The 60,948-nt window shown below is 39.9% G+C and overlaps 3 protein-coding genes across 3 annotated transcripts in view; 2 read left to right on the forward strand and 1 right to left on the reverse strand.

Moving 5' to 3' along the window:
• Positions 1-10,506, forward strand: part of LOC311047745 (interleukin-7 receptor subunit alpha-like) — a 22,065-nt gene extending 11,559 nt beyond the window's left edge. Inside the window, exon 10 of the mRNA XM_084060578.1 lies at positions 10,260-10,506. Within this exon, the coding sequence (XP_083916704.1) occupies positions 10,260-10,431 (172 nt within the window). The 3' untranslated portion in view covers positions 10,432-10,506. The remainder of the gene's footprint in view (positions 1-10,259) is intronic.
• Positions 10,507-12,728: 2,222 nt separating this feature from the next.
• Positions 12,729-14,174, reverse strand: LOC311044327 (cullin-2-like; the record flags this gene model as incomplete). Its single annotated transcript, XM_084055820.1, has 1 exon — positions 12,729-14,174. One exon carries the CDS (start codon positions 14,172-14,174, stop codon positions 12,729-12,731), a length of 1,446 nt encoding a protein of 481 aa, XP_083911946.1.
• A 21,717-nt stretch (positions 14,175-35,891) lies between these two features.
• On the forward strand, positions 35,892-57,225 carry cUnh16orf87 (chromosome Un C16orf87 homolog). The gene is made up of 4 exons (XM_084062272.1): positions 35,892-36,098; positions 36,960-37,059; positions 47,058-47,237; positions 52,911-57,225. Exons 1-4 carry the CDS (start codon positions 36,033-36,035, stop codon positions 53,027-53,029), a joined length of 465 nt encoding a protein of 154 aa, XP_083918398.1. The 5' UTR covers positions 35,892-36,032; the 3' UTR covers positions 53,030-57,225.
• Positions 57,226-60,948: the final 3,723 nt, after the last annotated feature.

The raw sequence follows: 60,948 nt of genomic DNA on the forward strand, positions 1-60,948 counted from the left end.
CATATATGGGCATGCCCATGTATGGGCATGCCCATACATAGAGGCCTGTCACTATGAATCAGACGTATATGACATATGACATATACAGCATGGGCATGTACTGATGACATCAAGGATCTCCATATATGGGAATAAAAGGGACACAGGTAAATAGACAGATACAGAGATCTCCATATATGGGCACAAAGGGAGGCATGCCCATATATGGGCATATACAGATGACATCAGGGATCTCCATATATGGGCATTAAAGGGACAAGGAGTGACAGATACAGAGATAGCCATATATGGGCATAAAAGGGACATGTTAAAGGACGACTTCACCCATTTTCAACCTATCTTCATATAATAGGTCCTCACTAATGCTCATGATAAAATTATATTTTTTTCTACTTGGTCTGTGTCTCATAGGAGGGCTGTGGACAGTCCAGAAACCCGTCTACCAGTGACATCATCGCTAGGCAGGATTTTTTTTCTCCAAAAAGATTACATTTTTTTCATTCAGATTTTTATTAAGGCGAGAACAATGGGATCTATTATTGCATTGCAACTTTCCAGGAATACAAAGCCTGCAGTTTCTATTAGCTTGGATTCCCCATCGATGATGTCACTGGTAGACGGGTTTCTGAACTGTCTACAGCCCTCCTCTGAGACACAGACTGATTAGAAAGAAATTGTACCATTATATCATGAGCATTAATGAGGACCTATTATATGAAGACAGGTTGAAAATGGGTGAAGTCGTCCTTTAACAGACAGATACAGATATCTCCATATATGGGCACAAAAGGAGGCACGCCCATATACTGATGACATCAGGGATCTCCATATATGGGCATTAAAGGGACAAGGAGTGACAGATACAGAGATCTCCATATATGGGCATATGGGTCGGATCGACATAGGTGTGTGACGGGGCATTAGAAGGACAAGTCACCAGAAGCGTTGTGTTTTCAATCTTATGAAATCTTATGAGTCTGACAGTACGCTTTAACAGCGGGCGACTCTCGGGCGATGCCGGGCGACATCGTCCAAAAGATAAAGAAAATCCATCTTTCATCGCCCCCCCCCCCCCGCCCACTTCGCCCGATCGCCGGCTCTCATAGACTTTCTTTATCTTTTGGACGATGTCGCCCGCGATCGCCCGAGAGTCGCCCGCTGTTAAAACGCACCGTTAGAGTCTTGTTAGAGTCTGCCGCATCCAGTGTTGATTTTGTCGACGTAAACTATGACGAGAAAAGTTTATTGACTACTTTTTTCCACTGACAAAAACGAAATAAAAACGAAATAAAAAACTAAGCTATGATGACTAAAACTAAGACTAAATATATTGACAATTTCGTCAACAAATAAAAACTAGACAAAAAAAATAGAAATGTTGGGGAGAGACTAGTGGAAAAGAGATCCAGTAGAACTAAGACAAGTCATTTTATGTTTGGTTGCGCTAGGGTGTTGCACTCTGAATATAGCAGATCTACAACGCATCGTAGATTGACTATTTTCAGCCTGCAACCAAGTGTTAAATCAGCCATTACGACGCCATCAAGGCCTGCCAAAATACATTTTAGTCGACTAAATCAACTGTATATTTAGTCGACTAAATTCTTATGGTATTTAGTTGACTAAAACTAAAACATTTCAGATGACTAAAATATGACTAAAACTAAATGGAATTTTATTCAAAAGACTATGACTAAAACTAAATCAAAATCTACACTGGCTGCATCAACAGCTTGACCAGCATTGCCGGTTATTGCGCTGAAAACGCAACACAAGATCACATCATATGGGCTCTCTACCTCATTAGGGTCAATTTGGTTCCATTTGTACACTTTCAGGAGTTTCAGAGTTACAGACCGGACCGTTAAGGGTCCATTTGGAAACCCTGGTGGTCCCTGGACCCGACGTTGAGAGACAGCGACTTAAGACACAGATGAACTTTTAAAGATATATCCCACACTGGTTCAGCAGGAGGTCCTGTGGTGCAGTAGTGGTTCTCAAACCTTTTCATGTCAATTGTATGTAAATGCATTTGGCTGCGGACCCCCCACCTCAAAAATATGTTGCGCCAGGGACCTCCAGAAAAGATTGTTAAAGATTTCCCAATTCTTTCCAGATTTTACTTTTTTTCCCCCATAAATAGCAGATGCACAAGTCCATGGGGGATTTGTGTAAGGAAAAAAAAGGAAATTCAGCAGAATGCATGATAGATATCGCTGCTCTTTGACTCACTGCCATTATAACAAATTCCTTTACATGTACTTGTACTGTACTTATTATACCAACACACGTCACTTACTGTATTTATGACGGACAAGGAGTGACAGATACAGAGATCTCCATATATGGGCATAAAAGGGACACTGGCAGATCTCATATATCCATGTAAATATCTATAAATTATGTAAATATCCATTAATACAATAAAATTAGTAGTTTGAACCATGGCAATTGTTGGTCTGACTCTTGAATTGGAGGTCTAATCTCATCTCAGTGGGATGGTAATGTTTATAATAAACATTGGAAACGGAAATGAAAAGAAAGATGTGGCATTAGGTGTAATTCACACACCCATGAAACCTTCCCGTGGTTTACTGATGTACTTTTTCTGTTAGTCTGACCCACCGGCACCAGGGGTCTAATAATTGAACCCTTACTTACATGGAAAGTGTAGATTGGGCTCCCAGAGATACACAAGACCAGGAGACCTGGTTCTGCTAGACCCAGAAGGCACAAATTCCTAGTAGGCAACACACCTACAAACCACTTTATAAGTTAAAAGTATAAATCATTTTAGGCATTTTGTGTGTGTGTGTAGTATTTTGTGTATAGGAGTATTTGGTTGTAGATTTGTGTATGGCTAGACCAGCAAACCTTCCAGTCTGATTACATTCACCTGTCCCTTGTCAGTCAGTGTACAGAATATGGGCAGAAGGGCTTTGAATCCAGCATTTTCAAGTTTAGGTAATTGACAATGCCGCTTGTGTAGTAATAAACCTCTGAAATAAGTTATGTAGAACAACAAAATTGCCTAAAGTTACACGCCACATGAAACCAGTTGAATTATAGGTAATTCAGTGTTTGTTAGTGTCCCCATTCACTGCTGCTTCAAATGGTAGCAAGTCCAGACCTGCTCTGTTGCCCCTGGTGGTTGAAATCTGAAACGTTCCTGAATGGCTGGGGAGGAAAAGAGGGACAGACCGACCGAGACCGACAGACAAAGCCTCCTGTAGTAGGCCGAACCCCTGGGTCTGGCAAACATTGTATGAAATGGGGGCTGTGTTAGAGAGTAACTAAGTACATTTACTCAAGTACTGTACTTAAGTACAGTTATGAGGTATTTGATTCATTGCATTTAGCCTGTAATAATTGAATGTTATTGTGTTTGTGTACAGGAGCTGGAGTATTGTACCCATGTTGCCATGTCTGACATGAACATGTTGTCTGTCCCCACTTTTACTTAACTGGAGTATTTCCATTTTTCAATACTTTTACTTCTACTCCACTACATGTCAGAGGCAAATATTATACTTTTACTCCACTGCATTTATTTGAAAAGTTTAGTTACTAGTTAGAAGTTTGTAGATTTGGATTATTATTACAAAACATACATTAACCACTTCAGACCTATACTTTGTCTATTTGAAAACAGCCGATCTACAAGCTCTCAACGTGGCACGTTGAGATGCGTTGAGAGCTTGTAGATCGGCTATTTTCAAAGTATTTTATACATTTTGAAAACTGCCTTTTCTGCGTAATGAGTAAATATTTTTACTTGTGGTATCTCCCTAAAAAACAATATACATTTAGTGTAGTACGGTGTTTGGCCACCAAGAGCCACCAGAACAGCTTCAGTTCACTTTGGCATAGATAGACTGTACAAGTCTCTACCATGGTGGAAAATACATTTACTCAAGTACTGTACTTAAGTACCATTTTGATGTATTTTGACTTTACCGTAGTATTTTCAATACTGTAACTTTTACTTCACTACATCTCAGAGGCTACACGTGCACACACACACGCACGCACACACACACACACACACACACACACACACACACACACACACACACACACACACACACACACACACACACACACACACACACACACACACACACACACACACTCACTCACACACCTTGCACATTTAACTTCAACAGATCCAGATTCAAGTACAAGTAATTGCAGATCATGTTCCATAGATTAAAATTGTATTAAAATACAATCTAATTATGGCGTGCCGTGTATCATTACAAAAATGACATGAAGGAGTTAATACAGTTGAAGTTGCTGGAAGTGTATATTTTTATTAACCTTTAGTTTACTTTATCATTACCATCACCCTTTATTTGAACCTCAACTGCATTGAGGGAAATCTCATCCTTTTCATTGGAGAGGAGTCACTTGTCTTTGATGATGTGTGGTTGGAAGTTGGACAGCATGCTAAGCTATAACCACAAAATACCATATCTGATTTATGTTTCCAAGACGGGTAGCACTTTACAATAATGACCCGTTATAAAGCATTTATAAATGTTTATAAGCAGTTTGTAGACTATTAACAAATCATTAACAACCTGTTTGTTGACATTCGTAAATGATTATTAAAACCTTTATAACTACAGTTACAAATCATTTATAAAGTATTAGTAAGTAGTGAACTATTCATGAATAAGCCATTTATATACATCTGTAAATGATTATTAAACAATTTGTAATGACCCATTCTAAAGCATTTATAAACGTTTATAAGCAGTTTTATAGACTATTAACAAATCATTAACTACCTGTTTATTGACATTCGTAAATTATTACTCAAACCTTTATAACTATGGTTACAAATCATCTATAAAGGTATTAGTAAGTAGTAAAACTATTCATGAATAAGCCATGTATAATACATCTGTAAATGATTATTAAATCATTTGTAACTGATGTTACATAATATATACAAGCTATTGGTAGCTTGTTCATGTTTAACATATGCTTTGTAAAACATTCCTAAAGTATCTATAAATCCTTAGTACATGTTATTATGTGCCCTACAGTAAAGTGAAGACAGTTCATCATTTATGACTGTCTGTTAATGTGTTTGTTCATGTTTAACATATGCTTTGTTAAACATTCCTAAACTATCTATAAATCCTTTGTACATGTTATTATGTGCCCTACAGTAAAGTGAAGACAGTTCATCATTTATGACTGTCTGTTAATGTTTGTTCATGTTTAACATATGCTTTGTTAAACTTTCCTAAACTATCTATAAATCCTTTGTACATGTTATTATGTGCCCTACAGTAAAGTGAAGACAGTTCATCATTTATGACTGTCTGTTAATGTTTGTTCATGTTTAACATATGCTTTGTTAAACTTTCCTAAACTATCTATAAATCCTTTGTACATGTTATTATGTGCCCTACAGTAAAGTGAAGACAGTTCATCATTTATGACTGTCTGTTAATCTGGACTTTCTCCTTACCTGTTGCAAACTACCTGGCTTTCATGAATGCAGACACCAAACAATTACTAGAATTATCTTTCACTAGACCATACCCGGTGAAGGGCGCAGGCGAAAGTAGTTGCAAAGTTGGGGTTAATGCACGTCCTGTCGCGCGGTTTCTCCCCCGCGCGCGCCCCGTCGTGGCGCCCCCCTATTTTGGGGTACCAAAAGCGTGGGACAAAAAATTCCAAAAGTGAAAAAGAAAAAAGAAAAAGATTCAACATTTCATTTTTATTTTCCTGGGTGTCCCCGGACCCCCTGGGGGCCCGCGCACCCCTGTGGAACATGGCGGACCCCTTCGGCTGTTTGTTTTAATATTATAGGAGGGTGTTGTGATGTATTTCATATAAATGTAATTTCAGTAATGCATTGAAGCTGGTATTGAGGCGGTACTAAAAGAGGCGGTACTAAAAGAGTATTTGTAGTAGTAGTTAAGTAAGTATTGTTACTCAATGTATTTACTTGAAAGTGTTTTTAATGACTTTATTAGCTTTAAAGTTTTTTTTACAGATTTTTAAGTATTTTTACTGTTTTTATCAACTTTAAGGTATTTGTAGTGTTTTTATCAACTTTTAGGTATTTGTAGTGTTTTCATCAATCTTTAAGTATTTTTACTCTTTTTTTTCAACTTTTCAGTACTTTTAAGTATTTTTACTCATGTTGAGTACTCTGAAGTATTTTTGCTCAAGGTATTTGAGTATTCTCTCCGTCCCTCTCTCTCTCTTTTCACAACGCATCGCGACGCATTGAGAGCTTGTAGATGGGCTATTTTCAATTGATTGCAACCTTTATTGTGAAGGAACGACCGGAAGTGCTAAGCTATTCAATTGCGTGTGACATAACACTGTGAGTTGCTACATGACATTTAAACGTGTGTATCGTGTGTAAAACAATTTATTTAAACAGAGTAACAATAGTTACATTTAATGATTGTTAACAATGACATGGCTTGTCATTGTTTTCATTTCTTGAACCTCCGCATGTCGTGTAATAATCGACCTAAGGGACCATGACGGTGTTTCCTGGCAAGCCACTCCTCCCACTCAATTATTGTCAGGTGGTCTTTCAGTAGCTCCTCTGTGCGGTTCCCTCTCAGTCTCCACACCTTCTCTTTATAACTTCTCCAGGCCCTCTCTATGTGTTGGGTGTGGGCCCCTGTCTCTGCATCCACATATGGCTACACTGTGGTTCACGGTGTAGTGCTGGTAGCCAAGCTGAGGCAGAGCATTTCTGTATGCTCGCCACTCATCACTTATGATGGCCGACCCTCTTCTCACATGGCGACCAATTAGTGGCACTAGTGTCGCCCTGGTACGCCGGTCCACCAAACGGAGCACAGGTTTCCCTTTCCCGCTGCGCCGCAGCCCCAGCATTCCAAACACCCACTTCTTCCTCTTCCAGCCCCCAGCCATTCTGCCCCTTCCATACGGAAAATTTGAAAGCAACAACAACAACAAAAGACATTGATAATGAGTCAGATAAATACATGATATGAGCAAAAGACAGGAGGCAATTCATTTTCATTAATCATAATTGAATATAGTACAGCTATATATTTTCCACAGTGGTGACATAATTATGATAACCAACTTAATTTGCAATGGTTAATACTCAAGTTATTACCTTTCTTTTATGTCTGAAGTGACTCTCATCTATCACAACAAAGTGGCTCCTCCCCCCTATGCGCTGTCCTTTCCTTCTCCGCAACTTTTCCATTGCTGTTGTGCAGACCTCTCTGAGGATGCTGGACCAACGTGTCAGGGTTCTTGAGGATCCAGCAATGTCGTCCATGATGAGGTCAATCTGCCGTATAGCCTCAGTCCTTGGGAGAATCTTGATATTCAAAATGACCAGAGAAAAACATGCTAAGAAACAAGGTTAATGGCATGCTGTTGTTAGCAGAAAAAAGCTACCTCGATGGCAAAATTGAGGAAAATCAAAACAAACCACGTGAGCTCTGGAAGCTATTCAACAACCTACTAGGCTGCAGCAAGAAATTGAAAACCAGGTTTACAAACATAAACCTCAAGGTGAATGACACTCTCATTTCATCCAAACGGGAAGTGAGTAAAATCCTCAACATATTCTTCACGACCGTGGCCTCAGAGTTAGTTGAAAAACTACCCCCTCACTCTGGGAGTCATGGTGGAGAGTATGTTGATTCATTTTACGATAAACAGGGTGTACGCAAAGATGATTTTAAACTCTCCCCTGTGTCAACAGATGAGGTGTTTAAAAAATTGAGTGCACTCCAACAACACAGAGCCACAGGTCCCGACAACATCCCCGCTAAATTTCTAAAAGACTCAGCCGCCTCCATTGCCCCAATCATTACCCACATAATAAACCTCTCCATCATACAGGGACGGGTCCCTAACGACTTCAAAAAAGCAAGAGTGACCCCTCTGTACAAAAAAGGAAACCAATTAGACCCTGGCAACTACCGCCCTATTTCTATTCTTAGCTCCATCTCGAAAGTCATGGAAAAAATAGTCTATGAACAGGTTGATAAGTACCTTGCCGAAAAAAATCTAATTTACGAATTCCAATCTGGTTTCAGAACAAACCACTCCACTGACACATGCCTTCTCTATTTGAACGACTCTATCAAACAAGATGTCGACAAGGGCAAATATTGCGGCATGGTCATGCTGGACCTCCAGAAGGCTTTTGACACCGTTAATCACCCAATTATGATCAATAAGCTCAAAGCAATAGGCTTTGATGACACGTCGGTGAACTGGATGAGATCCTACCTGGAAGGGAGGGAGCAAGTGGTGGAAGTAAACGGCACCCAGTCCCCTCCCCTCCCAGTGACTTGTGGTGTTCCTCAAGGAAGCATACTAGGACCACTACTGTTCCTGATATATGTGAATGATATGTCTTCAGCTTGCGACTGCAAACTGTTCCTGTTCGCAGATGACTCGGCTCTGCTGGTCTCGGACAGGGACAGGCTGCAGGTTGAGAAAACTCTCAGCACTGAACTCAACAAGATCTGCTTCTGGCTCTCCGACAACAAACTCTCATTACACCTGGGTAAAACTGAATCCATCCTCTTTGGGTCCAACCCTAACCTTAGAAAGGCTGAGAGTTTCACGATCAAAGTGGGTGAAAATGTTATCACAAGAAAGGAGGAAATTACCTACCTGGGTTCCATCTTGGAGGCAAACCTCTCAGGTGACAAAAACGCTGAAAAGACGATCAAAAAGGTCCACAAAATAACACGGAGGATGTGGAGACTTGTTCGTAAAGTCAGTAAGAATACTCTGAAGATTCTTGTAGGGGCCCTCATACAAGGTCATTATGATTATGCATGTACTTCATGGTATCACAACACCTCCAAGGCCCTAAAAACAAGGCTCCAAACATCCCAAAACAAACTTGTAAGGCTACTTCTTGGCCTCAATTACAAAACCCATCTAACCCCTGATCATTTTACTAGGCTTGGATGGCTTAGGGTTGAGGACAGAGTACAGCAACTTGCTATGGGCCTGGTCTTCAAGATACACCACAACATTGGGATCCCCCTGTATTTGTCAAAATACTTCCAAAATGTTAATCAAGTCCATGATCATAACACCAGAGGCAGCTCCACAAACCATGTTCAACCCAGATTTGGCACAACAAAGGGAATGAACTCTTTCTCATGCTATTCATCTAAAATGTGGAATGCCCTACCAAAAAGAGTAAAGGAGTGTAAAACCCTACTCACTTTCAAAAATGCCCTAAAGATACACCTTCAGGAGGCTGCAATTCAAAAATGGCCCCTGTCCAAGTCCTAACCTACCCCATGTCCTAACCTAACCTACCCCCCCCCCTCTCTTTCTTTTTTGTACATATTTTTCACCCTTCATACCAGTAACCTGTAAACTGATTGTATGACATTCTGTATAGTAATGTGTATATCTGTCTGTCTCTTATATGTCAACATGATTTGTGTGCATGGGGATCTCATCTTAAACAAGCTAAGTGCTTAATGAGCTATCCAGTTTAGTAGACCTTGTATTGCGAATTTGTACTTCCATGTACTGTTATGTACTGTCATGTACTGTTCTCATGTCTTACTAAATAAAGTACATCAATCAATCAATCAATCAATCAACCATAATAACAATGATTTCAGTTAGAGTAGACCTACAACACTTGTCACAAACAATATAGCCTACATGTAAGGATAATTTGCATTGAGGTTCTCAATACCTGGCTACACAGATATAAACATCAATACACAACAAGGTGTGTTTTGTCTAACCTGTACACAAATCTCATCCAGTGAAACAGGGACAATCTGCTTCTTGTGAAGAGACTCTTGTGACGAATGGACTTCCTCACTACTTTATTGTTGTGCCTACGACATCTCCTAGAAGAACAACAACAAAAAAAAAACTAACATGCTGTTAACCATAAAAGAGCACCCGTCACTGAATAAGTCTTGCTCACACACACACACACACACACACACACACACACACACACACACACACACACACACACACACACACACACACACACACACACACACACACACACACACACACACACACACACACACACACACATCTTCATTTTATGTCCACATGAACTGCATTTCACCTTTCTTTTTTTCCCCGCAATATGATTACCCTTTGGCCCTTATCATAGAGTGTAATGTAAAAGAAAGGACAGTGAACATTAAGAACTCAGGATTGTTAATTGTATGATTACGGGTAATACTTTATGAGCCGTGATTAACTTTTCATTTCACATCATTCAGGTCTGAGGTGTTCACCAATGATGGGAACCACCAGGAGAGCTATGGAAGCACCACTGAGCCATCCTTGGGTTATCATGGCAAAATCGTCCCTCATCATTGCCAATGTTCACGCAGCGCTGCGCCACGCCCTCCCCCACCTCACCATGACATCATCAGAGACAGACAGCGCTGAGACATCGCCAAACAGCGACTACGGAGGTAATGACTTGAGCCTGATGTCTGGGGCATTGAGTTTCGACAACGGAAGCTACAACAGCTGTCAAAAAGACATGATCTCCGGCAGCTGCGACCCAGATGCGACCGGAATTTGTCGGGTGGTCCTGGCTGCCATCGTAGGGAAGGGGACATTTCAATCCACGGCTGTCCTGACCCAAAGACGCTAGTCGGTCTGGTTACCAGTCAACAGGGCCTCAATATACAGCTGGGTCCATCTTCTCCCATACAAACAGATATTTCGTATCAGCCATGCCATGCAGATTCTGGGAGTTTTTCACCACAAGAAAATGTCAGTTTGGCCTTGATCTCAAATGGCACCGATGTGTTTGTGCCTTGCAGTGATGTCTCTCCGAGAGCGGAGGCTGGCTATGAGAGCTTCAATGAGGCAGTCAGCGGTGGTCGCAACATCCCACCTGAGAACACCTCTCTCATGAACCGTGAAGAGGCTCTGGTGTGTGATGATGGCCGTCTACTGAGCCTCTCACCTGTTGACATGGACTATCAGGCTTTTCCAAACCAGCTGACACAAGTAGGGCCGTCACGATCATGACCGTTTTAGTTGACGATTAATTGTCTTACTTACGATTGTTGGTTGATTGTTGTTTTTTTGGCATTGAACAATGGAACATACTGTATAAATAAAAAATGCTTTTATGTTTGCCTTTTAGGCTTTTTAAACAGAAAATGCACTGGGCATGTATGACAAATAACTTAATATAATATGATAATATTACAATATAATGTAATGTAATATACAAAGCATGAGAAATACAAATAAATGAATAATGTAAACATGTTGCTCTAAATGCCCTACACAGGGATGCCAGATTGAAAGTGATTCAGAGAGACAACATGGAAATGGACATTTCTGTTACTTTCATGCAAGCTGTTTTTTAATACAGATTTATGGAAACAATTCTAACGATTATGCAAAGGTAATTACGATGAGGCGATTATGTATTAATTGTTACAGGCCTATAGACACAACCTGATGAGTTGTTTGAAGGGCAAAATAGTGCTGGTGACCCACATGACGAAGGAATTCCACAGTAGGGGTGTGACATTTAAAGCTAGGGTAAGTGATATTTTTGGGTTAAAACAAAAAGTATTTTGTTAAAAGGTTAAAGCACTATATTCTGATAGTAATCATTGCTATAGAGTGTTTTTTCACCGACAGCGCAGCGCTCCGACGTTTCAATACTAAACCCGAACCAAACCCGCACCCTAACCCTAACCGCACGCGGATGCCACATAGTCGGAGAAAAGGTCTGTCGGATTATCGCATGCCTCCCCAAAATCTCTGCCAATCAGGAGAAAGTTTAAGCTTCATTTTTATAGTGTTCCAGTTCCAGTTTTGCCTGCTCATTTCTTAGTGTCATTACTTCCAATTTCACTTGTTTAATCTATATCCTGATTGAGTTCTCTATCCTGATTGGATAAAATTGGAAATGAAACTGAAACGAAAATGCATTTTCTGTTTTATAAAGAGCTGGAGAGACAAGGAGACTCCTTTTACTGAACAAACACTCTATAGCAATTAGTACTATCAGAATATAGAGCTATTTAACACTTATTTTAACCAAAGAAAATCACTTACCCTACCTTTAATCAAACTAATCAATCTAACTGATTTAACCATTGCTGTTAATTTGACAAACATTCTCTATTGAAACAAATGTTTTCAGTTTAATTGCCCTTTACAAGACACTTTCATTCTTGTAATCGTATTCAGGTCTGAGTCACACATTAGGTTTTAACTAAGACACAAGTTCCAATGGGATGTTGCATAATAGTGTTAAGTGACAGATTGCGGTGTTCATATCTTGTGCAAGGTGGGTGGACAGATGTTTTTTCTACCAGTCCACTCATTTATTTCCACATTACATTTTATATCTAACTTTAATTTGAAGTCAGTTGAGTAGTTATGTTGAGGTTGTGTATTTGTGTTGACCAGACAGCCTTTCATCTTTTTTTGTTGTTGTTCAAGGTTTCTTTATTTTATACTTTCACATACAGGAGGTCAATAACATAAAGCATACAAAAACAGTGTATGTTACCCCTCCCAACCACCCCCACCAACCCCCCCCCCCCCCCAAAGTTCCCGCTCCGAAAGCACCACACCCCTGATGTCTTATTGTACCATTAACACAATGAAAATGAAAACAAGTCAAAGAATTTAAGTTAATTTTTTCTTCTTTTTTTTTGCCAGTCATCTTTTAATGACATCAAGGATGCTTCTGGCCCTTCTTGTTTTCAAGCCACGTAGATGTACTCGTCTTTCAAGCTCTGGCTGCGCTCGATGTACTCCTTATCGATGAGGTGCTCCAGGCACTTCTTGATCATGCTGATGCTGGGGTTAAACCTGGCTTTGGACTGGCTGATGAGCTCTTGGATGAGGTTGTTGAATCGCAGCACCTTGCGGGCCTTCATGATTCTCACTATAGCAGCTTGTAAATAATGTTTTCGGTCCTCATCTACAGTGCTCCTAACCTGCACTCCCTCCTGTGCCGTGTTTTTCTGCACTGACGCGATCTTGAACTTCATCTTTTTACTGGTAAAGTCCATATTTAACGAAAACGTGGACTCTGCCTCTATTTCCTCTTTTTCTGAGTTGTGTTTGAGTATCTTGGCGTCCAACAGAGACTTGATGGTGCTCTGTAGCTTCTCCTCGTTCATCTGGGTGCTGTCCAGCAGCTCCTTGTACTCCACCGTTTGGCTGTTGTTGAAGGCCAGCAGTATGCCCATTTGATATGTGGTCACTATGGCCACATAGGGCTTGGACAAGTAGTTCATCTTGACCTCACCTGTGCAGAGATGGGCCAGCCAGGTCAACTTTCTACCGCTGAACTTCTCATTGTAGAACAACTCAAACATCTCTACACTCTTCTCTAGCTCTTGAGGGAAGGTGAACAGGGAGGCGATGTGTGTATGGGGCCAGACTCCTGCCTGTAGAACGTAGATGTGGAATCTGATGCCAAGATCTACCACAGTCTCCTGGGTCTTGATGTAGTCGTTGAAGTTAACGTTGAGGGTTCCGCTCACTTCGATGTCCGTGTGCATTCTGTGGAGTTTGCTTGTGAACTCGTAGCCACAAGTTTGCTTTAGCTTGTTGATCATGGCTTCTTCTGACTCCATTGACCATGACAGGCCATCTACTAAACGCCTCAATAGCATTCTGTTGTAGAACGTCAGAAAGACATCCTTGTCATCGATGTATTTGAACACAGTGATTAGGCTGTTCAGCTTGTCAGGAAGTTCATCCTCCGTCTTTCCCTTTGCAGACTTCAGCACTTTGTCACAGAGCCTGGCCAGTAGTTCAGGGACTATGCAGTAGGACTTGGGTTCCCTGTGGTTTACCACAGACGTCAAACCCTTATCAAGTGCGCTCAGGAACCGCGTTCCCCCATTCAGAACTGTGTTAATGAGCTGAACAAATGTACCGCGTACCTCCAGCAAAGACTCGACAAACTGGGTTGACATATTCAACTGAGTGAGGTTGCTGGTGGCTCGGAGCCCCTCATTATAGATATGGGCCTCCAGCTTCTGGGCCATGAGATTTAAAGCATGGTTCACACCCACCCATAGGTGTATCTTGGCTATGTCGTCTGGCTTGTCTTGCAGAAAAGTTGCTTGGATAGCTGGGAATAATTCTGAAAATCGCACCTCCTCATCTTTCAACCGCGCTAGAACCTTTTCCATATACTGTGAACAGTTCAACTCTTGCAGTAGACCGGAGGCTTTTCGTTCGTAATATTGTCCTATATTATATGAATATATAATATAGTAATATTTTGTAATTTGTAGAATCACCTTGTCGATGAGATGAGGGATCATCCCTTCCAGCCATATGTTCTTATCTCTTAACTTATCTCCTCGCTTATCATCTCCTCACACAACTGCTGGACATGTGTTTCCAGAAGCTCCTTGGTTGCTGTGTATAGGTTTATAGCCAGGCTTTGGGGTTTTGGTTCTGCAATACACAAGAAATAAATGTCATCAATGCATTGACACCATGTAGCACTGTCCACAGAACGGTGAAGTCTCAGAACTGCCTCGTTTGTCTGCCTGATCTTTTTCCATGTCTCGGCGAAATCCATGTCCCGGGGCTTCAAGGATCGATCCATCGTATGGCTTCTTTCGTTTCAGAGACTGAAACGCCTTTCAGAGACTGAAACGCCTTTCAGAGACTCTGGGTGTTAAAAAGAATACTGTTGGGGAAATTTATTGATTATAGATTGGCCACTTGGCAGTATGGTGTCCGATCAGAACTTAACCAGCTGCCCGTGTGATCCAGAGATGGCTTCGTTTGGCGGTGACTACAGCAATCGTACTGTACCAAGTGTCGCTCCAGAAGAAAGCGTTTGGAGAGTCTTCAAGGTCAGGCAACTGCGTTGTCCTTAACAGGAATGTGCAGCTTTTATACCGTTTGGCTGCTTACTCCTGTCGTCGTGATGTCATGATGAGTCACCCGTGCCCAGATTTGGAACTCCATATTTGGGCACGGGTGACTCATTGTGACATCACGACGACATGTCACTATGAATCAGACGTATATGACATATACAGTATGGGCATGTACTGATGACATCAAGGATCTCCATATATGGGAATAAAAGGGACACAGGTAAATAGACAGATACAGAGATCTCCATATATGGGCACAAAAGGAGGCATGCCCATATATGGGTATATACAGATGACATCAGGGATCTCCATATATGGGCATTAAAGGGACAAGGAGTGACAGATACAGAGATCGCCATGGGCATAAAAGGGACATGTTAACAGACAGATACAGATATCTCCATATATGGGCACAAAAGGAGGCACGCCCATATACTGATGACATCAGGGATCTCCATATATGTGCATTAAAGGGACAAGGAGTGACAGATACAGAGATCTCCATATATGGGCATATGGGTCGGATCGGCATTGCGACATAGTGGCGGGGCATTAGAAGGACAAGTCACCAGAAGCAGGGACGTGTGTTTTCTATCATACATTCTGCTGAATTTCCTTTCTGGAACCCTTACACAAATCCCCATGGACTTGTGCATCTGCTATTTTTGGGGAAGAAAGTCAAATCTGTAAAGCATTGGGAAATCTTTAACATTAATCTTTTCTGGAGGTCCCTGGCGCAACATATGTTTGAGGTGGGGGGTCCGCAGCCAAATACATTTACATACAATTGACATGAAAAGGTTTGAGAACTAGGCTACTGCCTACAGGATATTTCTCAACATCTGGTCCGGGTCCCACAGTGGTATAATTGGACCCTTCCTGAGAGTTACAGACCCCTAAGGGTCCATTTGGACTTCCTGCTGAACCAGTGTGGGATATATCTAGTTCATCTGTGTCTTAAATCGCCGTCTCTCATCGTCGGGTCCAGGGACCACCAGGGTTTCCAAATGTACCCTTACCGGTCCGGTCTGTAACTCTGAAAGTGTATACAAATGGAACCAGCGCGCGTGCATGTGCGCGACCCATGCGCCCGCGAAATTTTGCGGTTATTTCGCGGATTGTGGCCGTTTTTGGGCGTTTCTTTGTTACTTTATTTTGGTTTTAGGGTTAGGGTTAGGTTAGGCTTATGTTATTTAATAAAAAAAATTTTTTTTTATGGGTGCATTTTTCGCCCCCCCCCCCAGACAAGACATAGGCGCCTGTGCATAAACACGGCCCTGGGGTTCACACAACATACAAGTAGACATTAAAATGACCCCAGATTAGTTTTAATGTGAAATACCCCATTAATGCCCATATATGGAGAATTGGAGGTCTCTGTATATGTTTGTCTGGGGGAATACAAAAATGGAAAATTAAGTTCTCTACATATTTAGGCCTACAGAGCATATCCATCCGGTACAGTGCATGAGGTTAGACATAAGTAGGCCCTTTCGGGACCCTGTTTACCTTTTTTGTATTTGGGAAGGCGGTATCCAGGGTCCCTTGACAGTCAATGCACTATCCCATGTACCACTGTCTGGTCTTGGACAAATATAACGTCGCTTAAGTGTTGCAGGGATTTTTCAAAGATACCCCCAAATGCAGTAGGCTCTCGCGGAAACGTGCGTTGATCGGCGCTAATCGGCGTTGCCATTAAACATGTTTAATCCATATTTTACAATGTAGTTTTGATATCTTTGGAGCACCATGTCCCGCCTCCCCCGTTTTGTGATTGGCTGGAAAAGCGCATCTAGCCAATCACAAGACGGGGGAGGCGGGGCATGTAGCGCGGAAGAGAAGAAAACTTAATTTTAAAATATGGATTAAACATGTTAAATGAATTCCGGACTTTTAATTGTAACAGAGTATTTATGCATTGCAGTATTGATACTTTGGTACTCCATTATTTTACTTAAGTAAAAGAATGTACTTTTTCCACCACTGAGGTTCTGTCACTCAAAGCCTGTTCAGGGAGCCAAGTGTGATGGTTGTGATTGAAGGGACTAGGATAAGCCAGCAGAGGTTGTTTGTGCAACCAGGGCCCCAGGCTGATTTTAAGCAGAAAAGGGGTCACATTGTGCCTCATCAACAGCTTGACCAGCATTGCCGGGGGTTATTGCTCTGAAAACGCAACGCAAGATCACATCATATAGGCTCTCTTCCTCATTAGGGTCAATTTGGTTCCATTTGTATACACTTTCAGAGTTACAGACCGGACCGGTAAGGGTCCATTTGGAAACCCTGGTGGTCCCTGGACCCGACGTTGAGAGACGGCGACTTAAGACACAGATGAACTTTTAAAGATTATACCGCTGTGGGCCCCGGACCAGATGTTGAGAAATATCCTGTAGGCAGTAGCCTAGTTCTCAAACCTTTTCATGTCAATTGTATGTAAATGTATTTGGCTGCGGACCCCCCACCTCAAACATATGTTGCGCCAGGGACCTCCAGAAAAGATTAATGTTAAAGATTTCCCAATGCTTTACAGATTTGGCTTTCTTCCCCAAAAATAGCAGATGCACAAGTCCATGGGGATTTGTGTAAGGGTTCCAGAAAGGAAATTCAGCAGAATGTATGATAGATATTGCTGCTCTTTGACTCACTGCCATTATAACAAATTCCTTTACATGTACTGTACTTATTATACCACACATCACTTACTGTATTTATGATGGACAAGGAGTGACAGATACAGAGATCTCCATTATGGGCATAAAAGGGACACTGGCATATCTCATATATCCATGTAAATATCTATAAATGATGTAAATATCCATTAATGTAATACAATTAAGAGTTTGAACCATGGCACTCGTTGGTCTGACTCTTGAATTGGAGGTCTAATCTCATCTCAGTGGGATGGTAATGTTTATAATAAACATTGGAAACATTGGAAATGAAAAGAAAGATGTGGCATTAGGTGTAATTCACACACCCATGAAACCTTCCCCTGGTTTACTGATGTACTTTTTCTGTTAGTCTGACCCACCGGCACCAGGGGTCTAATAATTGAACCCTTACATGGAAAGTGTAGATTGGGCTCCCAGAGATAAACAAGACCAGGAGACCTGGTTCTGCCAGACCCAGAAGGAACACATTCCTAGTAGGCAACACACCTACAAACCACTTTATAAGTTAAAAGTATAAATCATGTTAGGCAATTTGTGTGTGTGTAGCATTTTGTGTATAGGGGCATTTGGTTGTAGATTTGTGTATCCACCTGTTTCCTAGGCTTTTCACTGTGTTCCACTTCCTGTCTTTCGATCCAATGAAATCCAATGAAACCGGTCAGATGACTAATGATATCCAATGAAATCCGACAGGAAGTGGAAAACACAAGCCTAGGAAACAGGTGTATAGAGCGTCGCAGTTCCCGCCCACTTCCTGGTGCAGGAAGTAAACACTCAATGCATTTTTCCCATTGACCTTTACAAAAATATTTATATAAATTAATTTAAGCCTAGAATCAAGCTATCCAGGATCCTGGTGAATCATGACCATAGAACGTTTGATTCTGTGAAAAAACTTTTTTGAAAACGGCAAAACAAAGGGTATTTATTAAATATAGTATATCATATCATTAAATATAAAATAAAACAAAATCACAGAAAAAAAGGTTTTATGGTCATGATTCACCAGGATCCTGGATGGCTTGATTCTAGGCTTAAATTGATTGATATAAATATTTTTGGAAAAGTCAATGGGAAAAATGCATCGAGTATTTACTTCCGGCACCAGGAAGTGGCGGAACTGCGATGCTCTAGGCTAGACCATAGACATATAAAGGTAGACGCCTCCTCTGGCTCTGAAGCGTGTGTATCTCGGACGCACTTCCGCTTCCTCTATGCTTGTGGGGGCCAGCTGGAAACTTCCGTGTGCGTCACAGAAGGGGGCGTTCGGTAGGCCAATCAGAGGAAGGTGGGGGCGGGACAACTAGATTCTGACAAGTCCTGGAAAAGACGCGCTGTGATTGGCCAGTAGTCAACTCGCTGTGATTGGCCAGTGCCCGTCCCCCCCGGAAATATGGTGGCCACGTCGCTCCAATGAACTGTAGAGGCCAATGAGGTATCTAGGTTTCTATATCTATGGGCTAGACCAGCAAACCTTCCAGTCTGATTACATTCACCTGTCCCTTGTCAGTCAGTGCACAGAATATGGGCAGAAGGGCTTTGAATCCAGCATTTTCAAGTTTAGGCAATTTACAATGCTGCTTGTGTAGTAATAATCCTCTGAAATAAGTTATGTAGAACAACAAAATTGCCTAAAGCTACACGGCACATGAAACCAGTTGAATTAAAGGTAATTCAGTGTTTGTTAGTGTCTATGGAAGTCCATAGGTCCAAAAATTAAATAATAAATATCACAATGAAATAAATAATACACACAATGATATAAATACAAAATACAATTAAATAAATAAAAAATACAATGAAATAAATACATTTATTTATTTATTGTGTTTTTTTTTTTATATCATTGTGTTTTCTATTTATTTCTTTGTGGTTCTTATTTATTTCATTGTAACTTTTAATGTCAACCTATATATATTGCATGATGCCACTTTTAGCTATTTAATCAAGTCCAAAGGTCCAAAAATTAAGAAATAAATATCGCAATGAAATTAATAAAATCCACAATGAATTAGATAAAAAACACAATTATATAAATAAAAATACAATTAAATAAATAAAAATACAATTAAATAAATAAAAAATACAATTAAATACATAAATGTATTTATTTATTGTGTAATGTTTTCTATTTTATTGCGTTTTATATTTATTTCATTGTAACTTTTAATGTCAACCTATATATATTACATGTTGCCACTTTTAGCTATTTCATAAGGTACATTGGTCCAAAAATGTTATAACAAATACCACAATGAAATATATAAAAAACATAATGATATAAATAAAAAATGCAAATAAATAAATAAATACATGTATTTATTTTTTAGTGTTTTTCATTTAATTGTGCTTTTTATTTATTTATTTTGTTATTTATTTAATGGTTCTTTTATTTCATGCTGTCTTTTCAAAAGAATGGCTTCCATTTACAGGATAATGGTTTGACATCGCCGTCTGTCAATCAACAGGAACGGGGCGGGACCATGGGGCGGGACCTATTTGCTGATTGGGTAATCCCTGGCTCTGGATTACTTTGGTCTGTCTGTAAACATAGGAGACTGAAGCCAGCTCCGCCATTTTTAAATCCCACTCAATATCACTAGTGTTTTTATCTGTAGGTAAAGTAGGCCTATTATAATCGATTTTGAAGTAAAAGTTATGGCATATTTGAATGAGAATGACTTGAGGGATGTGATGTTTACTTTAGATTAGATAGTTGTTGTTTTTTTCGCGGACCCCCCGCGGACCCCCCGCGATTTCTTCCCTCACAAAAATGATAGCCTACTTACTTGTTAATGTTTTGTTTTCTTCACACATTTGGTAAATAGATAATAGATAGAGAGAGAGAGAGAGAGAGAGAGAGAGAGAGAGAGAGAGAGAGAGAGAGAGAGAGAGAGAGAGAGAGGAGTCAGCTACCCATACTTGACAATAAGGTGTCAACGAGGTGGTCAGCAGTGTAAATGGCTCTTACAATAAGGCTACAATGACCAGTTACAGATACACTTCATCCACCTGAAAGGTGCGAATAGTTGCTACTATACTTTTTGGGAGGGATGTTCAGCAATAAAAATGACCAAAAAAATGACAGTATCAGTATGCTCAGGTTTAAAAACGTGACAGTGCTTACAGACAAATTATATGCTTGGCTTGATTAATAAGCTAAATTTAAAAAAGAAAGAAAAAAACAGATTACAGGACAACAATATCAGATAACCCATCATGCAAGAATAAAGACAGTAAACTCAAATAGCATTCAATGTGGGTTAATAATGAAAACATATGTAATCATCAGTTACTTCAACTTGATTATATGCAAGTATAAAGACCGTAAAACTATATATACATTGGGAGTGGTTAATAATGAATAATACAAATGAATATTTGGTGGGGCGCTGGGTCCGCGGAAGTTTACAAAATTGTGGAGGGGGGTCCTTTGGTCCTAAAAGGATGGGGACCCCTGAGATAGAGAATGCCAGTGTTAAACATTACTTACAGCGGCCCTGAAGGTTAAATCTGTACTCCAGGTTGAACACCTGTATATCGGTATCAGAGAATGAACATTTTAAATTGAATGTTCAATAAGGAGGTTCAAGCATGTTTGTTTTTACTTTCTTTTCTTTTTTCCCCAGTTTTTTTTCCATAAGCAGAATTAGAGGGTATCCAACAACATAATTATGATTTGCTTTGGTTTTCATTTCATTTAATTGTATTATTTAAATATTGTGTTATATATACATCGTGGGTTTTCCTTTCCTTTAATGCCTATGCGAACCCGGGGTCTGGAGAAGGGGGTAAGAAGCGGCCTGGGATGTTTTACAATCACGTGACCACCAGATCAGACGATGAGAATGTCCCTATTTCTAGCAGGCAAACTATATAGAGTACATTAATGATCACTGACTGATCTATGTACTGAAAAGATATGCTTTTTTATGCTAGTGTGTGATGTTGTGTGAACTGTTTGTCCATACATAGTGATGTGATGTAATGTCTCTCCCCTCTGAAAAGCTTAAAAAATATATATACAAAGTTGGTAACCAAAAAAAATAAGCAGGTTCAGAGGGTATCCAGATATATGTTTTTTTTGTCTTTTTTTTATGTTTTAAAATGTTTTGTTATACATAATTGTTTTCTTTTCTGAGGGTAAATTAGTAATGTCTGTGAGAACCCTGGGGTCTAGTGTGGTTTGTTTTGCAACCACAGGACAGCTATGTCGAAGAGATATTTATTATTGTTGTAAGCAAGCAAACAGCCGAATACATTAATATATATCACTGATAGACAATCTGTACACTGGAAAAAGAGGCACCTCTTTCATTTGCAGTGGGAATTTGTGTGAACTGCTTGTCTCTGCTTACATGACATTATATCTTATCTCAGGTACGTGATATACTGTAGGTATGTGTAAATATGTAGATAATTTGTTTACTTGATTGATCTCCTTTCCCCCTTGCACCCCCACACCCTTCTTTTTCTTCCCTTTCTTTTTTTCTATGGAAATAATATGATGGGAACTATGCAAAAAAACTAATTTCACCCACTTTTTTACTTCTGTAAACCTGTGATGTGACAATAAAGCTGATTTTGAAGGGACCGGGCCGAGTTCGTAGTCAAAGAGGGCAGAGAGCTCCATTCTTTTCTTGCTCCCCTGATGAGGCAATCCACCCTAGGTATAGCCTGTGGGGTGCTCTCTCGCTTTCTCCAGGAATACCATTATCTACTCATGAGTCTTTTCTCCCTCCTCTAAGAAGTCTTGAAGAAGAACAGACACTACCATGCAGAAGGCACATCCTTGGGCCAGGCCTTTCCATTAAAGATGGACTCCAAATGACACACCTACTAGCTCCTCCACCTCCACAGCTGTTGAATCAATCTGTTATCGGGTTGAGCCGACAAAAGACATTAGAGTGTGCATCATCCCAGGTCTGAGCACCACTGATGACCATCGCTGTGGATCACTCCACTAGATCAGGCAAGCGACCATACAGCTGCATGTCAAACGTTATATGACTGTAGCTCATGCTGAGTGATGTATCTTAAGTAGGCAGTGGTACTGAGCACTGTATCAGGATGGGCAGGGGGCAAGTCAAGCAGCGGACAAAGACACTTATTGTTTTCAGCTTCATCACCATTGTGTTCTTGCACAACATTATAGGCCAACCAGCCCAGGGGAAGAGTGGAGCTGACAGAGCCAAGCAGTGTCCTCCTTCTGTGCTCTTGAAACATGGCATCTTGGATAGCATCAGTTCTTGGTACTTGTTTTAGAGCTGGTATATAGAGACATCTTATTGGGGCCTGTATAACGCTCAATCTCTCTTATCAGCTAGACAAAGTTTCCCCGCTTCGAGGTACGAGGACGGGGGTAGTTTTAGTGATATGACCCCAGTACCAGGAGTGGCTCCTCCAGTGAAGAGGATATCTGCTAGATTCTGCACAAACTGACTGGCTATGGCATGATTCGTGTGGTGACCATTGGCTGTGAAGACCACAAGATCAGCATTATTCAACTGTGTATAGTCCCAAATTGTAAGATTTCAGAGACAGTTCCATACAGGTTCTGAACCAGATCTGAGATACCATGCTTATAAGCAAGCCTTGCCGAGCCCTGAGGCCCATAGGGCAGGAGCCTGTTTCCTTAGCGTAAGGCAGCTTGATGTACAAGCACATCCCCTGGACATGACGCTAGTATGTCGCAGGGACTTACCCCAATCCAACTATCGATGCTGTGCCAATCAGGGAGGCACTTTGCCTGCTAGAAATAGGGACATTCTCTTCCTCTGATCTGGTGGTCATGTGATTGTAAAACAACCCAAGCCGCTTCTTACCCCCTTCACCAGACCCCCGGGTTCGCATAGGCATTAAAGGAAAGGAAAACCCACGATGTATATATAACACAATATTTAAATAATACAACTGAATGAAATGAAAACCAAAACAAATCATAATCATGTTGTTGGATACCCTCTAATTCTGCTTATGGAAAAAAAAACTTGGGAAAAAAGAAAAGAAAGTAAAAACAAACATGCTTGAACCTCCTTATTGAACATTCAATTTAAAATGTTCATTCTCTGATACCGATATACAGGTGTTCAACCTGGAGTACAGATTTAAGCTTCAGGGCAGCTGTAAGTAATGTTTAACACTGGCATTCTCTATCTCAGGGGTCCCCATCCTTTTAGGACCAAAGGACCCCCTCCACAATTTTGTAAACTTCCGCGGCCCATCAAATATTCATTTGTATTATTCATTATTAACCACCTCCAATGTATATATAGTTTTACGGTCTTTATACTTAAGCAATATTACACGAGAGGGTGTGCTTTACCGTCATTATTGGCACGACAGTGATGCGGTCAGGAACGAGGCGCCAGCCGAGTTCCGCCAGCATCACTGAAGTGCCAATAATGTAAGGTAAAGCACACCCTCGAGTGTAATATTGCGATTATACAACAGTTACCAACAAAACACATCCAAATGTATTCATATTGTGGGGCAATTAATAATAAAAATGTTTCGCTATTGTCCGTTTCCCTGTAAAGAGAAGAGTTTTTGACTGAGAGACATTAAATAGTCCCTGTAGCAGTGCTTTGAGTTTGAGGCACCGTCTCATCAACACAGCTGAGCTATCAATGCTTGCGCAGTGGAATGAATTCCAGTAGGCTATATGCCCAAAATAACTGATCTACAAGCTGACAACCGTTGTGAACTTGTAGATCGGCTATTTTGGCCGCGTGACACGGTCGTACGACGGAGCATATAGCCTACTGGACTGTTAACGAAATGGGAGTCATTTTACTTTACACAGGAGGATATTTATAACCTTCTAACCATTGATCAACCGTAAATCCACCAAATTAACAACATAGTCCATTTTGCATAGCTGTTTGTTCTCCGGTGGCGGCGGTGGGTCAGGCTACTGTCTGTTTGTTTTCCTACCGTGGGACAGAGTGACTTCACAGCACAGTGCCATATAATGGTCTAATCAGGTGCGGACTGGACTGCACTGCGGAGTGATTTATTAATGTGATTAGGCCCGTGCTATGATGCTGGTTTGAAGCACGGCTAGAAAGCTATTTCAACCAATCAGATTGCTTGGTCGGAACTACCTGTTGTATAATTGCATATAATCAAGTTGAAGTAACTGATTACATATATGTTTTCATTATTAACCCACATTGAATGCTATTTGAGTTTACTGTCTTTATTCTTGCATGATGGGTTATCTGATATTGTTGTCCTGTAATCTGTTTTTTTCTTTCTTTTTTAAATTTAGCTTATTAATCAAGCCAAGCATATAATTTGTCTGTAAGCACTGTCACGTTTTTAAACCTGAGCATACTGATACTGTCATTTTTTTGGTCATTTTTATTGCTGAACATCCCTCCCAAAAAGTATAGTAGCAACTATTCGCACCTTTCAGGTGGATGAAGTGTATCTGTAACTGGTCATTGTAGCCTTATTGTAAGAGCCATTTACACTGCTGACCACCTCGTTGACACCTTATTGTGGCAACTTCTCTCTCTCTCTCTCTCTCTCTCTATCTATTATCTATTTACCAAATGTGTGAAGAAAAAAAAACATTAACAAGTAAGTAGGCTATCATTTTTGTGAGGGAAGAAATCGCGGGGGGGTCCGCGGGGGGTCCGCGAAAAAAACAACAACTATCTAATCTAAAGTAAACATCACATCCCTCAAGTCATTCTCATTCAAATATGCCATAACTTTTACTTCAAAATCGATTATAATAGGCCTACTTTACCTACAGATAAAAACACTAGTGATATTGAGTGGGATTTAAAAATGGCGGAGCTGGCTTCAGTCTCCTATGTTTACAGACAGACCAAAGTAATCCAGAGCCAGGGATTACCCAATCAGCAAATAGGTCCCGCCCCATGGTCCCGCCCCATTATCCTGTAAATGGAAGCCATTCTTTTGAAAAGACAGCATGAAATAAAAGAACCATTAAATAAATAACAAAATAAATAAATAAAAAGCACAATTAAATGAAAAACACTAAAAAATAAATACATGTATTTATTTATTTATTTGCATTTTTTATTTATATCATTATGTTTTTTATATATTTCATTGTGGTATTTGTTATAACATTTTTGGACCAATGTACCTTATGAAATAGCTAAAAGTGGCAACATGTAATATATATAGGTTGACATTAAAAGTTACAATGAAATAAATATAAAACACAATAAAATAGAAAACATTACACAATAAATAAATACATTTATGTATTTAATTGTATTTTTTATTTATTTAATTGTATTTTTATTTATTTAATTGTATTTTTATTTATATCATTGTGTTTTTTATCTAATTCATTGTGGATTTTATTAATTTCATTGCGATATTTATTTTTTAATTTTTGGACCTTTGGACTTGATTAAATAGCTAAAAGTGGCATCATGCAATATATATAGGTTGACATTAAAAGTTACAATGAAATAAATAAGAACCACAAAGAAATAAATAGAAAACCCAATGATATAAAAAAAAAACACACAATAAATAAATAAATGTATTTATTTCATTGTATTTTTTATTTATTTAATTGTATTTTGTATTTATATCATTGTGTGTATTATTTATTTCATTGTGATATTTATTATTTAATTTTTGGACCTATGGACTTCCATAAGTGTCCCCATTCACTGCTGCTTCAAATGGCAGCAAGTCCAGACCTGCTCTGTTGCCCCTGGTGGTTGAAATCTGAACGTTCCTGAATGGCTGGGGAGGAAAAGAGGGACAGACCGACCGACAGACCGACAGGCAAAGGCTCCTGTAGACTAGCCTCGGAAACCCAGCCATTTTTTTTGTTAAAACATTGCATGAAATGGGGCCAGTGTTAGAGAGTAACTAAGTACATTTACTGTACTGTACTTAAGTACAGTTATGAGGTATTTTTGAGTGGTGCCAACCACTCCTATATCTGGCTTTGTCTGTGTGTCCGTATGTCCGTATGTCCAAAGGACAAACATTGATGACAACATCAATACGGGGCTCATCAAAGGCACCACTCTCTTCACACGGGGTGTGATTTTTTACTTAACTGGAGTATTTCCAATTTTCAATACTTTTACTTTTACTCCACTACATGTCAGAGGCAAATATTATACTTTTACTCCACTGCATTTATTTGAAAAGTTTAGTAACTAGTTAGAAGTTTGTAGATTTGGATTATTATTACAAAACATACATGAACCACTTCAGACCTATACTTTGTCTATTTGAAAATAGCCGATCTACAAGCTCTCAACGCAGCACGTTGAGATGCGTTGAGAGTTTGTAGATCGGCTATTTTCAAAGTATTTCATACATTTTGAAAACTGCCTTTTCTGCGTAATGAATAAATAAATATTTTTACTTGTGGTATCTCCCTAAAAACCAATATACATTTAGTGTAGTACGGTGTTTGGCCACCAAGTGCCACCAGAACAGCTTCAGTTCACTTTGGCATAGATAGACTGTACAAGTCTCTACCATGGTGGAAAATACATTTACTCAAGTACTGTACTTAAGTACCATTTTGATGTATTTTGACTTTGACTTCTGTAGTATTTTTAATACTGTAAATTTTACTTCACTACATCTCAAAGGCTACACACACACGCACGCACACACACACACACACACACACACACACACACACACACACACACACACACACACACACACACACACACACACACACACACTGCACATTTAACTTCAACAGATCTAGATTCAAGTACAAGTAATTGCAGATCATGTTCCATAGATTAAAATTGTATTAAAATACAATCTAATTATGGCGTGCCGTGTATCATTACAAAAGTAACATGAAGGAGTTAATACAGTTTGAAGTTGCTGGAAGTGTATATTTTGATTAACCTTTAGTTTACTTTATCATTACCATCACCCTTTATTTGAACCTCAACTGCATTGAGGGAAATCTCATTCTTTTCATTGGAGAGGAGTCACTTGTCTTTGATGATGTGTGGTTAGAAGTTGGACAGCATGCTAAGCTATAACCACAAAATACCATATCTGATTTATGTTTCCAAGACGAGACTTGGGTTTCTACCAGAAACAATATTAAACTTTTTTCTTCTTTCCACATGAACTATGCTTGTGTTTGGCAATTTCTTTAAGGTCAACTCAACCTCTGCATGTGGCATCTGGCGGTTGGATCTGGCAAAAGGTGGAATGTTCAGTTTGAGACCAATCTCCTCCACTTGTTTCATAGAGATCTGATGTTCCGATACCAGTGTTGATTTCGTCGACTAAAACTATGACGAAAAATGTTTGTCGACTACCTTTTTTCACTGACGAAAACAAAATAAAAACTAAGCTATGATGACTAAAACTATGACTAAATGTACTGACAATTTCGTCAACAAATAAAAACTAGACTAAAATGTCAGAGAGGGACGAGTGGAGAAGAGATCCAGTATAGACAGGAGGGATTTCAGAAAAAAGGCCTTCTATAAGGAGGTTTGAGGCATTTGGGGGTAAAAGTTGGGAACCAGGCCATTTTACATAATTCAAGGGTGCTGAATCAGAAAAACACGGTTCCCAAGCAAAATTCTTAGTGCTTAACCTCCTAATTTGCATATCAAAATGGCTGCCGATTTTGAAGTATTTCTTAAACAACTCTATAACAAAGCAAGCAAATCTGACAAATAAAGTGTATATATTTATGTTCTGAGGGTCATACAATGTGTGGAAGATATTTGTAATGTAATATATGTAAATAAATGTAAATAATGTAAATAAATATGCAAATTAGAGGCCACTATTACAGAAAACGGTTTCGTACTTAAAGTGATTCATCCGCATCCCCCTTATTTTATTTTATTTCTACTTATCTGTATTTTTACCATCCTTAAGACATCTAAAATACATATTTAGATCATGGAAAAATCCTGATACATTTGGCCCCTGATGACCAAAAAATAAATTGCCCCCATGTATAACTCACCCCCAGAATGAGTTAGAGCCACAGAACTGGTACTGATAACTGAACACAAACTACTTTCAACACAACTATATAGAGTGGGATGGGGATGGCTATAGTTACACTTAGACGGCCAACAGGGACTAGCTGAAATGTATTAAGCCCCGCCCCTCTGTGTTCCTATTGGCTGGGCTTTAAACAGCCATAACTCCAATTCCCAGCATCGAAAACCTATGAAACTTCCTAGATGCGCTTAGACGGCCAACAGGGAAAGGCTGAAATTGTTTAAGCTATGTAGCCTAACTTTTCAGTTGATTGCCATACAGGCTTGTGTCCCCCCCCCACCCCCGATGGGCCCTGCCTAGTACAGCCTAGTCCAGCCTATTACTGCCTAGTCCTAGGACTAGGCGAGACCTGGGTGTACTAGGCTTTACTGTACTAGACTCTGCTGGGCTCTAATAGTCTGTTTTCAGCTCTAGCAGGCTTTGCTAGGCTGTACTTGGCTTTATTAGGCTATAGAAGGCAGTACTTTACTTTGGCCTACAAATGTTCATGCAAAACTATTGGTGGTGCACACACAAACTATTGCCCGTGTACACAGTGGTTAATCCCAATGGTCTGAGTATCTACAGGGCTGACAAGGGACTAGCACAGCCTAGTTCAACCTAATAGAGCCTAGTACAACCTAGTCTTAACTAGTCCAGTCTGTTCCATGCTAGTATAGCCTATATCGCCGTCCCCTAGTCTGTTCCATCAAAAGGCTGGACTAGGCTAGACCTGGGTGTACTAGGCTTTGATGTTGTAGTCTCTACTGGTCTCTAATAGACTGTTTTAAATTCCAGTAGGCTGTGCTGGTCTGTACAATGCTATATTAGGCTGTACAAGGCAGATCTGTACTATGGTCTACAAAGGTTCATGCAAAACTATTGATCGTGCAATTGATCGTGCACACACAAGCTATTGCCCGTGTTCACAGTGGTTAGTCCCAATGGTCTGAGGATCTACAGGGCTGACAAGAGCATAGTACAGCCTAATATAGCCTATTAGAGTCTAGTACAGCCTAGTACAGCCTCATCTATCCTAGTCCAGCCTTATCAGTCCTAGCATAGCCTGGTACCCCCTCCCCTATTATGTTCTCCCACCAGGCTGGACTAGGCTAGACCTGGGTGTACTAGGTTTTACTGTACTAGTCTCTGCTGGGCTCTAATGGTCTGCTTTCAGCTCTAGCACCCGTTGCTAGGCTTTACTGGGCTCTATTAGGCTATAGAAGGCAGTACTTTACTTTGGCCTACAAATGTTCATGCAAAACTATTTCTTGTGCACACACAAGCTATTGCCCGTGTACACAGTGGTTAGTCCCTATGGGTTGAGGATCTACAGGGCGGACAAGAGCCTAGTACAGCCTAATAGAGCCTATTAGAGTCTAGTACAGCCTATTACAACCTAGTCTAGCCTAGTCCGGCCTGTTCCATGCTAGTATAGCCTATACCACCCTCCCCTAGTCTGTTCTCCCAAAAGGCTGGACTAGTCTTGGATGTACTAGGCTGTACAGTACTAGACTCTACTGGTCTCTAATACGCTTTTTAGCGGCTCTAGCCGCTCTATACCTGACTTTGTCCGTGTGCGTCAACGTTCTGATTGGTCAGGTGCGTCAACAAAGTGATTGGTCAAGCTTCACGCGACACATGGCTATAAACACATTATAAACACATATCAATGACAAAATGTATCAAAGGCGCCGCTACCTTCACACAGGGTGTGATTTTTTAATCTCTAGTAGGCTTTGCTAGGCTGCACTAGGCTATATTAGGCTGTACAAGGCAGATCTGTACTATGGTCTACAAAGGTTCATGCAAAACTATTGCTCGTGCACACACAAGCTATGGCCTTGTACACAGTGGTTAGTCCCTATGGTCTGAGTATCTACAGGGCTGACAAGGGACTAGTAAAGCCTAATAGAGAGTATTAGAGTCTAGTACAACCTAGTACAACCTACTCTAGCCTAGTCCAACCTGTTCCATGCTAGTATAGCCTATAGAAATGATTTCATGTGCATGCCATAAGCAATGCACAACACGTCGTTGCAAATGCCGGAAATCTGGGTTACGATGCACAGCCATGTGTGCATGTCAGCAACGGAGTGATGATCAACCTCCTTGTATGAATGTGGTCTAGTGTCTAGACTTTCGTTCAACAATGGCCAATACAGTATCTTTAGAGTACTAAACCGTTATCCGTTATGGGGGCCGCTATTTTGCATATTTCGGAGTGGGCTGATTATTATATTATATTATATTATCATATTATATTACTTACAAATTCTTTACTCACATTGTAGAAAATGTATATAGACACTTCATTTGTCAATTTTGCTTGCCTGGCCACAGAGTTATTGAAGATAAAGGTGCGAATTTGCCAATTTGGCAGCCATTCAGATATGCAGATTAGAAGGTCAAAAACTAAACATTTAGCATGGGGAAAAAGTATGTATTTTAGATGTCCTAAGGATGGCAAAAATACAGATAATTAGGAACAAAATAAGGGGGATGCACCTTTTGCACCGTTTGAGTACTACGGTACATCATTTTATGTAATGGTGGCCTCTAATTTGCATACTTATTTACAATTTATTACATTACAAATATCTTCCACACATTGTATGACCCTCAGAACATAAATATATACACTTTATTTGTCAGATTTGCTTGCTTTGTTATAGAGTTGTTTAAGAAATACTTCAAAATCGGCAGCCATTTTGATATGCAAATTAGGAGGTTAAGCACTAAGAATTTTGCTTGGGAACCGTGTTTTTCTGATTCAGCACCCTTGAATTATGTAATATGGCCTAGTTCCCGACTTTTACCCCCAAATGCCTCTAATAATCACATATTTCAGAAATCCCACCGGTCTAGTAGAACTAAAAGACATTTTATGTTTGGTTGCGTTCAGGTGTTGCACATTGAAAATGTGCTGCGACGCGTTGTGAGCTATTTTCAGAGCCAAGTGTAAAATAAGCCATTACAACGGCATCAAGGCACCGCCAAAAGCATTTTTAGTCAACCAAATGAACTGTAGATTTAGTCGACTATAATCTTATGATATTTAGTCGACTAAAACCAGACTAACAGTAAAACATCACAGATGACCAAAATATGACTAAAACTAAACCGAATTTGATTCAAGAGACTATGACTAAAACTAAATCAAAATGTGCTGTCAAAATCAACACTGTCCGATACTATTTTATTCTTCCTGATCCGATTCCGATGCCCACAACGTGCATATTGGTCGTTACTGAGTACCGATCCGATACCAATGCATGCCAAAACAAATCTAGGAATAAAATAACAATTCCATTAATAATAGTTAAAGTGCAGCCACAAGTTAGTTACATAATAATGTACAGTGAGAGTATAAAACAGTAGTCCAACACCAACTGAAGCATTCAAAATATTACTGTAAATAAAATATCATCATGTGATACATTACGTGGTATCGCCGTATCGGAATGGCATAGACTGGCATTTAAGGCCGTATCAGCAGGTTTTCAGACACCGGTATCGGAGCAGCTCCTAGAGTGTCCGTCCTGAGATTGGGAGTATAGTGCGTGCCAACGACTCGTCACCACGGGGGGCGTGGCATAGTAGCTGCTGACATACTTGAGGGGGGCAATGTTAAGTCAACCTGTTTTATACCCCTCAAAGATGTCCGCCGCTACCAAATGACACTTGTTGACGCCCCCTTCAGGATTTTTGGCACGCTCTATAGGGTTTGATCCCCCGGCCGGGTCATACCAAAGACTCTAAAAATGTGGCCCAATGGCTCCCAGCTTGGCACTCAGTGTCAAGGGTTGGATCGGGTGTAAGTCCCTGTGACATACTAGTGTCATGTCCAGGTTTGGGTACCTGTACATCATGGTTGGGGATGTACTTGTACAATGTACATCAAGCTGCTTCACGCTGCAGAAATAGGAGATAGGCTCCTCCTGCCCTATGGGCAGTGTTGCCAGATTCTGTGGGAGAAACAAGCAACCAGGTCTAGGAAAACCAGTCCAAAAGAAGCGACTATGGGCCACATAGTCGCGATGCGACGCGTTGTGAGCTTGTAGAAAAATTATAGTAAGCAGATATGGCAACCCTGCCTATGGGCCTCATGGCTCTGCAAGGCTTACATCAATCCATCTCCAACTTTAATGTAACCATACTGGCCCTGCAGTACCCGTATGACTGTGGTTCTCAAAGTGGGGTGCAGGGACCCTCAGGGTTCCCTGAGGATCCATTTGAAACCCCCCTTAATAAACCCCCTCAGGTCTGTAACTCTTGAGAGTGTAAAAAATGACTCAGTTATGGGGTTATGTCCTTGAAATGTTGAGAACCACTGCTTTATGATATTACACTGATTAAATTATAAATATCTCTTTGTCTGAGACGAGGGCAGTCAAATAACTGCACCGTGTGGGATACAGGCAGCTATCAGACCCGAGTGTGTTGGTACCAGTCTTGTCAGTAGAATAGGCCTGTCTCTGTAGCAGTAGCCCAATGCTCTTCGGTTGTTCTGTTCTGTTCTGTTCAGTCCAGTAGTGCAGATGTATTTGGGATGTTTAAAGTTTGTAGGCATGTTCTGTGAAATCACGTCTATGTGTTGCAAAATGGAGACTCTATCATACACCACATTTTAACTGTCACACCACCTCCTTAAATCTAATGGAAGCAATAGTCTCCGACTCTCATGCACCTCATTTTAAGGGGGAAGCACATCACATTACTATGTAACTCATATTCTTCAAAGGCCTTTGTTCAGCCTGCTGTTCAACAGCTTCATCATTATTCATACAATAATAATATATAATAATGATAATAATAATCCTACAATAATAATACATGATCAATACATGATATGTGTTGTAGCCTTACTGTAAGTATATGTTGATGCCAACATTTTTGTGCTTTTACTTTTACTTGCAATAGAATATTTCTACCTTGTAGTAGGCTACTTTTAAAATATCTAAGTACTTCTTCCATCACTGTCATGCAGTGGTGGTAGTTAAGTACAAATTCAATGCTTTATATTTCTAATCTACAGTCTACTCCATTACATTTCAGAGGCAAATATTGTACTTTTTGCTAATCTTTTATTTAAATGTGTTTTTTATTTTATTTTATTGTTAGAGTACTTTTACTTTGATACTTGAAGTAGATTTTGATGCCTATACTTTTGTATTTCTACTGAAGTCATATTTTGAACACAGGACTTTTACTTGTAAAACATATTTCTACACAGTGTTATTGCTACTTTTACTCAAGAACAACATCAGAATACTTCTGTTCACCACCACGGTTAACTTATTATTATGTCAGGGCGTGCACTTAGCCTGGTAAACCCTCCCTCAAGGAGGGTTTACCAGGCTAGCGTGCACTAGCTCGGACGGAACCTCTCCCTCCACTGTATAGCTCCGATATGAGGTTCCTCGTGTCCCTCTCCCGTTTGAGCAGGACATTGTCGCACATTATCCACTTTACATGTTTCTTACCCCTTTCTGCACATCGTATCCAAAAAGTAAAGCTTTATCGCCATTCTCTCAGATGTTTTAAGTTATAGCGCACCATAAAAGCTATCCAACAAGTTGAAGAAAGTATTTAATTTGCCTCGGTCCTCATCCGGTTACATGTTTTTAAGACATTGCGCAAGAGTTGCGCCCGTAGAGATAACATTACTGATTCCCCTACTGGTCAAATGTTGAATTGCATCTTCTAACGCAACATATTATGGAACCGGCTGAGGACCGAGGCAAATTAAATACTTTCTTCAACTCGTTGGATAGCTTTTATGGTGCGCTAGAACTTAAAACATCTGAGAGAATGGCGGGAAAGCTTTACTTTTTGGATACGATGTGCAGAAAGTGGTAAGAAACATGTAAAGTGGAAAATGTGCGACAATGTCCTGCTCAAACGGCAGACGGAAACGACGAACCTCATCTCGGAGCCATACAGCGGAGGGAGCTATACCTCTATGGGAGGGAGAGGTTCCGTAGGGGCTAGGCGTGCACGTGGTGTGTGCATGCATTCACTGAGCGCACGCGTAGCAGTAAGTGACGCTTAACGTCCTAACTGACGTATAGGCTCCAGCGCATGCTCAGTCAGTAGCTTATAACAATATGCTGGAAACGCTGCTTGCTAGCATCATAGAGGTAACGGCTAGCATCAGAGCCTGGCTAGCATCAAGGCAGTGTTGCCATGTCCGCTTGTTATAAGCAACTTTGGGCTTCCTTTTATGTCAAGTTGCTTGTATATTGGTAGGCCGGTTTGCGTTTTTTTGGGGGGCTTGTTTCTAAAGTGTAGTTGCTTATTTGGGCTTGTTTCACAATTTTTAAAATGATTTTAACAAGTGGCTCTCAAATATTGTCATGTTATTGACCCTCAAATTACCAGTGAGCACCCCACTACCAGGTTTGTGTTGTTATAATGTTTCGTCTAAATATTCTACATTTTATTTCAAGATTATATTTATATTATATTTAAAATAGCAGATCTACAAGCTCTCGATGCGTTGTGAGCTTGTAGATCGGCTATTTTCAATGTATACAGTATATAGGTTTAGTTGCTTCTTTTGGGCATGTTTTCCTAGACCTGCTTGCTTATTTCTCTCACAAAGTCTGGCAACACTGCATCAATGAATTCATGAGCAGCAGTAGCACAACTCACAAGAAGAGAACACTCAGTGTTGCCATGTCCGCTTAGTACAAGCGATTTTGGTCTTGTTTTTCTGTAAAAGTTGCTTGTAAATATTGGTAGTTGCGGCTTGCGTTCTTTGGGCTTGTTTCTACAGTGTAGTTGCTTATTTGGGCTCGTTTCCTAATGTTTAAACCAGTGGTTCTCAAACATTTGCATGTCAAGGACCCCCAAATTAATATGCATGTATTGTTGTGCCACTTGCCAGGGACCCCCATACAAGATTTGTGTTGTTCAAATGTTTAAAAATAATATTAAAAAAAAATCTTCAAGATTGTTTTGAAAACGGTAGATCTACAAGCTTGTAGATCTGCTATTTTCAATTAGCCTAGTTGCTTCATTTTGGGCTTGTTTTCATAGACCTGGTTGCTTGTTTCTCTCGCAAAAATAATCTGGCAACGCTGAGAACACTCAGTGCGCATGTTCCGTGTCCCGATCCCAGCGTGTGTGTGTGTGTGTGTGTGTGTGTGTGTGTGTGTGTGTGTGTGTGTGTGTGTGTGTGTGTGTGTGTGTGTGTGTGTGTGTGTGTGTGTGTGTGTGTGTGTGTGTGTGTGTGTGTGTGTCTGTGTACGTGTGCGTGTGCGTTCCAACTGAACTCACACTCACAGCACACACACATTCACACGCGCGCTCGCGCGTGCGATTGTGTGTGTGTGCTGCTGTGAGTGTGAGTTCAGTTGGAACTTGAGCTCCATGTCTTGCAGACTCAGACTCAGAGCAGAAGTTGGACCTCTCAGATCAGATGAGTTTTTTTAGCAGCACTAAAGCCACATGATCATTGGAAGCAGATCAAGGACTAATAATGTCGGTCAATAAAACAAAGAAAGTGAAGATGGCCACGAAATCCTGTCCGGAGTGCGACCAACAGGTGAGGAATTAATAATACACACATTTTGTTCTTGGTTGGATTCACCTATTTTTTAGTTGTTATTATTATTATTTTTTAATCGATCAGCTTGGTTGGGGGATTTGTTTTATCTTTAGGACACACACACACACACACACACACACACACACACACACACACACACACACACACACACACACACACACATTTTTTTTAAATTCACGTATTTAGTTATTATTATCTTTTTAATCGATCAGCTTGGTTGGGGAATTTGTTTTATCGTGAGGACACACACACACACACACACACACACACACACACAATGAGGAAATGGCATCTCTCCATATCGCCTAGTATAATATATGGAGGCGATCATCATAATGATAATTCATAGATAATCTCCCTATAACACTGGGCCAGTGCGGGAGGATGATGGTGTGTATCGATCACATAGATCTGTGTCAATATGTATTTGGGATCAATAAACGCAGCCATACCGCGTGACGTCTCCTTCACAGGCTAACAGTGTTAACAGCGTTTCCACTGATATAGATACATTGTAGCGATCACATCATATGGCTGCAATATAATGTGTACATAACACACACAATGGAACAACGCATTGCCTTATGTTCATTTAACTCATGTATATAGCCTTGGATCAAGACTATCATGGATGTATTTAATCGAGTCTGACTTTTACTTTCGTAGCTACGATATAAAAATGTCAAAATCGATCAAAAATACATCTGTGATAGTCTTGATCCAAGGCTTACTTAACTCTTGAGAGTCACACATGTATGAATGTAACACTGAGGATGTGTGTACTAGTGTAGGAATGATGTGGTCTAACTATATTTACCCATCTGTTTCTGTCTCTAGATTCCAGTTGCTTGCAAGTCTTGTCCTTGTGGCTTTGTATTTATTAGCAGAAAGCTGCTCAATGCCAAACTTAACGACAGAGGCTCTCCAGCAATAGCAGGTAAAAAGAAAAACAGACAGACACACACACACACACACACACACACACACACACACACACACACACACACACACACACACACACACACACACACACACACACACACACACACAAAAGCCATATTACATTTCATGTGATGTCAGCCAAATGTTCCAAGAAGACAATGGCACATTGTCAGTTATGAAAATGTGTATGATCATAATATAGGCCCTATATCATGATCATACACACACATTGGTAACCTTATATTATAGGGTTACCATTGTGGAGTACTCAACGGTTGGACTGTGTTGTTTTTAAATCATAGTTAAAGAAGTATGCATACAGTTTATTCAAAGACAATTTTTTAAATAGTATTCCTTTTTTTGTCTCTGAAGCTGGACTGTCCTTGTCCCTGAAAACAAACACATCCACACGTAACCGTCACGTTTTTATGAATAATAAGAGTGGAGTTGTTTGAATAGAAAGGAGTTTTGACTAGAGCAGAGAGCTGCAGTGTTGCCAGAGTGTGTGAGAGAAATAAGCAACCAGGTCTAGAAAACAAGCCCAAAAGAAGCAACTATAGGCCACATGAGCACTTTAAACCTACATTGTATATACATTGGCCGTTTGAAAATAGCCGATCTACAAGCTCACAGCGTGCGTTGTGGGCTTGTGGATCTGCTATTTAAAAATGTATAAAAGAATAAAATGTGGAATATTTGGGAAGATTTTTGAAACATTTTAACAACACAAATCTGGTACGGGGCTCCCCTGGCACAAAACGTTTTCAGATGGGGGTTATTAGGGACAAATACGTACTAATTTGGGGGTCCATGACATGAAAACATTTGAGAACCACTGGTTTAAATAATAATTAAAAAAAAAAGAAACAAGTCCAAGCAACTACTCTTTAGAAACAAGCCCCCCCAAAAAACGCAACTCGCATACTACCAAGATTTACAAGCAACTTTACAGAAAAATAAGCCCAAAGTCGCTTATAATAAGTGGACATGGCAACACTGGAGAGCTGGCTGGTTTAAATAGCTGTTTGCTCTGTGTGGGGGAGGGGATTCTCTCTCACTCTCTCAGCACTGTTGAAATTAGGCTACAGTACAAGGCCTACTTGTCAATGTGAAAGGCAGTTTCACCCACATTATTTGCCTGTTCATTTTTGGCTTCCTAAATGTTGTTTAAAACAGTGGTTCTCAAAAATGTATTGTATTTGTCCACGGACCCCCCCCCCCCCCCCCCATTATTTTGAGAATTGCAGATCTACAAGCTCACAACGCGTAGGCTATTTTCAAATATCCGATGCTCATGTGGCCTAGCTTCTTTTGGGCTTGTTTTCATAGACCTAGTTGCTTATTTCTCGCGCAAAATCTAGACGCACATATTTTGTACCCCGTGGTTTTTTTAAACGCCCTCGAACAACTTTTCACCCATTCTCCCCAGTATTTCACAGATGCTCACTGTTGCCAAGGAAAGAAACTAAGCAAATATTGGTTGAGGACCTGTCCTGGTTTAATTCTCCTTTTTAGTTGGGCTGGGCAATTAATTAACCCAAAAAATGATCAAAACCAATATTTAGAACCAATAACTGACTGACCGAAAAATCAAGAAGTATGTTTTCTTTCATTTTTATTTATTATTATATATAATGTTTTTTTCTCCTTTTTATTTATTATTATATATGAACAAATGGATACAAACTAATTATTCTAGATTGTCTTTAGTCGTATTAACCACTTAACCTTATTATACTTTGTTGTACAATAGTGCCGTACAGAAAATGGTGAAAATGACCGATCGACAAGCTCACAACGCGCTTGTAGATCTGCTATTTTCACTATTTAAAAAAAAAAGCTTTCATTAACCGTAATCGAGGCCAAAGCTTGAAATCATCGTGATATTGATTTGAAGTCATATTGCCGAGCCCTCTCTGGACTCTAAATTGAATGTATATGTATATATTGCGTTCTGGTTTGCATAAGTCATGTGAAATAAACGTGCACCTAGTTTCTGTTTGCTCTAGTCTACATTGTTAAAGGTAGATTAAGTACGAGTAATATTATAGCGGTGTTAATTACACGGGTATTATGCGTGTTGTAATGTAGGCTTACATGTTACAACACATAACTTTGATTTGAGAAGTGATTATCTTGATTCTTGAATAAAGAATAGGTATCATTTAATAGATTACATTGTAAATTAATTGTGGAGGGAACCAATGACCATATTTTAATTATTGCTCAAAGTGTTTTATACTTTGTTGCACACCGAAAAATTGCAGATCTACAAGTTGTGGCCTTGTAGATCGGCCATATACAAATAAGTATATAGGATAGTGGTAAAAAATGCCCCCTCCCCTCTCTGTTTTAATTTTACAAATTGAACCATATCTCTGTCCATATCGTGGAGTTTAAAGTTCAGAGCAGTGAAACTCCTGATGAATAATGAGTCTGATATCGTTGCGTTTTGGCTGTTTTTGGGGCACGGCACGCAACTTAGGTTTAAATCAGACACCTCACACCAGTGTTTATTTTGGCAGCAAATTTTGACTTAGTTTGAGTCATACTCTTTTGAATAAAATTCCAGTTTTATTTTAGTCATATTTTAGTCATCTGAATTGTTATAGTTTTAGTCTAGTTTTAGTCGCCTAAATATCATAAGATTATAGTCGACTAAATCTACAGTTGATTTAGTCGACTAAAATGTATTTTCGCGAGCCATGATGGCATCGCAATGGATGATTTTACACTTGGTTGCATGCTGAAAATAGCAGATCTACAAGCTCACAACGCGTCGCGCTGCGACGCGTTGTGAGCTTGTAGATCTGCTATTTTCAGAGCGCAACACCCGAGCGCAACCAAACATAAAATGACTTGTCTTTTAGTTCTACTGGATCTCTTCTCCACGAGTCCCTCCATAAGATTTTAGTGTAGTTTTTTATTTGTTGACGAAATTGTCAATATAGTTAGTCTTAGTTTTAGTCCTCATAGCTTAGTTTTTAGTTAGTTTTTATTTAGTTTTCGTCAGTGATAAAAGGTAGTCGACGAACACTTTCCATCATAGTTTTAGTCGACAAAATCAACACTGTCAGGCACTAATCTTCACTTGAGTAATAATAATCCACACCTTGATTGATCATCAGTGCTTGAGCAAGGTGTGGATGGGGACATCCTGAGTGGAGGCTGGAATGTGTTCCACAGGGAAACACTGCAGGGGGTTGTTGTGGCTGTGATGTGATGTGTGTCGTATGGGAGTGGGACTGTAAATGTTTATGTTAAGACAGAGAGCATTTTCAGGAATGCTGAATAGACACAAGCTTACTGAGCAGAGTGTTTTTCAGCCCCAGGCCCCAGTTATTAAAAGCTTCTTTTGGGCCTGTTTTCATAGACCTAGTTGCTTATTTCTCTGGCAAAATCTGGCAACACTGGCCCAGACCCAAAAGATAAATTTTCTCCGGAACCCAAACTTAAACTAAAATAAGTCATGAATTTAAACACTTATAAGCCCCATTTCAGAAATAGTGAAAATAACAGATCTACAATCTCGCTATGCGATGCATGGTGAGCTTGTAGATCTACTATTTTCTCACATCTGAAACTCAAACTGTGTGGATGTTCTTTTTTATGTCTGAAATTCTTTTGAAATCATTATATGGTTATATTTACTTGCGAAAGTTGCGAGTTGCGACCCATAAGAATTGTTGCGTGACACAAAAATGGATCCTGACCCATTGTTTGAGAAACACTGGTCTACAGGGACAAACAAAAAAAACATGTTTTGAAGAGCTTTTACACAGCTGGGTGACACTAGCTTTTTATTTTGGGTGGGTGGAGGGGGGATTGCCCTGGAGGGGGCATTCCCCTCTCTACCAGTAAAGATGTCTTCCATTTCCCTTCACTGCCAGTGTGGAAGACTGTAAAACCCTGAGTGTTCATTTGATAGTTTAAGTCTGAGAGTGTGCCAGGGTCATTTCGGGACATTAAGTACAATGTAGGCACTGGGCAGATGTATGTATGCTTGTACACAGAGCGACTCTCAAGTGAGAGATCAGAGTCAAAAGAACCCCAGGCAACAAAGGACAGGGTAAATGGTTACTTATAACTAGAGTGCAAAGAAAACAATTATCCACCATAACCCTATGGTTAGTTGACTGGAATCCCCCAGGGCTCTGCACTATAGTAGCCGATCAATGAGCTCAAAATGTGCCACTGTGTGTGTGCTTGTAGATCTGCTGTTTTAGCTGAATGTTCGCCCCCAGAATAGGGAGGGGTGGTTTAACAGCTGAGCTACAAAGTCAAAGTAGGATACTTTGATGACTTCCTTTTTGATGTTTGTTGAAAGAAAAGAAAAGAAAAGAAAGAAAAAATAACATAAATGGAAGCATTTCTTTTAATTTATGATTCTATGCAGCACTTCAATACAAATATTTAAAACAAGGTAACTAGGGTACCAGGTAAACGTCAAACCTAGCCTCTGTCTAAACATGCTATCTAACAGTGGTGGTAAAAGTATCGATACTGCAATGTTGTAGCAATGTAGTAGTGCAACTCTGTAAGCAAGTAAAAGTCCGGAAGTAAAAAGTAAAACAAGTAAAACATTTACTTGAGTAAAAGTACATAAGTATTATTGGTATCAAAATGTACTTAAAGTACCAAAAGTACAAACTCAAAGTACTCAGTCTGCAGAATGTCCCATTTCACAAGTTTTCAAATGTATGAAAATCTTTTGAAAATAGCAGATCTACAAGCTCACAATGCGCATTGTGAGCTTGTAGATCTGCTATTTTCAAATGGCTGAAACGTATATAGGGCGGAGGTGGAATGTTTTGTGATGATAATCAAAATTTACAAAGTAACTAGTAAAAGTAAAAGTGTAATATTTGCCTCTGAGATGTAGTGGAGTAGAAGTAAAAGTATTGAAAACTGTAAAAGTACTTAGTTACTTTACACCACTGCTATCTAAACATATGATTTATCTAAACAACACAACACATGAGAACAAGTAACCAACATACATGTGTATGCTATGATAGTGTAACTACTAGAGTTCAAATAACACTCAGGACTTTATAACGTGGAAACGGGATGGGGAAACCATGCTATGTCTCATTGTTTCAGCTCGAGGGGGAAATGAACAATAGCCCCCTGTGACACACGCACACACACACACACACACACACACACACACACACACACACACACACACACACACACACACACACACACACACACACACACCAGTGGAGTAAAGTAACTAAGTACATAAGTATTTTTACTTAAGTACAATTTTGAGGTATTTTTACTTTACTTTTTCAGTGCTTTTACTACACCCCACTACATCTCAGAGGCAAATATTGTACTTGCGATGCGACTCATTGTGAGCTTGTAGATCGGCTATTTTCAAAGGATTTGTATACATTTTGAACTTGTGAGATAGGACATTCTGCATAACGAGTACTTTTACTTTTGTACTTTAAGTATATTTTGGTACTGTACTTTTACTCAAGTAAATGTTGAATTCTGGACTTTTACTTGTTTCTACATTGCAGTATTGATACTTTTACTTAAGTAAGAAAAGTGAGTACTTTATCACCGCTGACACACACTGTAGGTCTTTTTGTTAGAATGAACGTCCTCTAGTTTAGACTTAATATCGACGTCTGGCACGATGTAACTTGGTTAAACGAGAATCCATCTGTATAGGCGACACACTGTGTGTGTGTGTGTGTGTGTGTGTGTGTGTGTGTGTGTGTGTGTGTGTGTGTGTGTGTGTGTGTGTGTGTGTGTGTGTGTGTGTGTGTGTGTGTGTGTGTGTGTGTGTGTGTGTGTGTGTGTCTGCTGTTTTTCAAGGATGTTTAACTTTAAACATCCCTTTGTTGTATTGTGCAGGGCAGCAAAGTGATGGCATTCCACACAATGGGGAGTGGTTACAGGCTATTGATTACTGTCAGAGTGCTTGCTCAGAAACAGTCCAGTATTTGTCAGTGAGTGTTATGGAGCGTGGTGGAAAGTAACTAAGTAGGCTACATTTACTTAAGTACTGTACTTAAGTACAATTATGAGGTATGTGTACTTTATTTGAGTATTTCCAATACATGTACTTGAAAACTTTAGTTACTAGTTACTTTTCAGATATAAATTATGATATAATGAAACGTACATTAACCACTTTAGCCCTATTTTATACATATAGGCTATTTGCAAATAGCCGATCTACAAGCTCAGAACGCGTCGCATCGCGACGCGTTGTGAGCTTGTAGATCTGCTATTTTCAAATATTTAGTACTTTTACTCTTGGTACTTTAAGTACATTTTGATGCCAATACGTTTGTACTTTTACTCAAGTACATTTTTAATTCCGGACTTTTACTTGTAACAGAGTATTTTCATATTGCAGTATTGGTACTTTTACTTAAGTAAAGAATTTGAGTACTTTTTCCACCACTGGTTATGGAGCGTACGGGAGACGGGCTGGATGTATGCCGGAACTGACACAATTATTACATAATAATCTCCTGTGAGCCTGTACGTAGAATGGAAAATCTGCTATTTCTGAAACGTCTTGAAAGTATAAAATGACTTAATATCTCTGCTGTCGCCCACTCCCGGAAATGACCAAAACAAGACAAAAAGTGGAGTTAGGAGGTTTTGTTCATCATTGATGAGAACAGCTGAATGGACCTCCAAGCTCACAATGAGGTTGGAGGTCAAAACAAAAGGGGTGGAGCCTGGAGTCAGAAAAAAACAAGCTAACTCCGACCACCCCCTTTTGGTGGATTTAACTGGTTTAGCAGAAGGTTTGAGGATCCAATGGAGCTAGCTGGTTTTCTCTGAAACACCTTTTAACCCATTAAAGGAGAATTTTGGACTAAAGTTGTCTTACCTTTTCTATGACGTTATGATATCTTAGGATGAATGGTACTGGTTGGTAAGAATGGTAAGAAAACTTTAGTCCAAAATTCTCCTTTAAGACCTGAGGCGATTCTTACAAAAAAAATCTAAATCCTAACAGTTTTTGGAAAAAAACAAAAAATAAATGTTTTGAAGATTTTTCAAAAACAGCAGATCTACAAGCTCATAGCGCGGCACTCGGTGCCGCGCTATGAGCTTGTATATCTGCTATTTTTGAATAGCCAAAGAACTCTAAAGTGACACGGATGCGTTCCAGGTCTCAATGGGTTAATCACACAGATGTAAAGGGTGTTCAATAGCACTGATTTATGGGAAAAAAAATGCAAAAGTGGAAAAATAGAGTTGGCTGGTTTCTGCCCGACAGCAACGAATACTATTGGCTATAGTACATTATTTATTTAGATTATTTATTGTGTTATTGTCAGTCATGTCTGGGTATATTTAAGTAGTCGTTTGTCATATCTGCCCTGTGCAACTTGTGTTTACAAAGCCTAAAAGGCAAACAGAAACGTACGCCTTGTGCATATGTTCCCATTGTCGATGCCAAATATACACAGTTACGTTTTTAATTGCAGTTATTTGTATGACACGTCAACTAGGACGCAGGACAAGTTTTTTTTTATTATCATGAGGTACATTATTATGGTAGAATTATGCACCTGTGAATCTGTGTATGCTCCTACAAAATATGATTGTGTTGCATAAATATGACCGCTACCGTCATCCATCCACTCATTCATTAATTCATTCATTCATTCATTCATTCATTCATTCATTCATGCTCGGATGAGACAGAAATTAAAGGACAACTTTGTTTTTTTACAACCAAGGTTTATGTTTTAGATTGTAATTAAAGTAAATAAAAAAGGAGTTTTTTTTAATGTACTGCTTTCTATAGTTTTAGCAATTTTCGCCATCTTTTTTTACAGTGGGCGGGGGCATTCTGTCCGGTGGCTAAATATGTCTTTTTTTTACACAATAACCAGTCGTTTTCTTTTTTATTATTTACAGTAGCTCTTCTAGCCCCCAATAACTCACATCTGGCCATCAAAGACCACAGGACCTTTTTTATTGTGTAAAAAAGGCATATTTAGCCACCGGACAGAATGCCCCCGCCCACTGTAAAAAATATCGCGAAAATTACTAAAACTTTAGAAAGCAGTAAATGAAAAACAAAGAACACTCATCTTTTATTTACTTTAATTACAAGCTAAAACATAAACCTTGGTTGTAAAAAAACAAAGTTGTCCTTTAAGACCAACCACAGTTCTGTTGTTGTAGAGACCCTCAGACTGCTGTGTGATCATAATTGTTATTATTCTGACGTTTCCTACTGTATAAACCACATGAACCCTAGCGTCGCTATTATTCTGGGTCAAACATTTGGTAAGTAAAAATAATAGCAGATCTACACACACACGTTGAGAGCTTGTAGATTCTGCTGTTTTTAGCAAAGAGATTTGATGTAGAGAGACAAAGGGGGTGGGGGGGGCTAGTATAGTGGGGGACCCCGGTCAGTGATGTCTATATAGGGTTTAAAGTGGTTAGCATGCCAAAAGCAGACATGGACGTCATGAATTAAAACATCCCTCGGATGTTTTAACCCATTAAGACCGGGAACACATCTGTGTCTTTTTTAGATTTGTTTGGGCTAATAAAAAATAGCAGATATACAAGCTCATAGCGCGGCACTCGCGCTATGAGCTTGTAGATCTGCTATTTTTGAAAAATCGTGAACATTTGTGCAAATCTTTACAAATGTCTTCTAAATCCTAACAGTTTTCTGAAAACAATTATGTTGCTACTATCAGTGGTTCTCAGAGTTTTTCATGTCAAGGACCACCCAAAATGATAAGCATTTGGCCACCGACCCCCATCAAAATATGTTGTTCCAGGGACCCCCCCGAAGCAAAGATTTGAGTAAAACAATATGTATTCAAAGATTTGCACAAAATGTTCATGATTTTTCAAAAATAGTGCCGCACTACGAGCTTGTAGATCTGCAGCTAAAGTATAAAATAATCGCTATAGCTCAAGTCTAAAATGACAGGCATGCGTTCCCGGTCTAAACGGGTTAATTTAAAACTTAAGTTCTATCTGTGTTTCCCTGTGCCTCCATGTCCACCCTGTTTACAGTTCAACAGTTCAACCCTGCAGCACTCTGCTCTATTATGACAACATTAAGCAATCTCTCTCTCAGTTTAAATTCATTTCATTCAAAGGGGCTTTATTACTGGAAGGGGAAACATACGTTTACATTAACAAAGCAGAGCTGTGTCGCACTCACATTGCAACATGGCATTCAAATAAACGATGTAGAAAACTTAAAAAAGAAGGAAAGAATTTAGCTTTCGCTGTTAAAAATACTACATACATACATACATACATACATACATACATACATACATACATACATACACATTTTTAGATTTGAGCAAAAAAAGCATTCTTTTACACTTTGGCTATTCAAAAATAGCAGATATACAAGTTCATAGCGCGGCACCGAGTGCCGCACTATGAACTTGTAGATCTGCTATTTCTGAAAAATCGTGAAAATGTGTGCAAATCTTTGAATATATATATATATATATTTAAAGCGAATACTTTTAACTCAAATCTTTGCTTCTGGTGGGTCGCCTGGAACAACATATTTTGAGATGGGGGTCCGCGGCCAAATACATATCATTTTGGGGGTCCTTGACATGAAAAAGTTTGAGCACCACTGATATAGAAACATATGTTTTTCAGGATACTGTTGGGATTTAGAAGGCATTTGTAGAATCGGCTTCAGGTCTTAATGGGTTAAATGTATTTCTCTCTCTCTCTTGTACTCTCTCTCTGTCTCACTTTGTCTCTCTATCTCTATCTCTAAAATGTGACTTGGTTTGTTGTCATTTGACCTTTATGGCATTGATTCACTGTTCATTGTTCAGTTTTTTTTACACATTAGTTATAGTTCAATATGATGATGTAAATTGTTATTTAAACCCAAAAGGCCACACAGTAAATCATAACACCATTACCATGCCATGGTATGTATTTATACACTTTATACAGTATGTGGGCAGTAAATGCATTTGTGTTCTGTTCTTCCAGACAAGTTGGACATAAAACGTAGGAGAACGGAGCGCATCCGCAAAGACAGGATTGACTCCCCTTCGACCAATGACATGGAGAATAGGAGAAGATCCCGGTCCAATAGCCAATCGGATCCCATCCGGCGAGGGCGTGGCAGACCTAAGACAGTGGGTCTGAAGAAGCAGGAAGAAGAGAAAGGTAAACAGTGCCTTACACATTGTTATTCACATGTTTGGCATTGCAGGCCTATTGGCATGTTATCTCCAAAATGTACGCCTATGTTACGTCTTGTTGTAGACAGTATCACACAAAAGTAGTTTTTTTCCTGTTTTCTGAAAAAAACTATGTTTCTATGTTAGTGGTGCTCAAACTTTTCAATGTCAAGGAAAAAAAATTATATGTATTTGGCCGCCGACCCCCATCTCAAAATATTTTGTTCCAGGGACCCCCAGAAGCAAAGATTTTGGGTTAAAAATGTTCGCTTTAAAACAATATTATATTGCAAATCTTGGAATATAATATTGTTTTAAAGCGAACATTTTTTTACACTCACGAGCTATGGCTCGGCACTCGGTGCCGCGCTATGAGCTTGTAGATCTGCTATTTTTGAATAGCCAAAGTGTAAAATAATGCTTTTTAGCTGAAATTGAAATATGACACAGATGCGCCCCAGGTCTTAAAAGGTTAAGTGTGTTTGTTTTTTATAAATATTCAACTAAGGAAAAGTATGAACAAGAGCTTGTAATTAAATAATAACTATGTTGGATCCATTTGAACATAAAAGGTTCTTTTTTCCATTTACTGAAAAGTAACGGTTTTGGACATAAAAGCTTTCCACGGAAAGCGACAGTAATGGTAGTATGAGACTTTGTTTGAAGGTTTTGTTTATTCATGAAAACATCAACTTAAGATTATAATGAATCTATTTTTATGACATACAAGCTGTATGTTTCCTAAAATCCTAACCAGATGAAACGCCATGCATTAAATAATGCATTACATCACTTGTCTAAATAAACTCTGAATCCACAATTCCACTGGGATCAAGATTATCCTAAGTTTAAGAATAAGGTGGGGATCGGATCACTAAATCCAACTCCCAGGATGAAAGATCAGAATGTAATCCGCCTGCCTCAGTCAGTCAGTTTGTCTGTCTCTCTGTCTGTCGTGCAAAGAAACAAACTTAAAAACCATTGAGGCCTGAGGTGCCGATTCTGCAAAATGTCTTCTAAATCCTAAACGGTTTTCTGAAAAACGTATGTTTCTATATCAGTGGTTTTCAAACGTTTTCATGTCAAGGACCCCCAACACGATATGAATTTGGTCACACGGACCCCCATCTCAAAATATTTTGTTCCAGGGACCCCCCAGAAGCAAAGATTTGAGTTAATGTTGACTTTAAAAGAATATATATATTCAAAGATTTGCACACGTGTTCACGATTTTTCAAAAATAGCAGATATACTAAGCTCATAGTGCGGCACTCAGTGCCGCGCTATGAGCTTGTATATCTGCTATTTTTGAATAGCTTAAGTGTAAAATAATGCTTTTTAGCTCAAATGAAAAAGTGACACAGGTCTTAATGGGTTAAAACATTATCATTTATCAAGGGAACAGCCGTGTTGACTTGTATACTAGGTCACTTGCGCTGAAATGGGGGGGGATGGTCGCCCTTTTTGTCCGCCCACCTTTCAGTCTGTTCACCCCCATTGTGTAGAGATGGTGTTTGTGTATTGGCCGTTCTCTCACCGACCTGAGAGCTGTCTCTGCTCTGTCCCGTCCCTGACACTCGTTATGTGTTAACGGTTAACCGCTGTGCAGGTCCGCCACCAGCAGCAGATTGGTGTGTACATAACAACAGCTGACAAACACCCTGCTTTGCATGGAGACCACTCCCCTGAACTCTGTCATCACACAAACACAGGGCTACAGTGGTTCTCGACCTGTGGGTCAGGATCCCCAGGGGGTCCCCAAATGATTTGGGGGGGGGGGGGGGGGATATGATTTTCTTAATGTGCGACATTGTTTTCTCACTCAACAGTAAACAAACCATCATACAGTATAAGTGTATACAGGGTATCTGCACATTTCACAAGTGACAATTTAAGGACTTTTAAGACCTTTTTAATGCTGCAAAAAAATCAGACAATTACTGTGTCAAAAGTAATAAACAAACTATGCTATTAAAAAAATGTCAAACATTGGCCAAATTATGAAATATTACTTGAGAAAGAGGCATAAACAACGCTCACAACCACGCCTCACAAGCTCACAACCCCTCGTGAGCTTGTAGTTCAGCTATTTTCACAATATGTATCTGTGGAACCAAGTCAAACAATATAATGCCACAACTCCTAGTGCTTGTGATTTCATTCTTTGTGGGGGGTCCCCAGTTCAAAATATGTTTTTTTTTGGCCTGAAAAGGTTGAGAACCACTGCAGTAGCCTACTAATAAAAAAAAGAGTTATGTGTTTTGACAACCTATCTATTACACAAGTAGGCGTTCACATCTCTGACTGTCATATCTAATGATAGAGCGTTATTACAATATTTTTGATAGTTTGATGTTGAGGCTTAAGATTATTGAAACAGGTTTGTTTCAGTGTGGTGGACATTTCACCCACAGGGCAATTAGCAGGACAATTAACAAGTTAACCAGTGATCTTGCCCATGTTGACATAGTTTCTGCGACAACAGGAGTTGTAGTTTTAATAACAAAAGGAGTGCTTCCTATCTCTTCCAGACGCAAATAAATCTTTTTAACTCTGCACTCCAGAGTAGCCCCTGTCTCTCTCTAGACATAGCCAGCCGTTTTGTAGACAAGAAACTGATAACCATATAAACACAATTATGCACATTTATTGTTGTCCTCATCTTTTATTTTATTTTTTGAATATCTTTTTATTAGTTCCGTGGGGGAAATTCAGTGTTCAGCTTCACCCAGCTGATGGCTGCTTAGATCATTGGTTCTCAAAGTGGGGTCCGGGGACCCCCAGGGGTCCTTGTGTGGGTACCAGGGGGTCCCCAGCTTAATTGGTTAATTTAGTGTCACAATCATTTGAACCACTTTAACCATGTTTTAGACTTTGGCTATTCAAACATAGCAGATATACAAGCTCATAGTGTGACACAAATCTCAAAAGTGTTTGGAAAATGTTGAATCATTTTTAATACAAATCTTCTATTCTGGGGGTCCCTGGCACAAATTATTTTCAGCTGGGGGCCAAAAGCATATGATTTTTTGGGGGGACCTTGACTTGAGAATGTTTGAGAACCACTGGCTTAGATGTTTGTTGAGCCCTCGAGGGTGGGGGGGGGGGGGGGGGGGGGAGAAGCCGTTAGGGGTTATGTGTCTTGATCAGAGGGTCACTTCGACTCATACACCCAAGCCGGAAGGCCAACTGGTGACCTTCTGATTGCAGACGGCCTCTCTACCTACTGTGGTAGCATGTGTTTTAGTCTTCAAAGCAGAAGCAGTGGAGCGCACGTTTGTGTATTTAATCCTAATAAGACATAGTCATAGACATGGATACAATTATAATTAAGAATACTTAATGAAACAATTACGCTGCTCCACATAGGGGCCCGGTTCTCTTAATGTCCCCTCACTTCCTGGTCCTATCTGGCGCCCCCTAATGTAGGTTATCCCAACAGCATGGCGTCGCTGCTATGTGAGTGACGTCTGTCGTGTGTGTCTACCCACTAAGACAAGAAAGGACTATACCAATACTTTGGGCATAAAGTCCAATAAGACAGGGAAGCAATTTGTTCAAGAGGCCATTAACACGTTAGACTTGGAGAAACCTCTAACAGACAGACATCCTTAGCTCTTCAGATACAGTTCAAAGGCCAATAGTTGTGATAGTTGACAATATAAACCCCGTCAAGAATGTATGTATCCACGAGTACGAGCATGAACACGTTAAGGAGGGAGAGCTCACACACTCACACAGGGAGGTTGAAGGAGACTATGCAGGTAAAAAGTACTCAAATGTTTTACTTAAGTAAAAGTATCGATACTGCAATGTAGAAGTACTCTGTTACAAGTAAAAGTCCGGTGTTCAAAATGCACACAGTAAAAGTACAAAAGTATTGGTAACAAAATGTACTTAAGTAACAAAAGTAAACGTACTAAAATGTTTGGAAATTGCAGATCTACAAGCTCACAACGCGTCGCATCGTGACGCGTTGTGAGCTTGTAGATCGGCTATTTTCAAATAGCCTAGGTATAGAATAGGACTAAAGTGGTTAATGTATGTTTGTTTTATAATGCAATAATTTATGTCTGCAAAGTATCTAGTAACTAAAGTTTTCAAATAATTGTAGTGGAGTAAAAGTACAATATTTGCCTCTGAGATGTAGTGGAGAAGAAGTAAAAGTACTGAAAATTGGAAATACTCCAGTAAAGTACATATACCTCAAGAAAAGTGTTCTTAAGTACAGTACTTGAGTACATGTACTTAGTTACATGTACACCACTGGCATTTAGCAGACGCTCTTATCCAGGGTCACTTACAGTGTGAAATCACAGTCAGCTGAACTCTAGTCTAGTCAACAAACAACCTGGTAAATAGTCTAATAAGTAGAGTTCAAAGAGAACAATGTAGTGTTTCAAAGAAACTAGGATACCAGGTAAACATCAAACCTAGCATATGCCTAAACAGCATGATATCTAAATAACATTCTTAACATTTGTGGTCAAGCAAAAACAAATCAAAATAGCAAAGAATAATCAGAATAGCAAAAAAACAAATAACCAACATACTTGCATAGTATATTATCTAGCATCCAATACACAATGGGACAGACAGTGTCATTTCACATTGATGTCACATAGTAAAATAATTTAACTGTGAGAGTGTACTAAAGAAACCAAACGGACTGGTACATGTTGCACTCTGTCACACTTACAAATGGATAAATGAACAGTGCAGTCATGTTAACGTGTAAACCTCATGAACCAGTTTGACTGTGCCAACTTGTCTAACTCACATGTGACCTACTTCACCTCTTCTTCACACCCAAGTGACAGTTGATCTGCCTGTGACCTCTCTTTGAACAGTGGAGAATAAAGACACTATTTACCGTTTTAATTCAATTCTGGCTGTGGACTGGGCTCTCCTTTTCTTCTGGTCGGTAGAATGGCTAGATCGATTGATTGATTGATCGACTGTCTCTCTCTCTCTCTCTCTCTCTCTCCTATGTTTTTGTTGCCATTGGGACTCTAATGTCTCCTTTTCTGTTTCTATTTGTCCTCTAAAGGATCATGCTCCCTATCACCAGCTTTATGAAGAATATAATGTATTCTTTGATAATATGTAGGACTTTAACAGAGGCTTGTTAGTGTTACATAATTGTTGAATGAAGTTGTTTTCAACTGATCTGGAATATACACCTTATTGATTCATTATTGTACATTATAACTTGATTCCAGTTAGGAAATGCTGCTTTTAGTATCAAATCAGGAGACGTTAATTACAAATGATGGCATGTTCTGAATATTATCATCATATAGGTCATTATATTACACTAAACTGTTTCAAGCCATATTCCAACTGACTCGCAAAATAAATGTTCAGTTCCTGGCCTGGCTTGGCCTGGCTCTGCAATAAGCAGGACAACCAGCGCATGTTATGCCTGATTTACACTTGGTTGCACATGTGTTGCAAACTGAAAACAGCAGATCTAAAAGCTGTGAGCTTGTAGATCTGCTATTTTCGGTATGTGGCTCTGGCATGCAATTAAGTATAAATCAGGTTTGATGACCCTTTGCAAAGTTCCAAATTGCACCCACGGATACAGCCTCCCCCCCCAAAAAAAAAGAGCCAAACTTAAGCTAATGAATCATTCCATTTTCTATTCCGTCCACAGAGAAACAAGAAAAGGAAGTGGACATATATGCTAATCTGTCTGACGAGAAGGCCTTCGTGTTCTCTGTGGCCCTGGCTGAGATCAACCGAAAGATCCTGGGACAAAGACTCATCCTATAAACACGCCCTCACCCCGCCCCCCCCCCCCCCCCCCCGGGACACCCTGTACCCTGAGGATGGGCCAAAGAGAACCTGTAAAGACTCTACGTGAGGAGACACGTGACCAACCCAACATGATACTGGCGGAGCCAGAGACTAAAGACTAAAGGGAGTGGTCACTCAGATGGACCGACTAGCGCCCTGTTTTAAAGTGTCCACACACCCACCCACAGAGCGTTGTAGCTTTGTTATGAACTGAATGCTCGAGAGACGTTTCGTTAGCTCATATGTTAGCGTACAGGCCAGGGAAAAGGAAAAAGGGTAATTCCTTGTGCTGCCAGTCCAATAGATATGAATATGTAGATTAACCACTTAAACCCTATACTTAGTTGACAGGAGCAGGGGCGGATCCCCCATCGCGTAAGATCTGTGAAAAATAGATTCCACTGGACGCCGTGGCGTTGCCTTCCAGCTGCGACGCGGCGGTAGCCGCACCTGATCGCGGCCACTCCACCCACAATGCTTGTGATTCCACCAGAAGCTCTTTTTGTGAGAAGAATTGTCATATTGACATCATCCACCAGTCATAGCATCTAAGCTTAAGGCCCACCAAACCTTTTTCCAGTCATTAGATAATGTTCTGTGTCCGCCAGGGGCCCCCCTCCTGTTTTTGCCTTATACACTAAATATCTTCGAAAATAGCCGATCTACGAGCTCACAATGTTTGCACATCAGCTATTTTTGCCGAATGTTCACCCCAGAATAGGGGACGCTAGGGTTCATGTGGTTAACAACCTCTTTGACTCTCATGGTAATGTTATTACCAACGTTTCATCCATATGACCTCTGTCAAGGTCCACAGACGTTGGTGTGACACCGAGTCCGCTTTGCTTGGCTGTGTTGGAGCGCAGTGTTGTTCTCTTTTCAATTGGACGTTGCCACCACCAGCACCGCGCAAGCAAAGCTGCTGTGCATTTAAATGATTAATTATTAGCCGATCCCCATCAAAAATGTGTTATCCAGCCAGGGACCCGAAAAGATTGGAGTTAAAAATGTTGTTTAAAAAAATATGTACCGTATTCAAAGATTCGCACAAATGTTCAAGATTTAAAAAAAAAAGACGATATACAAGCTCGAGAGTGCCGCGCTATGAGCTTGTAGATCTGCTTTTTTTGAAGTATAAAGTATAAAAATGACACAGATGTGTTCCCGGATTGGTTAATCTGGGAGGTAAATGTAAACTTTTAAATGGCCAAGTATGACTTAACAAGGGATGTGGATCGTTCATTTCTATTGATACTGATTCCACTATCGATATTGCTTATCGATCCGGGGTTCCTTATCGATCCCACTACCAATACTTTTCTATCATTTGGTGGGAAGACGAGACGTTGATACATTCTAACAGGAATGTATTGCTTTTTTAAATGTCTTTACTTAAATGAAGTTGTTGAGTGTTAAATAATATTCCGGCCTATCATTAAATGCAACAATATATTTTGGCTTATCATTAAATACAACCCATTACTAGACATTCCAAATATTCTACCAAAACGGACACATTTTGGTTCAATGTTGGTTCATGTTGCTGAGAGTCTCTTGTTCTCACCCTGGTGCAGACTGACTCATTTAAGATGCTGCAGATTTGATGATGTCATTGATGTCATTGTTAGGCAACGCTGAGTCAGAGCTTGTAGACGTCTTCTCTTTGAACGTTAACACTGTTGAGGTCGAGTTGCTTGGATATCGCCGTGTCCAACTGAATTAAACAACTTGATTAGACAATTAGACCGTTGGTACACTGATTTGATCACATGACATGACCCTGGTCTGTCCACCAGACTTGATGGGAGTATTGATAAGCAAAGCCCTTTGATTTTCAGGTCTGCAATTCGGAACCAGGTCCTTAATAGAACCAGGTTTCCGTCCCCGATCCAGTCCTATTTGAACCAGTTGCATCCATCAAGTTGATCTGAGACGCTTGGCTGTGTTCACCAAGGCGTTTGTATGCCGGTGTGTGTTTTGAGTGGTTTTAAATGGGAGCGGCCTTGTATTTCTGCTATGTTGAAAACGCCAGCGGTTTGACAAGCGTCTGTTCTGTGCTGCGCGTTCACATCTGGCGTTTTTTATCTGGTCGCAGAGAGTTGGAATATTTTCAACTTTGTGTGTTTGTATGAGCGTTTTAGAAGAGGGCCATGCCCTTTCAGCTGTGGAAACAATGCTTTGGTGACTGTGGACACGGCCTCAGTGCAGTTTGTTGTTCTCCTCAGTTTCTTATACAGAATACTGTGCCACCAAAATCTTTCATTATTCAACCTGAAACCTGGGAAATGTTAATAGGAACTACAGGAATATAGAAATGCATCTCATGCTTAGATTATTTTTCAAATGAAAGGCATTCTGTTACACATGGTATAGATTTTTTATCTTGTCAGTGATCTCAAACAAATGGTAAAGATATCTGATACTGTACCTGCTCAATACTCGACTACTATTGGGTCCTCCACACCAATTTTTGTACAATGTTTATATTTACATGCACATTAATAACTTGGCCCATTTCTCAGCCCAGTTAAGGCAGCATATCTGCACTGTCGGGTGTCTGTCCAAAACAGCTACTTCTCAGGACATGGGAAAAAAAATCTGTGTTACAATGCACCCAATGTCATTTAATAATAATATTTTTTTATTGGTTCAATATTTCTAAAAAAAAACACAGGTACCCATACCACTTTCAACCTAACATAAATTTTGGGCACGTCCACAATGTCATATGATGAATTATAAAATAGTGCATTAACTGTAATATCGAGATACAAGGTTTCTGACGGCAATGATATGCGGACTGCGAACTATATAAATCATATATAATATAATATGTCATTTATGTTAAACACTGTGTCCTGGATATAGTCAGAATAAAGCCTGGTGTATTTTGACATACGGCTGTGTTGCACGCCGATAGTAGCAGATCTACAAGCTCACCGATGTCGTACGCATTTGGGTTATAAAACTAGTCCAATGCCCTTTCAGAACGCACGCCCCTTCGGTTATGCAATACCCGTTGTGCCCATTGTCAGTGTACCTAGAGCAGTGCCCAATATTATTGCACTAGTGGCCAGTCTATGACGTCATATTGATAACATCATAGTATACAGTATGGGCATAGAAGGGACACAGTCAGACAGATACACAGAGATGTGTTTATTCATTGATAGACGACTGTTGATCCGACTGACTTCACAATGGGCACTGCACTCCCATGGGGCCTCAGCGGTACACATGCTTGTTCATTTAAACCTGGATAGCGCTCCTATTATATTCCCGCTCTTTCATTTAATTGGACCTTGCACACAACCACAAAACTATTGGGATGACATCAATGCATTGAATGGGTCATTAGCAGTCGAAGCCGGTGTCTGACATTGATTCCGCAGCTGTCTGTCTGGTTTGAGATTCGACTGTTTAAACCCTGTTAATTATGGGAAGTGAGGGGAATTATGTAAGCGTAACTACCATCTTAATCTGATTATTCACAGTGAACTGGAGAACTCTGTGCATGTAAATGTAATCAATTTAAACAAGACTTTCAATGTGTGTAAAAAAAAAAGTCCTTTGGAACAGTTTGGTGCTTTTTACAAAAACTGAATCGAAAGGCAAATGTGATTTTAAATTGAGCAAGCCAAATATTACATTTGCTTTTGTGTGCGCTGCTTTTAAACACTTAACCCTTTAAGACCGGGAACGCAGCATCTGTGTGTCATTTTTAGATTTCTTTGGGCTATTTGAATAGCCAAAGAAATCTAAAAATGACACACAGATGCGTTCCCGGTCTAAATGGGTTGAGCCCTGTTTCAAAAATATGATCTACAATGCGATGCAATGCGTGATGAGCTCGTAGATTAGCTATTTTATTAAATGTGTTTTGACATTTTTTGCCTATATGACATGCACAACATAGGGACGTAAGGGTTAAAGTGGATGAGCGCAGATGTCAGTGAAAGGAGCTTGTCTGATTGGTTACTCCCATGTAGCAACCTGTACCTTACATTCAGTGGCTGGTGTGCAACGTTGGGTAACCTATGATGTAACATTAGGTTAACCTATGATTTAATAACTTGATACTGTAACTACTCACTGTATTACTGAGAGACACATTTTGGTGGATATGAAAAACTTTGTCCTCAAATAAATTATTATTGGTAGAATGAATATAAGCTGTATTATTGTGTGTGTGTGTGTGTGTGTGTGTGTGTGTGTGTGTGTGTGTGTGTGTGTGTGTGTGTGTGTGTGTGTGTGTGTGTGTGTGTGTGTGTGTGTGTGTGTGTGTGTGTGTGTGTGTGTGTGTGTGTGTGTGTGTGTGTGTGATACAAACAAAGATAGAGATGTTTACAGAGAAAATGTGTGTAATTGTCAAGGGGAACATATTAGCATTTTTATTGGTGTAAACATTTGTGTGTGTGCATTTACATTCCAAAGAAATATAATGTTTTTTAAATGGATTCATATGCCCATAGGTGCACATGATTGCCATCTGCTGGTGAAATATGGATGTAGGGCAGCCAAATGAGACAGACTGCATCATAAGAGCTTTTGGATGTGATGGGAGCCAGGCCCAGACAGTACTGTGTTAAGGCTGGGAGCCAGGCCCAGACAGTACTGTGTTAAGGCTGGCATATCGCATAATGTGGTTTTTAGGGGTATTGAAGGATGTGATTTGAAATATTCTGTATGCCCAGCTCAAAATTGGCCGATAATGCCTCCAAATTCAGAAGCTTGTAGATCTGCTATTTACTGAGCACGAGCACGACACTGGCACGCAACTAAGTATAATTGAGGCTTAACAGGGAAAAGAGGGCCTTCATGGCTCATGACACTAGAGGAGGGTAGGGTGGTGGTGGGGGGCTGAAAGTAGCTATAGCACAGTCAGGCTAGGGCAGTGGTTCCCAGCCCGCCGTGAAATAATAGGCTCTATGCACAGCAGCCATATTGTAAGACATTCACAGGTGTTACCAATGATACTAATGAAGGCTCTGTTCCATTCTGGTCAGACGGAGTCATATCATTTGGCACCCGATCTACTATGAATCACCCCATTCAATGGAAAGGAATTGCTCCAAATGTTCCCATTCTATGGGGTGGAATTGTACAATCTCTGCAACCCCGCTCACCCAGGTTACCGAAATTACTCCTAAAACCCCATTTAATAGAAAGTCTTCTCCATTGGCTGTTCTCTCGGACACCCCGCCCACCTCTTTCAGACTCGGGTTACAAAAATTACTGCAGAAGTCCCATTTAATGGTATTGAGAGGTTGCCATGGCAACATGGGCTAATATTGCGGTGGTTTTAAATGCATTTTGATTATATAACATTTATATTGTCACATTTATAATTTATTTTTTATTTTCCCGTCCTTCAGTGAATTTATATGATTTTTTTTTTATAATGTATTTATTTATTCATTCTTTAATTTATTTTTTGCTGACCGAAATTGCGTTGCCATTGTGTTTAATTATTAATTATTTAATGATATTGATAATGTAATTTGGGCCATCGTGTTTATTCATTATTAAATGATAAAAATCAGTTTATTTGTTAAGTTTGGTAAGGGAGGGGTGTGGTGGATTGCTCCATTTACAACGCTAACATAAACGATCAGATTTCAAATATGAAGTGCTTAACTAAAGGCCACGGATGTTACAATTGTGTACGTTCCAGCTTGAGTACCCATATCTTCCGTATTGTTCAATAAAAAGCCTTTTAATCCGATCGACGGCCATTTTCTCCGTCTTTTCATCAGCTTTCAACTATGCGATCCTATCGGTTGGGAGGTGTATTGCACATTATAACTCTATGCGAAAATGGCCGACGATCGGATTAAAATGCTTTTTATCCAACAATACGGAAGATATGGGTACTCATGCTGAAACGTCGGCATGTATAACATCCTGGGCATTTAGGTAAGCACTTCATATTTGAAATCTGTACGTTTGTGTAGACGTTACAGTTGTAAATTGAGCAATTCATCACACCAGGTTGAAGAATGTCCATGACCGTCATCTTTCAGGCCTACCGCTGATAACCATTAGCACATTGTCTCAAAGTGGGGTCCGGGGACCCCCAGGGGTACTTGAGGGGGTTCCAGGGGGTCCCCAGCTAAATGATGGACAGGGACCAAATGGACCCTTATGGGTCTGTAACTCTGAGAGTGTACAAATGTAACCAAATGGACCCTAACAGGTCCATTTGGTTCCATTTGTACACTCTCAGAGTTAAATGAACATTGATTTTACAATATGAAAGTGGGTCCCAGAGACCTACATGCCATTAAATGGGGGTCCGTAGCCTAATGCATGTCAAACTGGGGGTCCTTGAAATTAAAATGGTTGAAATCACTGCTAGAGAGCCGTAAAAATCTTCTCTTATGGGGGTCCCTGGCTTATCTTTTCAAATGGGGGTCCGCGGTCTAATAAGTGTCTATTTGGGGGTCCTTGGCACGAAAAAGTTTGAGAACCATTGCATTAGCACATGAAGTCAATTCATTGTTTAATTTCAAATAAGTTTAATTTCACTTATACCACTTCATTCTGTTGATGTTTCTATTTTACTGCTACAGCAATTCATCACAAGGCTTTTTCTTTACTATTTAGCATAAATATAGTCCTGGTTATTTCTCCCTAACGCCCTAAAAAGTCCAAACGGGACTATGTGGTTTGCGCATGTGCAAAGGAACGTTCAACATGGTGTGGTGGGTGTGGTGGGGATTGCTCCATTTACAACGCTAACGTCCAGGTCATAAACGATCAGATTTCAAATATGAAGTGCTTAACTAAAGGCCATGGATGTTAAAATGGTGTACGTTCCAGCTTGAGTACCCATATCTTCAGTATTGTTCAATAAAAAGCCTTTTAATCCGATCGACGGCCATTTTCTCCGTCTTTTCATCAGCTTTCAACTATGCGATCCTATCGGTTGGGAGGTGTATTGCACATTATAACTCTATGCGAAAATGGCCGACGATCGGATTAAAATGCTTTTTATCCAACAATACGGAAGATATGGGTACTCATGCTGAAACGTCGGCATGTATAACATCCTGGGCATTTAGGTAAGCACTTCATATTTGAAATCTGTACGTTTGTGTAGACGTTACAGTTGTAAATTGAGCAATTCATCACACCAGGTTGAAGAATGTCCATGACCGTCATCTTTCAGGCCTACCGCTGATAACCATTAGCACATTGTCTCAAAGTGGGGTCCGGGGACCCCCAGGGGTACTTGAGGGGGTTCCAGGGGGTCCCCAGCTAAATGATGGACAGGGACCAAATGGACCCTTATGGGTCTGTAACTCTGAGAGTGTACAAATGTAACCAAATGGACCCTAACAGGTCCATTTGGTTCCATTTGTACACTCTCAGAGTTAAATGAACATTGATTTTACAATATGAAAGTGGGTCCCAGAGACCTACATGCCATTAAATGGGGGTCCGTAGCCTAATGCATGTCAAACTGGGGGTCCTTGAAATTAAAATGGTTGAAATCACTGCTAGAGAGCCGTAAAAATCTTCTCTTATGGGGGTCCCTGGCTTATCTTTTCAAATGGGGGTCCGCGGTCTAATAAGTGTCTATTTGGGGGTCCTTGGCACGAAAAAGTTTGAGAACCATTGCATTAGCACATGAAGTCAATTCATTGTTTAATTTCAAATAAGTTTAATTTCACTTATACCACTTCATTCTGTTGATGTTTCTATTTTACTGCTACAGCAATTCATCACAAGGCTTTTTCTTTACTATTTAGCATAAATATAGTCCTGGTTATTTCTCCCTAACGCCCTAAAAAGTCCAAACGGGACTATGTGGTTTGCGCATGTGCAAAGGAACGTTCAACATGGTGTGGTGGGTGTGGTGGGGATTGCTCCATTTACAACGCTAACGTCCA

Source organism: Gymnoscopelus microlampas (genome assembly GCF_963454915.1).
Source record: "Gymnoscopelus microlampas genome assembly, chromosome: 1".
Lineage (NCBI taxonomy): Eukaryota > Metazoa > Chordata > Actinopteri > Myctophiformes > Myctophidae > Gymnoscopelus > Gymnoscopelus microlampas.

Bases quoted from the DNA above. Each gene is read 5' to 3' on its own strand.
- cUnh16orf87 (XM_084062272.1), top strand. From the start codon at position 36,033: ATGTCGGTCAATAAAACAAAGAAAGTGAAGATGGCCACGAAATCCTGT. The intron at 36,099-36,959 runs GTGAGGAATTAA...TTCTGTCTCTAG, and splicing joins GTCCGGAGTGCGACCAACAG to ATTCCAGTTGCTTGCAAGTC. The intron at 37,060-47,057 runs GTAAAAAGAAAA...CTGTTCTTCCAG, and splicing joins AGGCTCTCCAGCAATAGCAG to ACAAGTTGGACATAAAACGT.